Raw genomic sequence first — 72,089 nt, forward strand, 5'->3', positions numbered from 1 at the left:
AAGTATCAGAAGACAGCTTCTTCTGCTGTCCTACCTACATTGTTTTATCTGGATGTGATGCCTGGAAGTGTGGCAGCCATCTTGCCACCATGAAGGCTTATAGGTGACAGAGCAGAAAGATGGGAAGAACCTGGGTCTTTAATGAAACTAGTGGATTAACCTATCTTGGACTTCTCTTTATGTGTAATAACAAACCTCTCATTGTTTAAGCCAGTTGAGTAAGAGTTTTCTGTAATTTTCATACAAAAGCAGCATAATATTACAGATATACAAATCCTAATGGTGAGCTTTTCCAGTTATTTTCATTCATACATTCTATTCTCTTGGTCATGTTAGTTTTGCTTCTTGGCATTTCCAGATCCCGCTAGTTTTCTTGAAAAGAAGTAACTAGGGCTGTTGTCAATGCTGTGGATAAGGACATATACTGCTTAAGGCTTCTGAGGGCAGCAATTGCATCTGTTTTGCGTATCATTGTATACCCAGCCCCTTTATTGTGCTTGTTATTTAATATAAGTTGAGTGAATAAATGAATTTTCCATAATTCCTTTTTTACCACAATGTTACATTAGGATGATAGCCTTAGGCAGCAGACTAAGGTTAACAGAATGCCTTTTCAATTCCATTCTTTTTTTTCCCCAATTTTGTTTATAAAGGTCAAAGGCCATGACTTTTCAAGCATCAGTCACATTTTTTTCTCCAGATTTGTTAACTGGCATGAGAGGTCATCTATGCTTGTCTATCTATTGAGACAGAAAAATGAGATCACAGTTCCAAGAACAAGGGGGAATAAAGGGTGGTGAATAGCAGCTATTTAATAGGCTGCCACATGAAGGCTGAAGTTCTTTAGCAACAGTGAATTTTAAAGCATACTTCCCATGCTATTAAGCCTTAAATGTTTAAGTCAACTGAGATGATACAGGAAAGAAACAGAATTTTCACAGTTAAAAATTGAGCATACATTTTATGCTTGGTTAAACTTTCCTGTCTACCGTTTGAAATATCTGGTTCTATCTGTATTAAACGACTGGTTAATTTGCATCCTGTTTTAAAATTACATTCCAGAAAATCTCTAGGGTAGCTTGTTTTCCAAGGTTGGAAGCTATGTGTTTTGGAAATCTACCCGCTCCAGAGGCGACCACCCGCACTTCAGGGTACCAGCCAAGAAGTAAAAAGAGTGGAAACAACTTAGATGTCCCTCATTTGGGAAATGAACATAGAAACTCTAGTTTATTCATACATTTGAAATATTAAGTAACAGTTAAAACAGGTAAAGTAGATATACATAAATCAATATGGTTAAAACTCAAAAACTGTGTTCAGTGAAAAGTAGCAAGTTTTAAGTAGGATACAATTAAAACAACATGTTCAAAACAAAACAGTACTAAAAAAATGCATGAAAATGATGCATACCAACTTCAGGATTGTGGTTCCCTCTGAGAGAGGGAGATTGACTGATTTTCACTGTATCTCCACTTGGCCTATTTCTTTAAAAGTATAAACTTGAAGTAAGAATGGCAAATGTTAACACCTGTTAATGCGGGATGATGGGAAATGATTGTTTGATATATTATTGTCTGTACTTTTCTGTATGTTTGAAATAGTTCATACTTTTTAAAAAGGGGGCTAATTTCACATTTCTGGAATGGCAAAGATCTATTATTAACCTAACTCCTGTATGATAGTCTAAACTTATATCAATATTCAAACTTTTAATTTTAATATAACTTGGAAAATTTTTCTATTCCCTAGTGATTTATAGCAGTGTAGATTAAGGTCATCCCAGGAAGGCCATTTAAAGACAAGAAAATAGTACTTATAATAAAATAAATTTCTCAGACAGTTCTGTGTTTACCAAGAACTACAAGTTATAAAAAATGAGTAAAGAACATTTGAAGCATTTTGTCCTACAAGGATGGGTTGTTTTTGAAAGTATACCAACTTTTTACATAGAGAAAGCAACTTAAATGTTTGCTTTCTTAAAAAGCATAAGCATGTGAATATTTTGCAACCCAAGGATCTTCTCACAATTTTATTCATTCCTCTTGACTAAAGTTTCCTAGAGAAACTGCATGGGGAAGTGACCAAATGTCTTTAAATTTCTTGAAACCATTAAAAAAAAATCTTGGAAAGTTATTTTATCTTGCCTAAATACATGATAATTTTTTTACTTTGCTACTATTATAAAATTAATATTGGCATATGAATTTTATAAAGCTCTTCATATTTTAAAAATATATCTTAATTCTCAATATACCAGGAAAAATACCATTACCATCTGTGTCCATTAATCTTAAAATTTAAAACTATATATTTTAAGTCATATTATGAATAATTTACAGAAGTATAAAGGGATAGCCTAATTTAAAACTTTAAAAAGAATTTAAACACAGTAAACACAATTTTTATTTCATTTTTTTTTTTGGCTTTGAAGTTATATATACTTGAAATGGGTAATGTCAGTTGAAGGTAGCTAACGGCTCATTACCTGCCATGCATGAACCTGGAATATATCCATCTTGTTAATTGTGACTCCAGATTTCAGATATGTTTCTATTAGGTTCTGGCTTATCATTACTCTGGTTCTTCTTGCATGTGCATTACCAAAATGCAATACTTTAAAAAACTTTGACATAATTTTTTGAAGAAGGATAGCAATGATTGGAAAACATTTTAATTTTTTGATTTAAAAGTACAAATTAGAATAAGTCCAGTAATTTTTTCATTTCTACATCATTTATTTACTTTCAATCACATTTGTGTACATACCTGTCTTCAGCATATTTCACTTAGGAACTATATCAAGTAAATTTTGGTGGCTAAACATCATAAAAGGTGAAAGAATACTGCCAAACTATCTATTTAGCAAAATTAGATGGTCCAGGTCCTTGTCGTAAAATATTGCATGATGAAGCGCTTCCTTGAGTTGAGTAAGTGGGTGAGAATACCATATTTGCTTGTTGTCCTTAGAAATGTATGGTTCACTCATCCATTCTTGAGTTTGAGAAAACTCATTTAGAATATGCACCTGAAGACTCATGGTCTGAGGTTCTGCCTACATGATCAGTTTCATCAACATCATTAGGATCTAGACTGTCCTCTCTTTGCATTCATCTTCTGATTCTCTTAATAATTGTGAAAATTCCTCTGTTAATGTTCTCCTACTTGCCATTATGGTCAAAATGAAAAATTCTAAACTCTCAACTGTACTACTCATTGAAAGCCTTTAAAAAAAGAAGAAAGACTCAAAAGCTGGTGTCTTTCCAGAATTTTATACCTTCTCAAAAGATGATGTTAATACTGGGGGCAATGCGATATGAAAACTAAGGATGAAGTAATAGTGATTATTTATTGTAAAATAATTACATGGGTATAATTAATTAGTAATGATTAAATAATTCCTGAGCTAATGAAATAGTAAAATATCTCAAAATATGTAGGAAAAATTAAATAAAATTAAGTCACTGAGATCCCATAATGTATCTTAGAGTTATAAAAGGGTCCTATGGACACGCATAGGGATTGAAAGATATAATGAATTTTATTATATTTTTAAAAAGTAGATTTTCTCTTTATCCCTGGGAGAATATTAAGAAAAACTAAAAGTCATGAAATAGCAATCCTTATAGTTAGTTGCTCAAAAAAAACCAAAAACCAAAAAACTAATGTTTTGTCCAGTGGACCCAGATGGTATCTCTAGGGTTAACAATCATAAAACGTTTTCAGTTAAAGTAACAGGCAAAAAAGTACTTCTTAAAGAACTAAAAACTTTATAAAGCGGCAGAGATCACAGGGGCAGAGTTCCCAGCCCATGCTTTCTTTCCCCGTAGGGCTGGGCAAGTGTGGCTAATTTTGTTCTTCTAGATCCTAACACTCAAGCCAAAGATAACTGGCCCAAGTGTGGACAGCTGACCCAAGTTGAGAATATGAGTTCCTCTTTTTCCAGATTTTGAATCATAAGAAACAAACACGGGACACCAAAACCAAAGGGCTACATCTAAGCTAACAGCGCCATGGAGCCCAAAGTCTCGAGCAAAATCAAACTGCAAAGAGGCAGGAAAGAAGACATCTTTCAGAGAAGCCAAGCTACAAACAGAGTGAAGCAGGTATGCAGAATCCAGACAACATGCCCCAGTGCGGGCAAGAGGGTAACCAATCCTGGCTGAACTTCCTGCAATTTGAATTATTCACGTTCTTTATAACAACACCCCTTTACTTAAGTCAGAATTGGTTTTCTGTTTCTTGGAAACAAGAAATCCCTAAAACAGAAATCAGTGCCAGGAATAGGATTGTAATAGGCTTTATGTAGAACTAGCTGTGGAGTCAAGGCAGAGGGATGGGGTAAAGGCAGGAGTGAGAGAGAGAATTCCCAATTCCATAGAAAATGGGTGGCATAGAGGTAAGAGGTGGTAAAATACCTAAACAACTGCCCAAAATCTCTTGGGCCCAAGCCACATGTCACTAAAGCCAAAGCTTCAGATTTAAGTAATCAAATGTTGAAATGTAGGAATGTGTTAATTCCCTTTGGACGTAATTAAAAGTCAGTGGCAATGAGTTTTCTGTACCAGGTTGTCTGACTAAAAGTAGATAGGAAAAAGCAGGAAATTACCTATCTATGTTTCATAAAGGGAATTCTTTTCTGCTGAGATTGTTGAAGGTTAAGATCCAGATATTACTCATGAATTTGGAAAAGCTCAGGGCTCAGGAGCCTAGCAGTTGAAAGGATGATAGCTAGACTAGTTGGGGAAGCTCAGCCCTTTTCCACAGGATGAACATGCCTATCTCCCCCAACCCCCAATTTCCAAACCCTAGTAAAACACGTCCCTAGATTGGAATGTAACCTGTGGAGGGGAGGGATTTTTAAGGGCAGACTAGGGAAGAAGTGCTTCCTGTCCTACAATCCTCTTTCAAGTCACTTTTCCTCCTTTATTCTCTTGAGGACAGAGCCATTAAGAATAATGGGGTCTAAGAAGAGCTGAATAACAAAAATCCTGAAGGAATGGTCATTAGGTGCCCTGGTGATTGAGGGAGCAAGCTTACTCGCTCCCCCCGCCCACCCCAGAAATTCTTGGCATCACCTTTTAGTCAGTGATGCACTCAAGAAAGACAATGATTGAAAGCCCACTGAAATACTGGGTAGTTATCACCAGAAGAACCTATCTTAAGCAACTATACCAACTCACGCCAACGGCCTCTTCTGGAGGCTCCGACTCAAGCAGAGGATGCTGGCACCAGACATTACTTACTGTAGAGAGGAGGACTCTCTAATGTCCTTCAGAAGAGTAAGTCCGAAGGATAACAGAAAAAGGAAATCCTTCTAATGGCCAGATCCTAGGACTGTCAGACATGACTTAGGAACATATTCTACTGCTAAGAGCCAAGAAACAGATTTGTGGTATTTATTTAGGGGCAGACTAGTGACCAGTATATGATCCTGTTTTCTAGGTTTCTTCCCCACCTCTAAGTCATCCTCCTTTTCTAATCGATAAGTTTTGTTGGTTTTTCCTACTGTATTGCTGATGTGATCGTAGTACAATATGCCAGTAAACCCAGAGGAGGTCATTCTGTCAGGATGGTGATTACAAGCACTGGATAGAGACTGAAGGGCAGACATTTGTTGCTGTACCTATAATACTGGATGACATTAGGCAAGATTATCTTGAAGGATAAGTTTGTTGTGCAGAGAAGAAATATAGTGGTAAGACATTAGTGGAAACAACTTGTCCACATGCAGTTCTTGGGAATGATTTTAAAGCCCCATCTTTTTTTTACCAGGTGACCCCATTTTCAAGGCTTCCACAAACATGGTACAAGATTGTGTGTACAGTGCATATTCCTATGAAGAGGTCCTGCCCCATCATCCTGGCCACAACTGACTGAGACCCCTGATCACGCTGAGATTCAGTCTCTGAAGGACTTGAACTAAGATACAAAGACAGGTAAGCAAGCAGTGGTCAATGGAGTTGCGAGGCTCTATAGAGCTGGGTTCAGAGCGTGCACCATGGAAGTTCAAAGGCATGAACAAGCCAAGGTGATGGAGACAGGGCTAACATGTCACCCATGTGAGGAAGCAGAAATGATGAGGCCTTCAGAGAAACCAGTTCACAGAGAGAATAAAGCAGATGCATAGATGTTTATGTGTAAGAGAAAAAGAATGAGGAAGACAGAGGGAAAGAGACACAGAGGGAGAGGGAGAGCAGAAAACAAGGAGGGTAGGGGATAGAGACAGAACTAGACAGAGCCAGAGGCAGCTAGAGACACAGAGAAAGAGATGAACTGAACCACTGGTAACTTTCTGGATGCCACACTGTCAAGCTATACTTCCTGCAATTAAATTCCAGATTTCTGATGCTTTTTAACAATTCTGCTTTACAAGCTCTTTTAGGTAGATTTCTGATTCTTGCAACCAAACAATTATTGAGCTAAACATCTGCTCCTTGATTATACCTGCTTTAAAAAAAACATTTTTTTTTACTGCAGTATAGTGGATTTACAATATTGTGTTCCAGGTGTACAGAATAGTGATTATTTTTGCAGATTATATTCCAATATAGATTATTACAAGATAATGGGTATAATTCCCTGTGCTATATAGTAAATCCTTGTTGCTTATCTATTTTACACATAGTTCCTGTTAATGCCATACCCCTAATTTGTCCCTCCCCACTTCCCCCTCACCTTTGATGATGGCAGGTTTGTTTTCTAGGTCTGTGAGTCTGTTTCTGTTTTGCATATTACATTCATTTGTATTTTTTTAGATTCCACATGTAAGCGATGTCATAAGTATTGTCTTTCTCTGTTTGACTTCACTAAGCATGATATTCTCTAGGTCCACCCATGTTGCTGCAAATGGCAGTTATTTCATTTTTATGGCCAGGTAATATTCCACTGTGTATATATACCACATCTTCTTAAGCCAATCATCTGTTGATGGGCACTTAGGTTGGTTCCATTTCTTGGCTATTGTAAATAGTGCTGCTATAAACATTAGGGTGCATGAATCTTTTTAAATTAGTGTTTTTGTTTTCTCTGGATATGTACCCAGGAGAGGAATTACTGGATCATATGGTAGTTCTATTTTTAATTTTTTAAGGAACCTCCCCAGTGCTGCACCAATTTACATCCCAACCAACGGTGTATGAGGGTTTCCTTTTCTCCACACCCTCTCCATCATTTATTGTGTGTAGATTTTTTGATGATGGCCATTCTGACTGGTGTGAGGTGATAACTCATTGTAGTTTTGATTTGCATTTCTCTGGTAATTAGTTGAGAAATGATGTTGAGTATCTTTTCATGTGCCTGTTAGCCATCTCTGTCTTTGGAAAAATGTCTTTTCAAGTCTTCTGCCCATTTTTTGATTGGATTGTTTTTTTTTTTTTGATAGAGTTCTATGAGCTGTTTAAATAGTTGGAGTATTAACCCCTTGTCAGTTGCATCGTTTGCAAGTATCTTCTCCCATTCCGTATGTTGTCTTTTTGTCGATGGCTTTCTTTGCTATGCAAAACTTACATGTTTAATTAGGTCCCATGTGTTTATTTTCACTTTTATGTCTTCTGTATTGGCAGACTGATCCAAGAAAATATTGCTACAATTTATGTCAAAGACTGTTTCACCTATGTTCTCTTCTCAGAGTTTTATGGTTTCATGTCTTATATTTAGGCCTTTTAATCATTTTGAGTTTACTTTTGTATATTGTGTGAGAGAATGTTCTAATTTCAATCTTTTCCATGTAGCTGTCCAGTTTTCCCAGCACCACTTGTTGAAGAGACTGTCTTTTCTCCGTTGTATATTCTTGCCTCCTATGTCATAGATTAATTGATCATAAGTGTGTGGGTAGTAGCTGCATCTTTTAAATGTTTAGTTTGCAACTATGGAAATAATATATGTACTGCCTAATATAAAACTGGGGCACTCCAAAAAGGTGAGGCTCTCAAGGGAGAGGGACTATATAAGTTGTAACATCTTAACTACTTTCCACAGACACACTTGGTTTTAGTCAATAGTAATAGCTAACGTTTACTAAGCACTTCTTTTAGGCCAGACAGTTTCAAAACCTGTACATGCATGATTTCAACTACTGTTCATAACAAATGTAGGATATATTATCCTACATTTTACAGATAAGGAAATTAAGGCACAAAGAAAGAGATTAAGTAACTTGTTAAGGTCACACAGTCAATAAGGGGATAAAAGGTATGATCTACTATTTAGATTAAGCTGACACTTGGAAAAGAATATATGCATTCATTTAAAACTCACTTCAAATTTTTATTGAATGCCTATTATGTACAAAGTACTGGTTTAAACTAAAACTGGTTAATATCAATGTTACAAATATAAAGTCTTCTTAAATATCACTATTCAAAATAAATCTTCCTTTCTGTGGTTAAACACACACATACACATGAAGATGTACTTTCAAATTAAGTTTTTCAATTTCCAAAATACCTCCTTTAAAACAGAAGGGAATAAATTCCAACAATGCTATTTTCAATGCATTAACTATTTTAAAGTACACTGGAATATTTGAAGATTGCTTGCTGCACAGTGGACTCACTCACATGAAAATAAACCTTGATTTCAGAGGGAAGTAAGTCTACATTAATAAATACACTGCAATTAATTAAATGGATATGTAAGTAAGTTACACACACATATCTAAAAAAGTAAAATGACAACGAGAGGAGTTTTTCATGGAAGGTGATGAGTCACCATGGATTCTGCTTCTCTTGATTTTCTCAGCAGAGCTTGCTTGAGGGCACTAATTTTCTCATCAAGTTCAGCCAGTGAATAGTTCTGCTGTAAACAATAACACAAATTGCTTAAGTATCTTAATGCAGATAAAGTTCTAAATGTACTATAAATATATAAAATATCCAAAAGCATGGTAAATACCCTTTTCTCATGAGAATTTTAAAACGGAACTATATATTAATGTTGACTATACTATAAATTTAAAGGCATAAAATAACAAGGCTTAAATATTTCTTACTTTTGCTTTTCTAATGACTAAGCTCTCCTGGAACTTTTATACTTTTTGAAAGGATTGTAAAAACATTTTTTCAACTGACTATTCTCATAATCAATAGTAAAAAAAAAAAAAAAGTATTTAGGACTAGTTTAACTGCTTAAAATAACTGGAAATTCTCTTTTGATAGATTAACTTCAATCAACTACCTCTCCTGGAAAAAATGGATACTCTCAAATTTACTCAAAATTTTACAATCAAAAAAATAAGTAGAGGGGGATCAAGATGGCAGAGTAGGAGGATGTGGAGCTCACCTCCCCACACAAACACATCAAAAATACTATCTACATGTGGAACAATTCTCATGGAAAACTAACTGGAGCCTGGCAGAAGAACTGTACAACCAAAGCTGCAAGGAAGATCTCTACGAAACCAGGTAGGACAGAAAAAAAACCACATCAGGTCAGGACCTGTGCCCCTGGGAGGAATATGTAAGGAAGAGAAGGTTTGCATGGGTGGACCCTGGCATTGGGGAGCAAGCAGGTTAGGCCACAATCCTGAATTCCAGTCCTGGGGTCCTGCACAGGGGTGAGAAGCACCCTTGCCTTCTGGGAAATCCACTGGGACAGAGAGAAGGGCTGGAGAAGCCTAGACTCTACCCAGGAGGAGTACATGTGCTGGCTTCCCAATAATCAGGGTGGAGAGAGCCTTGCACTGGTGGATGCTGCCTCATTACACTTCTCAATCCGAAGGGGTGAACACCCGTGGCCCTGTTCACTCCACACCACAGCCTGCGAGATCCGGGCCAACTGAACACTGGGAAAAGACTCGGTCTAGCAATGCAGAGACAGAACAGGGTGCCTAGAGTATGATCCAGGTGGGGCAGGGGCAGCCATTGTCAGAGCACTCAGGAACACAGTGGTTCGTCTCCCAGCGAGAGTGCCCTGGAATGTCCAGTCCACACTGCAGCTTAGTGCTAGATTCTAAGAGAAGACTGCCACAGAGGCAGCCCAGATCTCAGGCAGCAGTGCAGCCACCTCAATTCCTGCAGTCACAACACTCCTCCATGCCATACCTTTGCACTAGATCTGGGACAAATATAGTAGAGGAAAACATGCATCCTTGGGCTGCTTCTAAGCAGAACCACAAACACCTACACAGGCAGTGCACAGGTTCTCTCTGACTGCACAGGCCTCACTTGCTTCAGCAATCACCTCCTTGGGGCAGGGCACACACTCAAGGACAAAGGAGCCTGATCTAACCCAACCCTCTGGTCTTCTACAACAGCTGTGAAATAGACCCCACCCTTGACAGGGCAGTGACAGCAACAGCAAAGAGAAAGCCCTGCCTCACACCCTGCACAGGCTTTAGATACTCCAACACCAACCACATCCCCTATAAAGCGGATAATGGCCAGCACACCCAGAGGAAAGACGTGGCTGTCATCCATACTAAAACCATCCCTTGCACCAAAGACACTGGATACAGTTTACACAGGAACGTCCCCACGTAGAAACAATCCTTCAAGAAGACTACAGTAGATAACTTTCTGCCTCTATGAATTTCAGAGAAACAGTTAAGTAAAATATATAAAACAAATACTAACAGACAGACATAAAAGGAGAAGTTGACTATAATGCTAGGAGACTTTAACAGCCCACTGACAGACATCAATGGACAGCTCATCCAGACCAGAAATCAGTAAGGCAACAGAGGTACTAAATGACACAATATACCAGTTGGACTTAATTGATTTCTACAGGATGCTACATCCAAAAAGCCCAGAATACACATTCTTTACAAGCACGCATGGAATGTTCTCTAGGATAGACCGTATACTAGGTCACAAAACAAGCCTCAACAAATTTAAGAGGACAGAAATTATTTCAAGTATCTTTTCTACTGAAAATGGTATGAAACTAGAAATCAACCACAGAGAAAACAGGAAAAGGAGAGTAAATAACATGCACTAAAAAAACCAATGGGTGAATGATGAAATCAAAGAAGAAATCAGGAAATACCAAGACAGACACATGGAAATGAAAAACACAACTTTAGAAGATCTATGGGATGCAACAAAAGCATTTCTGAGAGGGAAGTTCATAGGGATATAGGCCTTCCTCAAAAAAGAAGAAAAATACTAAACAAGCTAACCTACCAGCTAAAATAATTAGGAAAAGAACAAACAAAACCCAAAGTCAACAGAAGGAAGGAAATAATCAAGATGAGAGGAAATAAAAGAGGTCAAACAAAAATACAAAAGATCAATAAAACCAAGATGTGGTTTTTTGAAAAGACAAACAAAATCAACAAACCTTAAGCCAGGTTCCCCAAGAAAAAAAGAGAGGACCCAAACAAAATAAGAAATGAAGAGATATAACAACTGATACCACAGAAATACAAAAAATAATAAAAGACTATGAACAGTTATGTGCCAACAAATTGGACAAACTAGAAGAAACGGACAAGATTCTAGAAACACAGCCTGCCAAAACTGAGTTGAGAAGAAACAGATAATTTGAACAGACCAATCACTAAAAGTGAAATAGAATCTCTAATTAAAAAAAAAAACAAAAACTCCCTGCAAACAGAAGTCCAGGACCAAACGGATTCACTGGGGAATTCTACCAAACATAGAAAGAAGAACTCATACCTATCCTTCTCAAAGAGGAGGGAACTCTCCGAAATTCATTCTATGAGGCCACCATCACCCTGGTACCAAAACCAGAAAAAGACACTATAAAATAAGAAAATTACTGGCCCATATTTCTAACAAATATAGATGCAAAATCCTCAACAAAATATTAGCAAACCGAATCCAACAATACCTTCAAAGGATCACGCACCATGATCAAGTGGGATTCATTCCACAGTCACAAGGATGGTTCAACATATGCAAATCAATGTGATACACCACATTAACAAAAGGAAAGACAAAACAACCACATGATCATCTCAATAGATGCAGAAAAAGCATTTGAAAAAACTCAACATCTATTCATGATAAAAACAAAGTGAAAATATCTCACCATAATAAAGGCCATTTATGACAAACCCACAGGCAACAGAATATTCAAGGGTGAAAAGCTCAAAGCCTTCCAGCTAAATTCAGGAACAAGCCAAGCACTACTCTTACCACTTCCATTCAACATAGTATTAGAAGTCCTACCACAGCAATCAGACAAGAAAAAGAAATAAAAGGTATCCAAATTGGAAGCGAAGAGTTAGAATTGTCACTATTTGCAGATGACATGGTACTCTATATAGAGAACCCTGAAGTCTCCACACAAAAACTATTAGAACTGATAATGAATTCAGTAAGGTAGCAGGATACGAGATTAATATAAAGAAATCTATTGCATGTCTTTACACTAATAATGAAATATCAGAAGGAGAAAAATTTTTAAAAGGCCCATATAAAACCATGTCGAAAACAAAAAAACAAAAAAAACCTAGGAATAACTTAACCAAGGAGGTGAAAGACCTATATGCTGATAAAATGGCCATACTTCCCAAAGCAATCTACAGATTTAATGCAATCTCTATCAAAATACCTATGACATTTTTCACAGACCTAAAACAAATAAACCTAAAAGTTACATGGAAACACAAAAGACCCAGAATTGCCAAAGCTATCCTGAAGGAAAAGAACAAAGCTGGAGGTATAACACTTATAGACTTCAAACTAAACTAAAAAGCTACAATAACCAAAACAGCACTGTACTGGCAAAAAAACAGACATATAGATCAATGGAACAGAACAGAGAACTCAGAAATAAACCAATGCACCTATGGTCAATTGATCTACAGACCAGGAAGGCAAGAGTACACAACGGAAAAAAGACAGTTTTTTCTGGTGGGGCTAATGGCAGACTCCAGGAGGGCTAAAGCCAAGGACTACTTCCCAGTACTTCTGCTGCCAGTGTCCGTGTTCCTGTGGTGAGCCACAGCTGCCCCCCACCTGTGCAGGAGACCCTCCAACACTAGCAGCCGTGAGGCTAACAGGGTGTTGGCACTCTGGGGGGGGTGTCAGGCCTGTGCCTCTGAGGTGGGAGAGCTGAGTTCAGGACATTGGTCCACCACAGACATCCCGGTCCCACATAATATCAATCAGCGAGAGCTCTCCCAGAGATCTCCGTCTCAACACTAAGACCCAGCTCCACTCAACGACCAGCAAGCTCCAGTCCTGGACAACCCATGCCAAACAACTAGCAAGACAGGAACACAACCACACCCATTAGCAGAAAGGCTGCCTAAAATCATAATAAGTTCACAGACACCCCAGAACACATCACCGGAGGCAGTTCTGCCCACCAGAAAGACAAGATCCAGCCTCATCCAACAGAACACAGGCACCAGTCCCTTCCACCAGGAAGCCTACACAACCCACTGAGCCAACCTTACCCACCGGGGGCAGACACCAAAAACAACAGAAACTACAAACCTGCAGCCTGTGAAAAGGAGACCCCAAACACAGTAAATTAAGCAAAATGAGAAGACAGAGAAACACACAGCAGATGAAGGAGCAAGGTAAAAACCCACCAGACCAAACAAATGAAGAGGAAATAGGCAGTCTACCTGAAAAAGAATTCAGCATAATGATAGTAAAGGTGATCCAAAATCTTGGAAATAGAATGGAGAAAATACAAGAAACGTTTAACAAGGACCTAGAAGAACTAAAGAGCAAACAAACAATGATGAACAGCACAATAAATGAAATTAAAAATTCTCTAGAAGGAATCAATAGCAGATTAACTGAGGCAGAAGAACGAATAAGTGACCTGGAAGATAAAATAATAGTGGAAATCACTACCACAGAGCAGAATAAAGAAAAAAGAATGAAAAGAACTGAGGACAGTCTCAGAGACCTCTGGGACAACATTAAACACACCAACATTCGAATTATAGGGGTCCCAGAAGAAGAAAAGAAAAAGAAAGGGACTGAGAAAATATTTGAAGAGATTATAGTTGAAAACTTCCCTAATATGGGAAAGGAAATAGCCACTCAAGTACAGGAAGCACAGAGAGTCCCATACAGGATAAATCCAAGGAGAAAGATGCCAAGACACATATTAATCAAACTATCAAAAATTAAATACAAAGAAAATATATTAAAAGCAGCCAGGAAAAAACAACAAATAACATACAAGGGAATCCCCATAAGGTTAACAACTGATCTTTCAGCAGAAACTTTGCAAGCTAAAAGGGTGTGGCAGGACATATTTCAACTGATGAAAGGGAAAAACCTACAACCAAGATTACCCAGCAAAGATCTCATTCAGATTCGAAGGAGAAATTGAAAGCTTTACAGACAAGCAAAAGTTAAGAGAATTCAGCACCACCAAACCACCTCTACAACAAATGCAAAAGGAACTTCGCTAGGCAGGAAACACAAGAGAAGGAAAAGACCTACAATAATAAACCGAAAAAAATTAGGAAAATGGTAACAGGAACATATATATCGATAATTACCTTAAATGTAAATGGATTAAATACTCCAACCAAAAGACATAGACTGGCTAAATGGATACAAAAACAAGACCCGTACATATACTGTCTACAAGAGACCCACTTCAGACCTAGGGACACATACAGACTGAAAGTGAGGGGATGGAAAAAGATATTCCATGCAAATGGAAATCAAAAACAGCTGGAGTAGCAATTCTCATATCAGACAAAATAGACTTTAAAATAAAGACTATTACAAGAGACAAAGAAGGACACTACATAATGATCAAGGGATCAATCCAAGAAGAAGATATAACAATTGTACATATTTATGCACTCAACATAGGAGCACCTCAATACATAAGATAAATGCTAACAACCATAAAGGGAAATAGACGGTAACAAAATAATAGTAGGGGACTTTAACACCCCACTTTTACCAATGGACAGATCATCCAAAATGAAAATAAATAAGGAAACACAAGCTTTAAATGATACATTAAACAAGATGGACTTAACTGATATTTATAGGACATTCCACCCAAAAACAACAGAATACACTTTCTTCTCAAGTGCTCATGGAACATTCTGCAGGATAGATCATATCTTGGGTCACAAATCAAGCCTTGGTAAATTTAAGAATATTGAAATCATATCAAGTATCATTTCTGACCACAACGCTATAAGACTAGATATCAATTACAGGAAAAAATCTGTAAAAAATACAAACACATGGAGGCTGAACAATACGCTACTAAATAACCAAGAGATCACTGAAGAAATCAAAGATGAAACCAAAAAATACCTAGAAACAAATGACAATGAAAACACAACCCAAAACCTATGGGATGCAGCAAAAGCAGTTCTAAGAGGGAAGTTTATAGCAATACAATCCTACCTCAAGAAACAAGAAACAACTCAAATAAACAACCTAACCTTACACCTAAAGCAATTAGAGAAAGAAGAACAAAAAAACCCCAAAGTTAGCAAAAGGAAAGAAATCACAGAGATCAGATCACAAATAAACGAAAAAGAAATGAAGGTAACAATAAGCAAAGATCAATAAAACTAAAAGCTGGTTCTTTAAGAAGATAAACAAAATTGATAAACCGTTAGCCAGACTCATCAAGAAAAAAAGGGAGAAGACTCAAATCAATAGAATAAGAAATGAAAAAGAAGTAACAACCGACACTGCAGACATACAAAGGATCATGAGTGATTACTACAAGCAACTATATGCCAATAAAATGGACAACCTGAAAGAAATGGACAAGTTCTCAGAAAAGCACAACATTCCGAGACTGAACCAGGAAGAAATAGAAAATATAAACAGACCAATCACAAGCACTGAAATTGAGACTGTGATTAAAAATCTTCCAACAAACAAAAGCCCAAGACCAGATGGCTTCACAGGCAAATTCTATCAAACATTTAGAGAAGAGCTAACACCTATCCTTCTCAAACTCTTCCAAAATATACCAAAGGGAGGAACACTCCGAAACTCATTCTATGAAGCCACCATCACCCTGATACCAAAACCAGACAAAGATGTCACAAAAAAAGACAACTAAAGGCCAATATCACTGATGAACATAGATGCCAAAATCCTCAACAAAATACTAGCAAACAGAATCCAACAGCACGTTAAAAGGATCATAGACCATGATCAAGAGGGGTTTATCCCAGGAATGCAAGAATTCTTCAATATATGCAAATCAATCAATGTGATACACCATATTAACAAATTGAAGGATAAAAACCATATGATCATCTCAATAGACACAGAAAAAGCTTTCGACAAAATTCAACACTCATTTATGATAAAAAACTCTCCAGAAAGTAGGCCTAGAGGGAACTTACCTCAACATAATAAAGGCCATATGTCACAAACCCACAGCCAACAATGTTCTCAATGGTAAAAAACTGAAACCATTTCTACTAAGATCAGGAACAAGACAAGGTTGCCCACTCTCACCACTATTATTCAACATAGTTTTGGAAGTTTTAGCCACAGCAAACAGAGAAGAAAAAGAAATAAAAGGAATCCGAATCGGAAAAGAAGTAAAGCTGTCACTGTTTGCAGATGACATGATACTATACATAGAGAATCCTAAAGATGTTACCAGAAAACTACTAGAACTAATCAATGAATTCGGTAAAGTAGCAGGATACAAAACGAATGCACAGAAATCTCTTGCATTCCTATACACTAATGATGAAAAATCTGAAAGAGAAATTAAGGAAACACTCCCATTTACCACTGCAACAAAAAGAATAAAACACCTAGGAATAAACCTACCTAGGGAGACAAAAGACATGTATGCAGAAAACTGTAAGACACTGATGAAAGAAATTAAAGATGATACCAACAGATGGAGCAATACACCATGTTCTTGGATTGGAAGAATCAACATTGTGAAAATGACTCTACTACCCAAAGCAATCTACAGATTCAATGTAATCCTTATCAAACTACCAATGGCATTTTTCACAGAACTAGAACAAAAAATTTCACAATTTGTATGGAAACACAAAAGACCTCAAATGGCCAAAGCAATCTTGAGAAAGAAAAACGGAGCCAGAGGAATCAGGCTCCCTGACTTTAGACTATACTACAAAGCTACAGTAATCAAGACAGTATGGTACTGGCAAAAAAACAGAAATATAGATCAATGGAACAGGATAGAAAGCCCAGAGATAAACCCACACACATATGGTCACCTTATTTTTGAAAAAGGAGGCAAGAATATACAATGGAGAAAAGACAGCTTCTTCAATAAGTGGTGCTGGGGAAACTGGACAGCTACTTGTAAAAGAATGAAATTAGGACACTGCCTAACACCATACACAAAAATAAACTCAAAATGGGTTAAAGACCTAAATGTAAGGCCAGACACTATCAAACTCTTAGAGGAAAACATAGGCAGAACACTCTATGACATAAATCACAGCAAGATCCTTTTAAACCCACCTCCTAGAGAAATGGAAATAAAAACAAAAATAAACAAATGGGACCTAATGAAACTTAAAAGCTTTTGCACAGCAAAAGAAACCATAAACAAGAGGAAAAGTCAACTCTCAAAATGGGAGAAAATATTTGCAAATGAAGCAACTGACAAAGGATTAATCTCCAAAATTTACAAGCAGCTCATGCAGCTCAATATCAAAAGAACAAACAACCCAATGCAAAAATGGGCGGAAGACCTAAACAGACATTTCTCCAAAAAAGATATACAGATTGCCAACAAATACATGAAAGAATGCTCAACATCATTAATCATTAGAGAAATGCAAATCAAAGCTACAATGAGGTATCACCTCACACCAGTCAGAATGGCCATCATCAAAAAATCTACAAACAATAAATGCTGGAGGGGGTGTGGAGAAAAGGGAACCCTCTTGCACTGTTGGTGGGAATGTAAATTGATACAGCTACTATGGAGAACAGTATGGAGGTTCCTTAGAAAACTAAAAATAGAACTACCATACGACCCAGCAATCCCACTACTGGGCATATACCCTGATAATACCATAATTCAAAAAGAGTCATATACCACAATGTTCATGGCAGCTCTATTTACAATAGCCAGGACATGGAAGCAACCTAAGTGTCCATCGACAGATGAATGGATAAAGAAGATGTGGCACATATGTACAATGGAATATTACTCAGCCATAAAAAGAAATGAAATTGAGTTATTTGTAGTGAGGTGAATGAACCTAGTCTGTCATACAGATTGAAGTAAGTCAGAGAAAAACAAATACCGTATGCTAACACATATATATGGAATCCAAAAAAAATGGTTATGAAGAACCTAGGGGCAGGACAGGAATAAAGATGCAGATATAGAGAATGGACTTGAGGACACAGGGAGGGGGAAGGTTAAGCTGAGACGAAGTGAGAGAGTGGCATGGACTTGTATACACTATCAAATGTAAAATAGATAGCTAGTGGGAAGCAGTCACATAGCATAGGGAGATCAGCTCGGTGCTTTGTGACCACCTAGAGAGGTGGGATAGGGAGGGTGGGGGGGAGACGCAAGAGGGAGGAGATATGGGGATATATGTATATGTATAGCTGATTCACTTTGTTATAAAGCAGGGAGGAGATATGGGGATATATGTATATGTATAGCTGATTCACTTTGTTATAAAGCAGAAACTAACACACCATTGTAAAGCACTTATACTCCAATAAAGATGTTAAGATAAAAGAAAAAGAAAAAAGACAGTCTCTTCAGCATGTGGTGCTGGGAAAGCTGGACAGCTACATGTATATCAAGTCACTCCCCCACACCATATAGAAAAGTAAACCGAAAATGGTTTAAAGACCTAATACAGGACATGACACCAATAAAACTCCTGGAAGAAAAACATAGGCAAAACATTTTTCAGCCATAAATCACAGCAATTTCTTAGATCAGTCTCCCAAAGCAAAAGAATAGTAAAAATAAACAAACAAGACCTAATGAAACTTAAAAGCTTTTGCATAGCAAAGGAAATCATCAACACATTAAAAGACAACCAATATATAGTGCAGAGAGAAGACCAGCTCAGAGCATTTGGCTTTGAAGGCCAGCAGGGATGGCTTTTGGGAATCCCACAGGGTTGGGGAAATAAAGACTTCACTCTTAAAGGGCACACACAAAATTTCACACACTCTAGGACCCAGAGCAGAATCAGTAATTAATTTGACAGGAGCCTGGGTCAGACCAACCTTCTGATCTTGCAGAGTCGTCCAGAGAGACAGAAAGTAGTTGCAGCTCACCCTGGTTACACAGCCACTGGCTGGTGGGCCAGCCATTTTTAGAAGCCCGTTCTAACATGTGCTAGCAAGTGGCATTGTGGAATCCTCCCTCTAGATTATTAGCCCCAGGACCCAGTCCCGTCCTGGCTCAGCAGCCTGTAGGCACCAGTGCTGGGATGCCTCAGGCCAAAGCAACTAACTGGGCCGGGACACAGCCCCACTCACCAGCAGACAGGCTGCCTTAAGACCTCCTGAGCCCATGGCTACCTCTGGACACAGCCCTGGCAACCAGAGGACCCAGGACCCAGCTCCACCCACAAGTGGGCAGGCACCAGTCCCAGAATCCCCTGGGCCCCGGCCCTGCCCTGGAAGCCTGCTGTAACCTCTGAACCAGTCTCACCCACCAAGGGACAGACACCAACCACAAGAAAACCACGGCTCCACAGACTGCATACCCGGACTGCCTACCAGTAAGCCACACCTTAAACTGGGACCAGCTTGGCCCTGCCCACTAGCAGGCCAACACAAGCTTCAGGATGTCCTGGACGCCACACTCAATTGTGTCAGGAACCAGCCCCACCCACCAGTGATCCGACACTAGCTCTGGGTCGCCTTGGCCACAGAATTAAGACTCCAGGACCTGGCTCTTCCTGCCAGTAGGCCAGCAGTAGCTGCAGGACCTGGATTCACCTACCATGTGCGGGCAACAGCCCTGAAGTGTCCTGGACCTTGACTCCAGCCACCAGTGGGCCAAAATTAGCTCCAGGGCTACCTGGGGTTCTGCAGTCAGCCACCTTGTGACCCAGTACCACCAACCTGTGGTTGGCAGCCTCCACACAAAGCACGGCCTGGCAGCCAACCAGACTAGGGGCCAACCAAACCTACTAGACCACCCACATAGCCAGCCGCAACAGAAGGACCCATGCAGCCCTCATAGGCGGAACCCCTACAGCATATAGCTCAGGTAACAAAAGGCCAATTCTCCATTGTTGGGAACCATAACCAACCACCAGATACATAAAAGTAAAAACAGCAACTTAGGCAACATGAGACCTGAAGGAACATGTTCCAGACAAAAGAACAAGATAAAACCCTGGAAGAAGAACTAAGTGAAGTGGAGACAGGAAATCTACCTGAGAATGAGTTCAGGGTAGTGATCGTAAATATGACCAAAGAACTCAGGAGAAGAATGGATGCACAGAGAGAGAAGTTAGAAGTTATTAACAAAGAGTTAGAAAATATAAAGAACAACCAAAGAGAGATGAATACAATATCTGAAATGAAAAATACACTAGAAGGAATCAACAGTAGACTGAAAGAGAGGATTGGATCAGTGAGCTGGAATACAGAGTAGTGGAAATCATTGATGCTGAACAAACAAAAGAAAAACGAATGAAGAAATGAAGACAGCTCAGGAGACCTCTGGGACAACACTGAGCACACTAATGTTTGCATTATAGGGGTCCTAGAAGAAAAGAGAGAAAAGGGCTGAGAACATATTTGAAGACATAATAGCTGAAAACTTCCCTAATCTGGGAAAGGAAACAGACATCCAAGTCTAGGAAGCACAGAGAATCCCACTCAGGATTAACCCAAAGAGGAACACACCAAAACACACTGTAATTAAAATGGCAAAAATTAAAGCTGAAAGTAGCAAGGAAAAAGCAACAAGTTAAAGTTACATACAAGGGAACTCCCATACGGCTATCAGCTGATTTTTCAGCAGAAAGTCTGCACATCAGAAAGGAGTTGCATGATATATTTAAAGAGAGAAAAGGGAAAAACCTACAACCAAGAATACTCTACACAGAAACGCTCTTGTTCAGATTTGATGGAGAGATCAAAAGCTTTACAGACAAGCAAAAGCTAAGAGTTCAGCAGCACCAAATAAGCTTTACAAGAAATGTTAAAGGAGTGTCTAGAAGCAAAAACAAAAGGCCACAACTAGAAATGTGAAAATTACAAAAGGAAAAGGCTCATCAATAAAGGGAAACATACAGTAAAGGTAGTAAATCATCCATGCACAAAGATAGTAAGAAGGTTAAAAGACAAAAGTAGTAAAATCATCTAACATCCACAATAAACAATTAAGGGATACACAAAAAAATGAGATGTAACAATATGACATCAAAAACAGTAATCATGAGGGAAAGAGAGGACAAATGCAGGGTTGTTAAAATGCATTTGAAATAAGAGATCAACAACTTAAAACAATCATGTGTGTATATATATATGTATATATATATATATATAGCCTGCTATATAAAAACCTCATGGTAACCACAAACCAAAAATCTGTAATAGATATATACACAGAGAAGAAAGACAAATCCAAATATAACACTAAAGATAGTCATCAAGTCATAAGAAAAAAAAAAAAGCAAACAAAAATTACCTACAAAAAACAACCCCGAAACAATTAACAAAATGTCAACAAGAACATACATATCAATAATTACTTTAAATGTAAATGGACTAAATGCTACAATCAAAAGACAGTGGCTAAATGGATAAAAAGCAAGACCTCTATATATGCTGCCTACAAGAGACTCACTTCAGATCTAAAGACTCACATAGACTGAAAGTGAAAGGATGGGAAAAGGTAGTCCATGCACATGGAAATCAAAAGAAAGCTGGAGTAGCAATATTTATATCATACAAAATAGACTTTAAAATAAAGACTGTTCCAAGAGACAAAGAAGGACATTACATAATGATCAAGGGATCGATCCAAGAAAAAGATGTAACAATTGTAAATACATATGCACCCCAACATAGGAGCACCTAAATACATAAAGCAAATATTAACAGACATAAAGGGAGAAACTGACAGTAACACAATAATACTAGGGGACTTTAACACCCCACTTACATCAGTGGACAGATCACCCAGACAGAAAATCAATAAGGAATCACTGGCCTTAAATGACACATTGGACCAGAAGAACTTATTCATATACAGAGAACATTCCTTCTGAAAGCAGCAGAACACACATTCTTTTTAAGTGCATATGAACAGTCTCCACGATAGATCACAGCTAAGCTACAAAACAAGCCTTGGTAAATTTAAGAAAATTGAAATCATATCAAGTATCTTTTCCAACCACAACACTATGAGACTAGAAATCAACAAACAAACAAACAAACAAAATCACCTGCAAAAGACACAAACACATGGAGGCTACTAAAAAACCAATATGCTACTAAATAACCAATGGATCACTGAAGAAATCAAAGAGGAAATAAAAAAAAATACCTGCCGACAAATGATAACGAAAATACAACATTCCAAAATCTGTGGAATGCAGCAAAATCAGTTCTAAGAGGGAAATCTATAGCAATACAAGGTTATCTCGGGAAACAACAAAAATCTCAAATAAACAACCTAAACCTTACACCTAAAGCAACTAGAAAAAGAACAAACAAAACCCCAAGTTAGTAGAAGGAAATAAATCATAAAGATCAGAGCAGAAATAAAATAGAAACAAACAAACAATAAATCAATAAAATAGTCATTTCCTTAAAAAAAATCAACAAAATAGGTAAACCTTTAGCTAGACTCATCAAGAGAAAAGAGGGCCCAATTAATAAAATCAGAAATGAAAAAGGAGAAGTTACAGCCAACACCACAGAAATACAAAGACTCATAAGAGACTACTATGAAAAACTATATGCCACAATGGACAAATTCCTAGAAATGTACAATTTCCCAATACTGAACCCAAAAGAAATAGAAAATACCAATATGAACAGACTAATTACCAGCAATGAAATTGAATCAGTAATTTTAAAAATCCCCAACAACAAAAATCCAGGACAAGATGGCCTCAGAGGTGAATTTTACTAAACATTTAGAGAATTAACACCTATCCTTCTTAAACTATTCCAAAAAACTGCAGAGGTTCCGAACTCATTCTACAAGGCCATCATCACCCTGATACCAAAACGAGACAAAGACACTACAAAAAAAAAAAAATTACAGGCTAATATCACTGATGAACACAGATACAAAAATCCTGAACAAAATACTGGCAAACCAAATTCAACAATACATTAAAAGGATCATATACCATGATCAAGTGGGATTTATCCCAGAGATGCAAGGATTTGTCAATATCTGCAAATCAATCAATGTGATACACATTAACAAACTGAATAAAAACCATATGAACATCTCAATAGATGCAGAAAAACCTTTTGACAAAATTCAACATCTATTTATGATAAAAGCTCTCCAGAAAGTGGGCATAAAGGGAACATACCTCAACATAATAAAGGTCATATATGACAAACCTGCAACTAACATCATACTCAATGGTGAAAAGCTGAAAGCATTTCCTCTAAGATAAAAGGATGTCCACTCTCACCACTTTTATTCAACATAGTATTGTAACTCCTAGTCACAGCAATCAAAAAAAAAAGAAAGAAAGAAAGAAAAGGAGTCCAAAGTGGAAAGGAAGAAGTAAAATTGTCACTGTTTGCAGATGACATGACACTATACACAGAAAATCCTATGGATGCCACCAAAAAACACTAGAGCTTATCAATGAATTCGGTAAAGTTGCAGGATACAAAACTAATATACATAAATCTGTTGAATTCTACACATTAACAATGAATTATTAGAAAGAAATTAAGGAAACAATTCCATCAAAAAGAATAAAATACCTAGGAATAAACCTACCTAAGGAGGTAAAAGACTTGTACTTAGAAAACTATAAGACACTGATGAAAGAAACTGAAGACAACAAAGATGGAAAGATATACCGTGTTCATGGATTGAAAGAATTAATATTGTTAAAAAGACCATATTACAAGGCAATCTACAGATTCAATGCAATCCCTATCAAAATACCAATGGCATTTTTCACAGAACTAAAACAAATAATCTTAAAATTTGTATGAAACCATGAAAGACTGAACAGCCAAACAACAGAGCTGGAGAAATCAGGCTCTATGACTTCAGACTGTACTACAAAGCTACAGTAATCAAAACAGTATAGTACTGGCTCAAAAACCAGACACGTGGATCAATGGAACAGAATAGAAAGCCCAGAAATAAACCCACACACCTATGGTCAATTAATCTACAACAAAGGAGGCAAGATTATACAATGGAGAAAAGACAGCTTCTTCGATAAGCAGTGCTGGGAAAATTGGACAGATACATGTAAAAGAATGAAATTAGGACATTCTCTAACACCATATACAGAAATAAACTCAAAATGTATTAAAGACCTAAATGAAGGCTGGAAACCATACAACTTTTCGAGGAAAACATAGGCGGAACATTCTGATATAAATCATAGCAATAATTTTTTGGATCTGTCTCCTAAAACAAAGGAAATAAAAGCAACAATAAACAAATAAGGCCTTATTAAACTTAAAAGCTTTTGTACAGCAAGGGAAACCATCAGCTAAACGAAAAGACCTACTGAATGGGAGAAAATATTTGCAAATGATATGACTGATAAGGGGTTAATATTCAAAATATATAAACAGATCTCACAACTCAACAGCAAAAAAACAAACATCCCAATCAAAAAATGGGGCAGAAGGGAAGGGATGAGATTTAAATTACTTGAGCATTTATTATTTTTCAGCATTTTGTAACTGATACTTTCTTCTACAGTTAACATCTGGATAGATTTTAATACTTATTTGGCCCATCTGAGTCATTCCACACCCTTAAAATAAAATTATTTCTCTAATTCAACACATTAATTTATGTTGCTCTTTTTTTTTTCAGTCCTTGAATCCCAAGATATGATAAAAGCGACCACAGTAGAAACTTTTATTAATAAGAAAGGTATAAAACCAATCAAACTATTTCAGAAACAAAATAAAAATGTAGTAACTTACTTGAGGTGGTTGAACTTTTCTTCTTTTTCCAGAAAAGTTCTAGATTAAAAGTAAAAAAATAATAAGTAATCAATGCTTAGAAAATCTAAACAATTTTCCTTTATAGAATAGTGAACAAAATAAGGAGAACCCTGGCAGAAATAAAGCCCACAAACTCACCTAGCACTATCTGTAACTAATATCTGCCTTTTTCTACTTTGGAAGTTACCCTCCAGAGATGATATTAAAAGTATATAATAGTAACATCACAGCAACATGCTTGTCCCTGACTATACACACTTTCCCATTAATTCCTAGCTTCTAATGAGGCTGAGTGACTGTGGAAAGAGGTGCTCTGTGGATTTCCTACTTAGCTTCCTTTCTTTAACACATTTCTTTCCCAGGATATTGAACAAGTGAAGCAGCAATAGACAGAGGGAAACAGAATTTGGAATACCAGGCAAGGGGGTGAAAACACACACATACACACACACCCTTGACTGACTATAATGGACACGGCGGTTGTCTAAGTGAGCAGCTGTCTACTGCTCCTCTATGTGACTCAGAGGAATACTGATTCCACCCCACTGGTCTTGTCAGTGACCAAAATGGTCATGGGCCCAATTCTGGCCAATAACTAAGGAGAGTCAGCTGGGGATTAGGGGGAGAACTTCTGGAAAAAACTTCCTCACTTCTAAGAGAAAGCCCTCAAAGGAGGCAGTTCTTCTGGACACTGCTGTTATCTGGCTAGGACACCAGAAAGCACTGTAGCTATCTTGCCATCTGCCTGGGGAAAGAGCCAACACCAAGCAGAGCTGAGAGGGGAAAGAGCTCAGTTCTTTGACAATCATGATTTAGCGCAGTAAATCAATTTACCCTGAAGATTGCATTACTGCTGAACTTCACATTTTATAAGATTATTTCCATACTGTTAGAACCAGTTTGAGTATAAACTTCTATTATTTGAAGCTGATAACATTCTCACCAACACACTGCTGTGTGTTTTTTAAACCCTGACCTAATGAATTGTTTCTAGACTTTGTTCTTAGTTTCACAGAACCACAAGCTCTTGAATGGCAAATTAGTATATTAGTACATCTGACAAAGAAACTATCAACATAGGTGGCAAAATTTTCTCTTTAACGTTTGTGACCACTGAGATTTAGAAGAGAAGGTAAAAATTCTGATTTTCCTTTGTGTCCAAAGCTATTTTCAAAGAATACTGAGGTATGCTTCTTATCAGTAGTTTATAATAAGTGGGAAATCAGTTAAGTGTTGGAATTATTAAATATGGGGAAGAAAGTGCCTATATAAACATGCTCCTTCCTGTGCCAAACTGAGCTGGATACCTGTGGTGGGGCCTATGGGCAGGTAAGGGCTTAATGTTTAATTTGGTCACTACTCAGTCACCTACCTTCCCACAAGGTGGTTTTTTACACCCTGATGAAAATATACTTCCCCTTGTTTTCCTAACAGCTCAATCTGTAAAATATGGACAGTTTCCATGTCATTGAGCAATCAGATTATTAATATATCATGAAACCAAAGTGAGAAGTATCAGAACAAGGACATTAGTGGTTCAATCACTTAAAAACAGTAAAATGCAGCCTTTGGGGGCTTATTTTAGGTCTGAGCAGAATATTTCAACAAGCTGAACACTTAGAAACATATCTGTTGTGGATACACTGGACCAGCTTTTAACATTTGTTCTGTTTGGGTACAAGGAAATCTCAATGTAAAAGGCAGAAATTTTAACAAGTCTCAGGTAAATATTTGAGAGCACAACACACTAAACAGCTGAACAGAGATAATTAAAAATTGTCTCTACTCTCCCACTATTTTAAGTTAGCAGGTAATTTATAGCTACATTTATAATGCCTGTGTCCCAAAGAGAAGGTGATTAAACACATACATGAGGTTCAGAAAACCCATGCTCTAAGAAAACTCAGTGGTAAGGAGGCCTTTTTCATGACCAACCCCCTTTCTTACTTCTAATCAGTTTTAAAGGGTAACCGATTGCTAAGGGTTACAGGTGGAGTGCCTTAAATGTTTCTTCCCTTCTAGTCCCACTGCCCTGATTCAGACCTTCATTTCTCCCTGGTATGGACAATGACATGTTTCCTAAACTACTTTCTTTGACTTCAAACTCTCTCCAACTCACAACTTCACAATGTCACCAGACAGAAACCCATTCTAGGCTTCTTTCGCAAAGACTTAGCTGTGCCCCAATGACACTGGAATTACAAACAGGTTAATGTGACCTTCAAGGCCCTCCGAAACGTGTTTGCAATTTAATTTTCCAGCCAGACCCACTTGTTCACCTCATGCTACAGGCCCACCATGACCTTCCCGTGTAAATGGCCTGCATGCATGAAGCTGACGTGGCCTTCAGGGCTCCTTTCTCCCCACGCTTCCCTTTAGAACCGGGACTTAACCATTACAGACTAGAGTTAAGATTCCACCTAGTCAGTGCTTTGGAACAAAGTTAACATACTTTAAAAGTCCAATAATTAACTATCAGCCAGGTCCTATCCATTCATCCGCACATTTATTCCATGCCTACTACACTCTGTGTTCAAAGATGAACAAGACACAGTTCCTGCCCTTCAGAGGCTGAAAATATAGTGTGAAAAATAGATGTGTAAACATATAATTATAAGTGATAAGTGCTATAAAATGAACAAAGTGCTGTGGAAATATACCTGTGAAGAACATTACACTTACTGTTTCCAAGGGTCATAATTTAAAATCAGTAAGTAATTCTCTGGAAAGACTCATAAAATTGTATCTTTTAAATGGTCTGTTAAGCAATGCCCTTAAAATTTTTAAAACATTACCACATTCAAATTTTCCCATGTTGAATGTGATGGGTAAAGATCTTTAGAACTACTACATTAAAACGTGCAGCAAATACTAACTTTCTTGTAATTCGTGCTTTACATATATAAACTTTTTTGGAGTTTTATGTCTGTTTCATAAATGAAAAGAACTTTACATAATCTAGTTTTGTTTTTAGGAACCAAATACAATTTATATCTTTTTTCTGTTAATGTTTCCCTTTTCATATGCTGTGCTTCAAGGTTACCCAAGATAATCTCTATCCCACTGTGTTTAGAATTCATCTACATGTGAACCTGGATTAGACACATTTCAGTTAAAAACTTTTCATAAATTCAATTTCTAACAAAAGTTCAATCCTTAGGAAATTTAATGGGCTCAATTTTCCCTTACTTTCTAACTTTAGAAACTACATATCTAGTCTTTTCCGTAGAATTCTGAGGAATAGATACATAAAACTATGCAATTGCCATACGTGTACTCCCAGCAAGAGGAAGGTAAGAGCGGTGAATAATGTGCTATGTCGTCTGCAGGGTGTGTGTTCATCTCCTCTCACGCGCAAGGACAACCCTAGAGCTGGCTCCATTCTGAGCGAGAAGCGCAGCTCCTAGAGATGGCACATTCATCTGTTATGGAAGGGTGGGTATGAAATCTTTGCCTTTGGGTCTGTACCATACGTATTCATAGGCCTTAAGGACAGAGTCAATCTGAATGTTTAAACCATGTCAGTGTTTTGTGCTTGTTGCTCAGTATTAATTTGGGTATGTCATTTCCGATACTAATCCAGAAGTGATCCTTCTAATCAAATATAGATTGTTTAATATATTTGGAAATATTCTTTTAAAGCACTAGTTTTGTTACAGATATGACAGCCCAACACATCCATGCCAATCCTGTTTACATTTATCACACTTCCTGCCCCTGAAGTTAGTTTCAGACCTTAGGCCTTTGACAGTCTCAGTGTTCTTACCAATTCTATGTTCTCACCTCTACACTGTCTCTCCCAATTATCTCAAGTGTAAGTCCTACATCTTGAAAAGCTTATCTGATATTTCTATCTGCATATCCTGCTATGACTCTAAGTTCACATTTCACCCCAAAATCTCTCTCTCCAGATTTTATTTCTACCAATGATGGTATCATTTCTCCAACCAGAAACTGGACTCATTCTTGCTCCATGTCTCTTTCCATATCCAATCAATTATCAATATTTGCCAACTTTTCTTTCCTACTGTCTATGGCACTAATCCTTTCTATTCTCACTCTTATGTCCTTGTTTCAGGATCTCAGTTCACATCTAAACTAGTATAATACTGTCTCCTTATTTTCAGTCTCTCCCTTTTCATGTATTTCCCAGAACAGTAATAGATAAATCTTCTAGATATCACTTGCACAAGTCACTTCCCTGCTCAAATGATTTCAATAGCATTTAAACTTTAAACTTCTGGGAACAGCATTTAAGGTCCTCTACAATCTATTTCTACCTCCTTAATCAAACATTCTAAACATTCTATCCTGTGTAAAATGGATCCCCCAAAATAAGATTATGATTTAAAGGGCTTGTTCTTTTGTTAACTAAATTTAGTAATAGGTGTATGTTAAGCTTTTAAAATCAGAATCAGAGAGAAAAGATAAATGATGGGGCAAGATCTCACCTGAGGCATCTAATACTACGATACTCTCCTGTAAGATCAGTTCTATTGTTAACAAGAATTATATTAACAAGGTATGAAATTGAACTAGAAAAAATAACCTTCCTAGGGATTTCTTAATGAAGGCAGCTTGAATGGGAAAAACTTATGGTATATTGTTGTAGGAAAAGGCATACAATCTCTATGAAGTTTTCTAGGAAGATACAAAGAATAATCCTAAAAGTGGAAGGACCTTTGTAATTATGTAAAACAACCAAGAAATCTTCTAAAATTAAAGAAGATATATTGTAATTGTATGACTTATCCATGTTTATACAGCTACTTCATAGATGGTTTCTGAAATTAAATAAATGCTAATATTTACTGAGGTTTTACCATGTGCTAGACAGCAGGCTAGGTGCTTGACTGGTATTATCTCATTTAATCCTTGCTTCAGCCCTCAGTACTTTAATAGACATCATTTTATATTTGAGGGAAGTAAATCACTAAAAGTCTCTAAATTATTGAGCTTTAAGATTCACTGCTCACTTTGGTTATTCAACTTGCCTTCTTCATCTGGAAATATTCCTTCTTTTGTACCTTACTCTAATACCAATTTGAAACTGGAAAGATTGCTGTTATTCCTAAAATAACTCTAAGTGCATTTTCACCAGTGACTTATAATGATCCCTGCTAACTGAGCTATCTTACATAGTATTTCAGAAACAGGAGTTTCAGTAAATTTTATTAAAAATTTAGTAAATTTAAAAATTTTGTTCACTTTTACTTTAGTTCTTTCTAATATGGCATTGTTTTAAAACAAACAAACAAACACTAAGCCCCAGAAAAGGCAGGTGTTATGTATAATCACCCCAGAAGACTGAGGAAATTAACACAAGGAGCTCAGGATGGCTTGTCTGAAACATGCTGATATAACAAAGAAGATGCTTATCAGCACAAATTGTTTTTTACTGTCCTTGGTAAAAGGGATAAGAATGAATGAATAAATAAATGCTAGAATTGAGAAATTAAACAAATATAGACTAGTCTTTCAGAAAGTCTAGTGGTTAGGGTAAAGAAAAAGGTAGGGTGGTAGATTGAGGTGTGTGTTTGTTTCGTATGGGGGGAAATGTAAATGTGTATGAGCTGAGGGAAGGAGGCTGTGGAGAGTGAGAGATTAAAGAGACAGAAAGGACAACAGAGAACAAGGTCCCAGAGGGAGTCTTTGTTTTACAAGATAGCAAGTTCAGAATGACAGGACTCACCACTATTCAGGCTGATGTATTATGCCATAAAAATGGCTTAAGTTTGAGAATTTGGGTAATGTACCATAAAAGTAACCCTTTAAAAAAAATTGAGTCCATAATACAATATTCAAAATCACAATCTTTAAAGAACTAGGTAACTCTTTACTCAGAACTATGTTCATTCATCACTGAACTATTAAAACAGTGTTTTGCACACAGCAGATCAATGAGTGAATTATGTGATAATGAATCCTAAAATAACATTTATTTCTTACAGACACTTATACTTACTACAGATTGAAAATATTCAGGAGAGATGCCTTCCAATTCAAGGATTCTGTCCTCAAGTTTTTTAATTCTCTGATAAATGTCTCTTGGCACCGGACCACCTAAATACATTAAAAAAATTCTGAGGTACTATGGATAATTCTTTCTTCTTACAATTTTTATTCGTAAAATACCATGCAAAGACACTTATGCAAAAGAATGGGAATTATTTAAACTTCAGAAAATAAGTTAACAAGAGTAAGACAGAATGAAATCTTTAGCAAACATTTTCATAATATACTCTATGGGATATATTATTATACTACACTTCTCCCCAAGCCCCATTTATGCTTCCTATGTTGATAGGCATTTTGTTTTATGTTAAATTCATTTTACAAGACATTGAATAGTTCCTGTATAGAACAACTTGTATCTCTGATAGACTTTGACAGTTATTTAGGAGGAGAAAAATGCATAGTGACAACTGACAATTCAATTCAGTGGCTGTAACATGTCATATCATTTTCTTCAATTTATACTTCTCCTTACATGCCATATTTTCTCCTTTAACCCAGAAGAACATTTAAAAGGAGATTTACCATAATTTTTTTTAACATCTTTATTGGAGTATAATTGCTTTACAATGTTGTGTTGGTTTCTGCCGTATAATAAAATGAATCAGCTATACGTATACATATATCCCCATATCCCCTCCCTCTTGCGTCTCCCTCCCACCCTCCCTATCCCACCCGTCTAGGTGGTCACAAAGCACTGAGCTGATCTCCCTGTGCTGTGTGGCTGCTTCCCGCTAGCTATCTATTTTACATTTGGTAGTGTATATAAGTCCATGCCACTCTCTCACTTCGTCCCAGCTTACCCTTCCCCCTCCCCATGTCCTCAAGTCCATTCTCTATGTCTGCGTCTTTATTCCTGTCCTGCCCCTAGGTTCATCAGAACCTTTTTTTTTTTTTTTAGATACCGTATATATGTGTTAGCATACGGTATTTGTTTTTCTCTTTCTGACTTACTTCACTCTGTATGACAGACTCTAGGTCCATCCACCTCACTACAAATAACTCAATTTCGTTTCTTTTTATGGCTGAGTAATATTCCATTGTATATATGTGCCACATCTTCTTTATCCATTCATCTGTCGATGGACACTTAGGTTGCTTCCATGTCCTGGCTATTGTAAATAGTGCTGCCATGAACATTGTGGTACATGTCTCTTTTTGAATTATGGTTTTCTCAGGGTATATGCCCAGTGGTGGGATTGCTGGGTCATATGGTAGAAAGGATGCTCAACATCACTAATCATTAGAGAAATGCAAATCAAAACTGCAATGAGGTATCACCTCACACCAGTCAGAATGGCCATCATCAAAAAATCTACAAACAATAAATGCTGGAGAGGGTGTGGAGAAAAGGGAACCCTCTTGCACTGTTGGTGGGAATGTAAATTGATACAGCCACTATGGAAAAGAGTATGGGGGTTCCTTTAAAATACCATAATTCTTAACTAACAAACTGTCTAGGCAGGGGTATGGTAAAATTAAGGTTACTCAAATTTCAAGATTATATCCCAAATCCTTCCATTTCTTAGCACCTCCAATGCAAACATTCTGGTCTAGACCACCATCATCTCTCCCTGGATTATCACAACCTCCAAACTGATCTTCTTGTTTCTGCCTTGCACACATAAAGTCTGTTCGCAACACAGCTGCCAGCAATACTTTTAAAATGTAATTCAGATAGTGTTAGTTCTCTGCTCAAAACCTTCCAACACCTTCGCATTTCACTCAGATTAAAACTCAAAGCCTTTACAATAGTCTACAAGATCCTATACAATTTGGATATTCTCCCCACATTCATACCATTTCAGCCATTTTTCTGTTATTCAACTAGGCCAAGTACTCTTACAACTTTAGCACTTGTGATTCTCTCTACCTCTGTATTCACAAGGCTTGCACTTGCCAACTTCAGGTCTTGGCTCAAAAGTTACCATATCAGTAAGGCCTTCTCTGACCACACTTTAAAAAATACCAGTACTACCACCTCCCCCTACCTAGCACTCCCTCCCTATCTTTTTTCCCTTATTTTTCTCCAAACCATTACTACCCCCTGACATTCTGTATATTTTGCTTATTTACTGCCTGTTTCTCCACTCTAATGTAAGTTCTTAGAGGGCAGAATTTTATGTTTTGTTCATTGGGTATGGCTGTGCAGGTTGTACACTGCACAAACCTAGGAAGCATCAGTTCATAGACTGAACAGGTGCTCAATATTTACTGAATGAACAAATACATGATTAAAGAATCATTATGCAATTAAAGAATATGGGTAAATTTTCATATCAAAAGTATCAACTTGTTAAATATAAAAACTCTAGAAATATGGGGGGGTTTTTTTGAGAATTTTTAAATTTTAGGATTTTGGTTGTTCTTGCTTTCGAATAAAGTAAAATGAATAACTTACTCATCTGACTTTGCTCTTGCTGCTCCCTTTACCTACAACATCCTCTGCCTCACCTCCCTACCTTTCAAGAACCATTTCAAGCTTCACTGGGTCAACAAAGCACTGCCTGAATCTCTTCACATGGAGGCTCCTTGTGCCCCACCATACCCTTCCCTCACAGCCCCTTTAACATCCCTCTTTGCTATTAATCTTTCTCCCAAACAGATTATAAAGTCCTTGACGCCAGGAACTGTGACTACATCTCAGTATCCCTCCTGTCTAAAACAGTGCTTGGTGTATAGTAGGCATTCAACAGATACTTTTCAAAATTAACTACTTGATACCATTAGATTTAATCAACCAGTCAATCCTGTTATACCATTTGTGTTGTAAATGCATCTAGTTCTGAGAAAGGGAATTAATTTTAATGCTAATCTCTTACTATCCTCAAAGATTTACTCATTCTCTTATCATCTTCTCCCTCCATCCACAAATACACCAGATAGACTGGACTCAGAAATTCCCTGAACCATATTTTATGCCTCTGTGCTTTTTGCAGATATTTAGAAGACAGAATCAACAGGATCTGGTGACTAAATCGGGAGGGAGACTGAGGCTTTGCAGCCAGTTAAGATCTAAGTTTGATTTCTAGTTGCCACTTACTACCTTGGGCATGCTGCTTGAGCTCTCAAAACTTCAGTTCGTTTATCTGACAATGATTACAGCACCAACATCTCACAAGGGTACTGTTAAATAGTGAGTTGATAGATGTATAATATTTTCAGAGTGACTGGCACTTAGTATTTAGTCAGTCACTTAATAAATGTTAGTCCCCAATGGCACTCATTTATTTATATGCTTATCCTCACTGGAAGATCTTAAAGGGCTAGGGTTACACTTATCAATACTTTTTACCAGCACAGTGGGGGATACGAATGAGAGATGGTCATGGTTAAGTTATGAAATCGATGGCAGGAAAAAAACTACACTAGTTTTCAGCTATGACTTTAATAAACTGAGAGCGTCAGGATATTGTTGAGAAGTGTAAGAGGAGGAAGAAGAGCGTAAACACATGAACTGTAAATTCCTTGAGAGCAGGGACTATGCTTTCTTCATTTTCGTACCAATCAGAACAATGTTTTTTGTACATGACAGCTGCTCAATGAAAACTTGGTGACTAAGTGAATCGGAATTTCTTTAACCACTTGCAAAGATACATTACAGGACACTGCCCAGCACTCTGCTTACCTGTCTGCAGTCGCAAGTGAGCCTCAATGTTTTGTAGTCGTTCTTCTACAGCCTGATTACCACAATCGCGGAGCATGCTGTTAGGTTTATGACCTGACCCTTGAATTCCTTCAGGTCTAGTCTGTGGTCCATATGTATTCACAACTCTAGAAACTAAATTAAGAAACTTTTGAGCCTATTAAATTTACATTTCAAAAATCAGAAAGTCTCTCTCCTTAACAGTACTTTATGTTCTTTTCATAACCACAAACCCAAGTACAAAGAAAGGCAAGAGTTTTTGATTTGTTTTAAAATAAATAAAATTTAGATAGGAAAGTGATTTCTATTCCATTTTGCTTATAATCTAGAATAAGCTTCTGCCAGTGATGAAGATATTATATAATGGATACTTACCTTTTACATGACTTTTAAACCCAGGGTAAGGAGTAAAAACAGCATCGGTTCTCGCACAACTATTTTCTAAGGAGAATTTAGATGAATATAAGTTTAAATATATTCTTAACTTCAAATGTATGATATTTTGATAACCCTTCAGTAATGCATATTAACATATTACTCATAATCAGAGAATATCATTTTAAATAACAGTAATTAAATTACTATCATGCACAGGATAAAATTTAGTGATCTTTACTCTCTAAAACGTATATCTAATGTTCTCTAATTTCCAGATTTATATATAGAAAAGTCCTCAACATTTGGTGGGATAATCTAATTTTTAATGAATACCAATATCCCTAAAAACCATCTGGGCCTTTGGAGAAAATAATTTATATACTATAGAGAGTTAAAATTTCTAAGCTGAAGAGACATTATTCACTTTATTTCAACATAGAAATAAACAAAACTCAGTATTTTTACTAAAATATCTTTTTAAAAAATACAGCATTTTTGATATTACTTACTGATCAAATTAGTGAACATCTAATATAAAGTATTATGCATTTAACACATTTTTATTTCAGAACGCCACACAAAAATGACCTTGAAACCTACAACACACACTTTTATACTTTTCCTAGATTTCCAGTGCTCATCTAAAAAAAAAATCCCTAATCACAAAAGCTATCTATCTCTTTCCAGACTGCCCCTTTCAAAAAACGCAATTTTAAGAATGATACCATGTGAAATTTCGTTCCAAATTTTTTCTAAGCTGAAAAGTAGTTTCTTTCAAGTTATACATCAACAAATAAATCATAAACCAAGGGAGAAAGTTGGAATGATATTAACATAATATATAAACATTTGAAATATTATAAAATAATCTTTAAAATGACATTAAGTAAAACCATGTATTGCAGTAAATTTCCTAAAAAACTCCCCTTATTTTATAATAAAAATGGATGGTAAAAGAGATACTGAAGGAAAAAATTCTCTTTTTCCCTAGGGAATTTGATTTTTTAAAAAACCCATTGTTTATATTTTGGTCAATTGAGAGGTATTAAAAGGAACACACTAACACGTCACAATACATCTGAATTTTTTCAGTCTAAGTTTCCTTAAGATAGTTCTGCTGACACATCAAACTGTGTGAATAAAATTCCAAACCCACTTATCTTTTAAATATAGACACTAGACAGAGTCATTTTCTTTTCTTCTTTTTGAAACACCTGAAAATATGTTTAAAGGGCCATCACCTCTCCATTCTCCTTCTACCATTTCATGGGGCTAAAGGTTAAAAAAAAGAAGCTATCATCCATTCCAGAGCTATATTCCAAATATATAGATTAACTGACCCATTAGAGAAAAATTCAGCATGGTGTGAAGACAGTGAATGTATGAGCGCTAGTCACTCTCCACAGCAATTCTTCCCAACACTGTTTGGAGCCAGCAAGGGATTGAATGGGCTAAGGAATCCTGCTGAGCATTTCAATTCTTGTCAGTTTCTATCCCCTGGTGGTTTATAATAATAGAGTTAGCAGGGAGAACAGAGGAATAACATTAGTGATACATGTGCTTGCTCCTTCAACAAACGCTTTCTCATGGGTAGCTTGCAGTTGGATTGTAGTACCTGAGATTTTGCCACTGCTGCACCTGTTCTGAAAAGCTAACAGTAAAATATACCAAATCTAGAGATACGTATGTATAATGTTAATAGTAGAAAAGGCTGCATTTAGGACCCACCTTGAGCCTGTATTATTTCATTATTAAGAGAATCAGTGTACGAATGTGATATGAGTCAATTCTAGGTTCATCTGACAATTGTGTTCATAATAATTAGCCATGAGATATTAGAGGCAACAAGAAAAATGTTCATTCCAATTAGGAACTCTTCTCCATAATTTTTTCTAAGAACTACTTGTTCTGATTATTACTATGATGCCTGACTATGATCCACACTAGTGCTTTGCAATTTTGTATTCTGCAGCATACCTGCAGATCTGTAAATATACTATAACATCATGTGGAGAGGAAAGGAGAATCTGATGAAAAACAGCAAATGTATGCACTATGAGAGAAAGGAAAAAAGCATAAGACAACATAGTCTTGATGACAAATTGGTTTTATCGTGACATAAAACATTTCAAACAGCTAAGGAGTAGTGAGAAAACTGCTCCCTCTTGAGGAGTATTAACTTTACTAAGTTCACTTCATGTATTAATATCATAATTTCATAAATACCTTTAGAGACTTGAAATTTATATAGCTTAGACCTTCTTACTAGTGAGACTGAGACACCCTGCCACCCACACTTTATCTTCATTTCCTGAAGGAACTTTAAAACAATCTTTACACGTGTGGTAAACATTTGCCTTTTTACATTAGCATTTATTTGACTTTTGGATAACCAAGATGAAAACCATTTTGTATTATTAAACAGAAGGAAATACTGCTGTCTTAGTTTCCAAATAAACCTGTGAAATAATTAAACTGTGTTCTTAATGTTATTCATTTTAAAAAACAAATGAAAGATCATTAAAATCCTACAAAAATTAACTTCTTCTAGGTAGTTACCTTGATTACAATCAATAACATTGCAAAATTCCCTGACGTTGTTTTCATTGATTTCAGCTTGCTTTCTTTCAATAAATGCAGATATTCGTCTGTCAATCTACAAACAATAAGCATGTGTGTCTTAATTCAAACATAGTAAGATTTAAAAAAATATTCCACCCACCCCCCAAAACCCAACTTCTTACTTCTGCTTTTCCAGCCTTTATTTGAACTACTTCTGGATCAAAATGGATCTGTGTCTTTTTCACATCTCCCAAATCACAATCTTTGTGCTTTTCTTCCTCCTGTAGGTCGCCAATGGGAAATTTGGCATTTACTTCATTCTTGTTCCCTGTTTCTGTTTTTCCTATTTCTTCAACAACAGTTGTATTCTCTTCTTTAATCAGAGGCTGAAGTTTTGCTAAAAAAGGCTGAGAACACAATTCCATCTGCTGAGGTTCAAACTGATCAAAATTAATCACATATTTACATATTTATATAAATTTCTGCTAAGTAAAGGCAATATTCAATATCAATTAACTAAATTTAAAAGGTTGGCACATCATACATAGATCTGAGCACATGTAAGTGTTTGTGCTGTTCTCTGCTATTGTGACCAATATCATTTGCTATAAATCTGTTTAAAAAAAAAAAAAAGGAAAGAAAAGAAGAAAAAGAAAACCTGAGGAAATTTAAAATTTTCTTTGAGGGAATCATTCTGTCACTCATCTTTTATTTTGTGCCAAATCAAAGCCTCAGCCTCTGGCACCAATGCCACTTAATTAACATGTCATTCAAATGCCTCCTCAGAATACTAAGGCTTAGTATTTTTCCTCCTTAACACGAGAGCCAGTGCTCTCACTCAGCAAAGCCCTGCATTATCACTATATCACTGGAGATTCTCCACTTGAAACTGCAGTTGGCCGAAGTAAATGAGAGAGCATACACATGAAATATATAGGTGTTACGCTGAGTGAACACTCAAGCTTCTCCTGACATGGCAAGATATCTTCTTGGGTCATGAAATTAAATTTTTAAAAAGAAAACGAACAAGAGCCATAGCTGAAAAGAGGTAGATGCCTATCACCATACTAGAGGGGGAAAAAACCCTGTTGTATAATGTAAATTATACTACCCATTCCCCCCGCCTAGACCCATCCACAATTAGGCCTCAATTGAGTCCTATAGCTCATTGCTTCCGCCCTTTAAAACTAGGGTTAACTATTACTTTTAACATGAAACAGAGTTAAAATTTCCCATAAAGTCACTGAATAGAGGACTGAAAATTAAATGTCTACTCCATTAATCAAAACACACCAACACTTGTCAGTGTTCCAATTATTTTTCCATACCTACAATTTTGCTTCCATTATTTGCTATACCAGATACTTTTCTGAATCCTTGTAACATCTTAATAGAAGTAAACTGACCAATCCAAACCTTTTTGACATTTCGTATTTTATACTTTGATTAGAGATAAACTGCAAACTTGCATCAATTATAACTGCAAAGATGTTCAATTGGAAACTAGCAAGGTCATAATACTGTTCAGTTATTGAACTGAAATATTAAAAAATATAACAATACTATTATAAATAAACAATTCAGTGTTGACTTAATATAAAGGATGAATTATTTCAAACTCAAGAAAAAAATGATAAAATAGTGACTGGCTACTTACTAACATGAGACATTAATGTCACAGAAATTACTTTCTTTTTAAAAACTATGCTGAAACTGTTTAATTGCAATAGACACTCCAGGATGTGTCATGCTGGGATAATGCCACTTCTTGAACCACTGAAAGCACTCCATGAGCCTCCAAACTCACCCAAGGCATGGAATCATTATCATAGCATGACACACACCTGCCGTGTCTTATTGCTTAATTATAACCCACCATAGATGCAACTGTATTGAATTTTCAGTGCAAGTCTAGAATTGAATAGAACTGCATTCATTCAATCTTCATACCCACATCAGCCTATTGGGCTATATTCCTGTAATTGTCCTGATCACTATGTAAATTAACAGATTTGGATCCAATCTGGCCGAAGTAACCTTTTATTAATACCACTATTAATATAGTATTAAGATAGAACTGACAAATACTACAGCTTACAATTTAACTACAATTAATTTCTAGTCTCAATATCGAGTTAACATTTTTAACACGAAATTTACCTGCAAATATAAAACATGTTGTTCAAGTGCACTAAAGAGCAAAGCAGGCTGGAATGCCGAGAGGCTCTGGAGCTTGTTCCAATCGATTGTAATTTTCACCACATCATCTCTGATGTTAAGCTTCAAAGGGGCAAACCAGCAACATCACAAAAAATTACAAGATTAAGCTGTACACATGGGATTGTCCAAAAATAAGATTTCTATAGAATAACACACCATTTAGCTCAAAGTTCTCAAGTTTTCAATCATACATAAAAATGCTCTACACCTAGTTACCACTTTAAAAAGCCAAAACACGTGAAATTTTCATAAAAACATAGAACGACACCTCACTCTAATTCTATTCTTGGGTCTGTGTAATGGGACCATCTTTTTTGATAATTCATTATCTGAAAAACTTTGGATAGGGGTCAAAATAGTCTTGTCCTACTCAGAATCCTACTGCTTCTAGCTCAGAGCATTAAACAGAGGGGGCAGGTACCTTTATGAAAGTTCTGATATACGCATTTCTTTTTGTTAAATATGCACATAAATACATAACTGAAATATATCATTCCTCTGATGTCTTCCGAATCACATTTTTATTGTTTTCAATTTTAACCAATTTTAAAAATAATTTAAAAATCAATTCATACATTTATATTCATACATAGTATAAAGTCTAGTGATACATGGCAACGTGTTTATCTACTTCAAATAAAAATTAAACTATTACTTAGCTGCGGAAATCTGAAATTGAAAAACAAATACTTTTGCACAATAGTGCAATAAATGGCCAGAGACTGGATGGAAAGGCCAGACTTACTGCTAAACAGTATTTTCTATTAAAGTATGAGGGCTCATTGTACGAAAATTTCTTATAAATTGGCTATCCGTGACCTATTACAATAAAATTATATACAGAAAACTACCAAGAACCTGAATATAAAATTAATATCAAAATGAGTGAAGATTTTAGAGGGAAAGCCTCCATCTCTAGTCTTTCGAGTGAATAAAAGTGAATCACCGTAAACTTTTCTAGGGACACGTGTTTATAAGGATATACTACATCGCAGAATCAAGTTAACTATTATTTTTTCAAAAATCATTTATTTAAAATTAGTCATGTTTTCTACAAAATAAAGACAAGTGTTACATTAGTTCAAATACAGATCTTATAAATTGTGATTGTAATAAAACAAAAAGATAAACCAATGTACATAGAACCGAAAAGATCTAAAGTTCCCAAAATAGGCACTATATGAATGAACGCTATATGACAGAAGTTTACCACCCTTTGACCAGAAATATTTAAAGTCCATATTAGACAAGTGTAAAGAAATAAGTTTTGTGTAGGCTGCACTGGCAAAAATTAGTTTACATTATTTTAACTAAAGTTTTATATTAAGATAACCACATTAATTTTAATTTACATTATTTAATGCCTATAAAGATTTCCTTAGACAACAACTTATGCATGGAAGTAAACTATTACTATACTTTTACAGTTCTCAAGGGGTCTATCGTCTATTATAACTAATTTATGAATACAGTTTGGGGATAATGCAGACAAATCCTCAACCAAAGCAAAGCATCAAATTTTCTAGAGACAATAATAACTTACAGAAATTAAATTTAATGTTTGGATCATAGTCTCATTTCAATTCAGCAGAATTATGTAAGCTTTCAAGTGCAGTTAAAGATACTTGGTCTTTTAAGAAAATCACATAATGTCACAAATTAACTTTAAAACTATCCCAATACATCCAACTATTATTCAACAAATTCCCTGTTAGTGATATGAATTCTATGCATTTTTACCCTATAGAACTTGTAAACCATTCACTCAAAAATGTATTAGTCTGCCATTAATATGGCCTATTTAAAATATGTATTTCAATAAAAACTTTATTAATATGAAAACCCAAGCTAACAATAAATATTTCTTCAGCTTGGTAAGATGGACCAACCAGAGGTAAGCAATAAAGTTAAAATTAGAAAATTGGAAATCTGGGATAAAAAATACTTTTGAAACATTCAACTTTATGTTTCCTATTGAGGAGAGCTAATAACACAATGATACTATACAGAATGAACCTAGGCATTTTACAACATACATTTTAAAAAATTCCTTAAACTTGTTTTGAAAGGAAATAGTGATTTCCACCAAGGACAATTTTATAAGTATAGTACTCGGGCTTTAATTCTTTAAACAATACATCTCGAAATATAAAGAGTATTACCAAGTTGGCTAGCATTTAATTGATGAGATGATCTTATTTTATGACACTTGTATAAATGGTCCTTTCACTCTGTCATGAAAACTCACCAAATATTTACTCTAAACATTTTTGACAGGTGACATAAGTAAATTTTAATCACATCTCTACTTTTACCCACAGAATATCTGAATGTTTAAAATTTTTAAATGAGTTTTAAAAATTCAGTATACAAACTATTTCAAAAGAAATGTTTAAATTATTTCTTAATGTTATTTTTAAAAAGTATCTCATCAGTGGGGGGAAAAAACTTGTGTAAACTATAGGTGAGTATAAACTTTTTTCATCTTGATATTAGGATATTAAAAAAAACCTTAAAGTTCCAATGTCCACGCCATAGAAAGTTCTCAAACTTTTAAACCATTTACAGGTCTTGAGTCTTGAGACTGAAATAATATGTCCCCAAGTCTTAAAAAAAATGTTTAAGTCCTTGACAAACAAGTGAGTTTAAAACTTTTAGCCGATTCTATTAATAATCGTTCCATTACACCAAACTGAATGTTTAACTTAGAGTAATACTCTTTTTAAGTTAGAATATTAGGATTTTTAAAAATATTTAAATAACGTTTTAAGAGACTGATTCTCCATCCACCCAAGGCTTTTAAAAATAGTTTTCACAAATCAAACGCTCTACTTTCATAAAGGAAGTTACCATTATCTTCAACATAAATGCCTAATTCCGTCTAAGATTAAAAAATCTGCTTTTTAAAATCAGACAAACATATTTTCAAGTTGTTTCTCATTTAAAATTTGCTTTGCACTTTACATCATGAAACGAAATAGTGACTTGAGTGTAAGGAGCACCTTTATTTAAACCCCATTTTATTATGACATTTCTACAAAAGCTATTTATCAGCCAGTTAAACTAGTTAATAGCTCAATTATTAAACAACAGTTGTGATACAAGCAGTATCGACCATGGATAACTCAGCCAACTTTACGCTATGAGTAGTTTAGATTAATTCCTTTTCTCTTCTTCCCCGTTTTAAAGGGGAAGAGATGCAAGCAACGGCCAGAAGGAAAAAAGAAATAAACAAAAGCAAGTGACTCATAAGAGGAAATCACCCAAAAAAGGCGGAGAGAGAGCTTTTCCAGAAATCGCAGGCCGTACTAACCTATCAATTTCTATAAAGAATGAACTGGAAGTAAAAGGAGCCTGAGCGCCAGGCGCCTCCCAAACCCTCAGGGAAGATTCTCCGCATCCATCCTCTCCAAGCCTGTTCATCTCCGAGCCGGGTTTTCACTTACACTAGCCTCACTCACTCTTGGGGAGAATAATCGCACGGAAATCTAGCCTGCAACCGGCCGTGAACTAACCCGCGCGGCCATCCTCACTCAGACCGCAGACGGCGGGGCCCGGGCTCCTCCCCCGGCCTCGGCTACTCGCGCCGGGTCCCACACCCGGCAGGCCTCCGCTGCCCCCTGCCTCCGCTCGAGGAAAAAAGGGGGGAGGGGCTAGACGGTTCCCAGACCCCTACTCCCACAGACCACCACTCACTTGTCCAGTCAGGGTATGCAAGGAGCGAAAGACTTCGCAGACCACCTCTTGGGAGAGGTTGGGGCTGCAGCTCCGCTCTAGGCTCCTGTCACCGATGGTCGGGCGACTAAGCTCAGCGGCAGTAGCCATGACACTTTCGTAGGTCGCCCCCGCCAGCACCGAAGAGCCCTCACAACCCACCCCTCCCTCCCCTGCTTTGGTCGCTGCGCGATGATGTAAAAGCACTGCGTCTCTTTTAGAGCGGGGCTTTGAGCACCCGCCCCCTCATGTGACTGACAAGCACGTGCACCAATCAGGTGCAGCTACAGGGTTCCGCAGAGGACCCAGAGCGGATGACTGCGAACCTGCGTGAGGCTAGCTACAGTATTTCAGATAATGATTGGAGTCTTTATCTAATGAGGGTTAGCTTCTTGAACCCTCATTAGTTAGTTAACATCACTAATTTAACATAAATTAGTTATCATCACTTATTTTTCATGCGAGGAAGAGGATATAAAACAAGAAAAAACTTTTATGCCTCATTTACCATCAAGGGAATGATATTAATTACTTTAAATCTGCAAAATAATTCTGTCAAGTTTTAAAACTGATAAATCAGTTGTTACTCCCTGGGTACTACGGTAGAGACGCTCATCCTAAAGCTGTTTTAAAGAAGGGAAACACTGTCAATATGATTCTAACAGGAATTTAACCAAGTAAGCAATCGCATGCAACACAATCTTTGAAATTAAAGATCAATCCGAATTGAAATTTGACAAAGTATTACTTATCAGATAACTTTAGTTAAAGATATTTGAAAGACTTTGTAGTATTACAGAGTCTAACATTAAAAATTTTGTTGTGCAATTGAAAAGAAATTTTAGAAAGTTTTTAGTGTTAAACTTTATTCCAAAACACTTGAAAAAAATAAACATCAGTTTAGAGATGAGGGATTTAAAATTCTTAATTCCAGTAGTCTAATGCGCTTACAGTAGAAGAAGCAGAGGTGGAAACTTGCACAATGTGTATTCAGTTTTAGAGTATGCTGAATGAAAGGGGGAGGAATAAGGCATCAAGGAACTGGGATTAAGGGCAGTAGGGATAAAAGAACGCCTTTGACCTGCCTCTAGGGAGCCTGTTAATTAGGCTTTCATTTCCAAAGATCACCAGGCGACAGGATCTTGAGTAATCTTGTCTGCTCCCTTGTTCACAGCAAGATATACAGTTTATAATCCAGCCTATGTCTAGAGATGTCCATAAAAAGATTTCACAATATCTAATCCCAAATTGAGCAACCTTCTCCTTCAAGCCACTCATCCCCATGTTTAACCTAAATTCATGATTTTTGCAATGTTAGCAATTTTCTTTGCCTCTGGTTCTCTTGTTAGAGAATAATTCTAATGGGGTAACTAAAAGTTTTTGTTTTGTAACATATTAGCAACTAGTTTCAGATTATTTGTTTTCATCTAGGTGTGAGGTTTGGTTTTTTTTTTCAAATATTCAGGACAGTGGTATAAGACACATTTGGGAACTTGCTTTGTATATTATAAGAATACCATCTTTAATAAGGTACTGCTCATTCTTTTCTTTGCCATCACTGATTTTGAAATTTCAAGTTTTACTTGTTCCCTTGAACATCTAATATAGAATTAATTGATGGCCATTTGATCTCTATATAAATTCTCTATGAGATTCTCTGTTTCAATATGCAGACTTCCACTTATATCATAGTATTGCTTACTTAGCTAATACTTGCAATTTAACTCTTTTGTGCATTATTTCTTCTTTCCAGGGACTTTTCTTACTCCTTCCTGATGCCTATTACCTTCATTTTGGAACTTTTTCTTATTTTCTTCTATTTACTTTAAATAGAAGAGTTTGTAGGCTGAAAAGATGTGGATTTCCTTGGGCTAACTTTAAATAGAAACATATAGAAAATAATGTGTAACAAAAATATGATGAAAGCTCTGAAATTTAGAGAGTAAAGGAAATAATTTACCCTTTATAGAAAACTAATTACAGTTTATAAAGTGGGTTGCTGAAAAATCTTCTGCCTGGCAGAAATAATTCAAATTGTTGGTCTTGGCATTAGCGACAGAATTAGAAATACTGTCTTGAAAGTTCATCCTAAGAATCACTTGGGAGGATAGAAACTATAAATGAAATCTAGGCTACCTACCTTATCAACAAAAATGTCCTTTACAAAGAGCTTTAAAGGTACAACCCTATTAAATAAACAGTGCCCAGCAAAGTGCCTGAGATACACGTGCTCAATAGATGGTGTAATACACCTTTTTCCTAATGTAGAAAAGGAAAAGTTTAATTTGCCTTCTCTGGCTCCCCATCACCTGATGGATAAGCCCAAGTTCCTTAGAATGGCATCTAAGGCTCTTCTCATGATCTGGCCTTTTCCTAAATTTCCAGCCTCATTTTCTGCCACAAACCATCTGGTGCTTAATGCTCTCAAAACTGCTTTTACTTCTTCAAAGCTTTACTATTTTTTTGCCTCCATGTTTTTATTTGTGCCCCTGCCTCCTATCCAATTGGAAAACTCCTATTCCTCCTTCAAAAACTCCAGTTCAGAAATCTCTGGGAAGTCCTTCCTCATACTCCTTGTCATAAAGACCTTATCTTCTCTGCTAAACAACTCCTACAACTTGTATATGCTTCCATTATTGTACTTATCACACTGATATGAAATTTACTTGACTACGAATCTGTCTCCCCACTGAGCTATGACACTTTATATGTATCATGTTTGTATACTTAAGGCTTAGCATAGTTTCTGGCACAGAGTAATTGCTCAGTATATGCTTGTCGAGCTGAATTTATTTGCCTAAGTTGAACAGATTTGTAAAATGGAAAAAAAAAAAAGTTCCTACACTTGAGGGGAAATTGTAACATGTAGTAAGAATGCTATAAACAATTCATTTCAAATAATGAAGCATGTCCGTTTATTCTCCTCTGGAACAGCAAATTCAAAAAGTGCTCAAATTTTTCTTAATGAATAAATACAGCTAGTCTCCATAACCTTCTCACGAATGATACCCATACAAATTAATTGTACCTACTATATGCCAGACACTCTGACCATGTTGAAGGTACAAAGATGAATCAGGCAAGGATATTTCTCAAAAAGCTCCAGTTCTCATGGGTGAGGCATATATGTAAACAAACATCTATGATATAATGTGACAATGATCATATTAGAGATATGTATAAAGCAATACAACCTATTAGTTCCTTTGGGGAGGTGTTTGGATTCAGTGTCAGGAAAAGCTCTAAACACTTGATGTAAAACATTGATTTTGAGGCTCAAATGATGAGTACAAATTCTCAATTTAGGTAAAACAGGAGCAGCAACTTGAACATGCATTGATGTGTTTAGGGAGGATCATTGGATAGAGAAGTATGGTGAAGCCAGCATTTCCCAAAGTTTGCTCTGCTGAATACCAGTTCTGTAAGATGCTTCTTCCAACAGAAGTTTCCACGATCAAAGAAGTTGGTTGAAGTAAAATTGACTAACTGTGTTGCCATGTCGTACAACGGATCACAACATTCCACTTTCTATTAGCAAGGAGCTCAGTACTACAATCAAGTCCAAGGACACAATAAACCAGTTTCAAAATCCCAGCTTTGAGGATTGGTTTATTGGGACTTCCCATACTGATTTGTGATTCACTCAAGGTTTAGAAAACATACCTGTTACTTGAACAGAGAAAAATTTAAAATAAATTATTACTAATGATAAGTTGTTAATTAACTGAAAAGATAACAAGAAAACAATAATCTATCACAGTGTTAGCAAATTCAGGAAGCAGCTAACCCCTCTAGGGCTGCGGGAACAAAGGGAAGAGTTTGGAATTATTAAAATTCAGGAGCTTAGAGGAACATCCCTCTGGAGTCCCTCAGAGAAGGGGGTGCTGCTGAGCTTGGATTGGTGACTTAAGGCGGGGCATGATGAGGCTGATTTTGCAAGTTTTTAAAACTGAAAATAGAGCATCCAACCACTGTAGAACAATATAATGCGGTCTAATATACATGTAATTGGAACCTCTAAAGGAGAATAGAGAGAGAGATTGGGGCAGAAGAAACATTTCAAAAGACGATGACCGAGAAATTTCCAAATATAGTGAAAGCATCAAACCACAGACCCAGGAAACCCAGAGAACTCCAATATAATATACTTCTGTGTAACAAATTACCCTGAAAGTTAGTGGCTTAAAGCAACAAATATTTCTTATCACCAAGTTTCTGTGGGTGAGAAATTCAGGAGTGACTTTGCGTGGTGGTTCTGTCACCCACTGTGGAGAAAAGCAGTGATAGAGAAGCCACAGGGCCTTTTAGGACTAGTCTCTCAAGTCACACATTGTCATTTCCATCTGATTCTACTTGTTAGTAGCAAGTTACTATGTCTGGCCCACACCCAAGAGGGGGGAAATTAGGTTCCATATCTCCACTTCAAATATGAAGGAGAAATAAAGATTTTTTAAAGGTAAAGAAAATGAAGATTATTCATTACCAGCAGACCTGCACTATAAGAAATGTTAAAGGAAGTTTTTCAGGCAAAAGGACTATGACAGCAGAAAGAAATTGGTATCTACACAACAAAATGAAGATCTTAAAAAATGATTAAAATAAAGTGATATATGAGACATTTTTTTCTTATTTTTATTTGTTCTAAAGATAATTAACTGTCTAAAGTAGAAATAGTGGCAAATTATTGTGGGTTTATAGCACATATAAGGGAATGTGTGACAAAAATAGCACAAAAATTGCGAGGGAGGAATTGTAAGTATTCAGTTGTAAGGTTTTTACCTTGCACATGAAGCAGTATAATATTTGAAGGTAGACTGTGATAAAGGTGTAAATTATAAGCTCTAGGGTAACTACTAAAATATTTTTTTTAAAGTATAAATAATAAGCTAATAATGGAGATATGAAGGAATCATAAAAATATTTAATTCAAAGTCAGGAAAAGAAGAAGAAACAAAAAAGAGATGGGGCAAAGAGAAAATAACAAGGTAATAGATTTTAATCCAACCATATCAATAATTAAATTAAATGTGAATGATCTAAACACAGATTTAAAGATTAAAAATTAATATCTAACTATATGCTGACTAAAGGAAACCCACTTTAAATATAAAGCTTAAAAGTTAAAAGATGGAAAAAATATATACCATGCAAGTACCAATAAAAATAAAGCCAGAATGACTATTTTAATATCAGACAGTGTGGATATCACAAGAGCAGTATGTAATGTTAAAAGGGACAGCTCACCAAAAAGACTTAACAACATTGTTTGTGCACCAAAAGCAGATCTTGAAAATATTTGAGGCAAAAACTGATAGAACTGAAAGGAGAAAGAAACAAATCCAAAATTATGTTTGGAGACTTCAACACCATTCTCTCAGTAATTGGTAGAAAAAGTAGAAAAACAGTACTTAAATTGCTAATTTTAGTAGAAAATAGACCAACTAAAAGAAAAATGGCTCATTCAAGGGTACAAAGGCATGTTTTACATTTCTTCTCCCATTTTATTATAGTTGTTAATCACCTCATTTATTTTTATAAATGCTCACCTTATATTAAAAATATTTTTTGTTTGGAAAATCATGTAAATCAAGCTTTACAATATCAACCCCAGTTTTCCCCTTTGATTTGTATTTTAATTTCAGAGGTAGTTAGTCTACATTTCTAATTCATTTTCACAAGTCAGTAGCTCCTAATATTTAAGATTTAGGCTTCCTAATAGATGTACAAAAATCTATCTAAAGAAAACTATAAGAGGACTTCCCTGGTGGTACAGTGGTTAAGAATCTGCCTGCCAATGCAGGGGACATGGGTTCGAGCCCTGGTCCAGGAAGATCCCACATGCCGCAGAGCAACTAAGCTTGTGTGCCACAACTACTAAGCCTGCGCTCTAGAGCCTGCAAGCCACAACTACTGAGCCCATGTGCCACAACTACTGAAGTCCGAGTGCCGTGCTCCACAACAAGAGAAGCCACCGCAGTGAGAAGCCCATGCACTGCAACAAAGAGTAGTCCCCTTTGTCGTAGTGAGTAGTTGCTCACTGCAACTACAGAAAGCCCGTGCACAGCAGTGAAGACCCAATGCAACCAAAAATAAATAAATTTATTAAAAAAAAACTATAAGACACTTCTGAGAAACACAAAGTAGACTTGAACAAATTGAAAGACCTCCCACATTCTTGGCTAAGAATTAAATATCATAAAGTTGATAGTTCTCCCCATATTAATATATAAAGTTAATATAATTTGAATAAAAATATCAAAAAATATATTTTTCTGGAGCTGGAAAGTTTATTTTAAAGTTAATATGGAAAAATAAACAAACAAGAATAGTCAGGAAAATCTACATATGTTATATCTTCCCACAAATAATGATTATTATTTAGCCTTGAACCATCCATTATGTTTAAAACCAAAAAAATGTATTTTATATTAACCCATATATTCATCATTTCTGGTGCCCTTCATTCCTTTGGGTAGATCCAAATTTCCATCTGGTCTCATTTCCCCTTTGCTTGAAGAGCTTCCTTTAACTCTTTTTGTAGTGAAGATCTGTTGGTAATGACTTCTCTTAGTTTTTACTTTTCTGAAAAATTATTTTGATTTCAATTTTTAATATATTTGCTGGGTAAAGAAATCTGCTCTCTTTTTCTTTCAGTACTTTAAGGATGTGTCTCCATTATCTTTTGGCTTGCATAGTTTGAGAAGTCTGCTGTAATTCCTAGCCTTGTTCCTCTGTATATGTATGTGTGTATGTGTTAACTCTGTTAACTCTGGCTGCTTTTAACATTTTTCTCTTTATTGTTGGTTTTCAGCAATTTTGATTATACTGTGCCTTGGCATAGTTTTCTTTCTTTTTATTCCACTTGGGATTCATTGAGCTTCCTGGAACTGTGGTTTTGCAGTTTTCATCAATTTTGGAAAATTTAAACTTTTATTTCTTCAAATATTTTTCTAGCACCTCCTCTCTCTCTCTTTTCCTCTCGGGACTCCAATTGTACATATGGTAGGCCACTTGATATCCCAGATGGCTATTCATTTCTTTCTAGTCTTTTTCTCATGGTGCTTTATTTTGGATAGTTTCTATTGCTATGTCTTCAAGTTCATTGGTATTATCTTCTAAACCATTTAATCTGTTCTAAATCCCATCCAGTGCATTTTTCATTTCTTATATTGTACTTCTCTACTTTAGAAGTCCCATTTGAAACTTCATTATATCTTCCATATATCTCCTCATCATGGTCATGTTTCCTCATATTTTCTGGAGCACAAAGAGAATATTTGTATTTGGTATTGTGAAAAATGAATAAAGGAAAACCTTATTCAAAGGGAGTTGGGAAGTCCTGAAGGGGAAATTCTCACACACCACTTGTCACAGCTTACTTGACATACCCTAGCAGAAAGAAGGAAGATTTTCTCCTTTCCAAGCAACAACCCAGCCAATGAGACGCTGCCACAACCCCAAACTCTCACTCCCCTCCAATGAGCTTTTGTTCAAAACAGCCCCTCCCAAATTCCTCTTCCTCTATAAAGAATGCTCCTCTCCTTTGTTCTCTATACTTGCCTATGGTTCACCATGGTTTTCATGTTCCAAATTGCAATTCCTCCATTTTTCACTAACAAACTCGATTTTGCTGGATAAACCACTTACCTTTTTTGTTTAAAAGGTTGATGTTACTTGGTGTCAGAAGTGGGATCTGTAGGCAATGAATCCCTAAGGAACTAACAACATAACAATAGAAACTATCCAGAATCATGTGCATTACCCACTTGAGCCCTTTGCACTCTTCATTTCATTGAGTCTTTTTTTTTCCCTTTTGGTTCAGTAAGTCTCTGCTAATATTTGAGCTACCTCCTTTTGGTTAAGCTCTCCAACTTTAATTCAGTAGCTGTTTTTGTTTTCATTAAGGCATCTTCCTTTTGGTGAGTCCACATTTGTTTTTCTGAACCTCAGGTTCTAAAGTGTGGGATCCCAATTCTCTAAATTCTCTCAGGAGGAGCCTCCTTCTGGGACCCCAGCTAGTTTTATGTTCAAAAACTATAGTCCCACTTCATGTACATTTTAAGCTAAATGGACCAACTTAACCAAAAATAATTTACAACTCCAATGGCCATTATGGGGACCTTTCAACATCCCAAAACTTGTTTTTCTCATAACTAAATTAGAAGACTGCAGCTCTAAAATTAAACAGACTGAATGGGATCCCTATTTTAATCAGAAACGGGAGGCTTCCAAATGCATTCAAAAATAGAATCTCCTCATTACAAAATACCATTTCTAAATTAACCAATGTAAGCAAACAATTGAAATAAAACAAGAAAGCTTCTGAGGCTTCTTTTCCCTCTCCCCCACCCTCTTTGTCTCTGGCGCCATCTTCCTCTTTCCCTTCTGTGCCATCCTCAACTCCTCTATACCCTCTGCTTCCTCATTCTAAATGTCTCATTGAACTTCCATTTTTCTTCGAAGCTCTCCCCACTTCCTCCTCCCCTGAATCTATTAAAACCTGTCCCTTTGAAATCAGGCTAAGAATCCAAATGCTAAACCCCTAATTTCTTATGTTCCCTGAACTAAAACTATGAGCCATAATCAAAATTTTTCCTAAAGTATCTAAGGATCCCCACAGATTTGCTGAGGAATTTAATATAGTCATTCATACATATCAACTTGGTTTCTCTGACTTATATTAGCTTGTCAGTGAAGGCCAGGCCCAACACTGAATGAAAACTGTTAATTGGGATGATCTCAAGAAGTCTTTAAAATTACAATCTGGAGAAAAATCACCATTGCTTTATTATATGATCAGGATCAGGGAATTGCCGGGTAACTCCATTTGTCAATTCCTAGGGCTTGCCCAAAGCCAGCTGATAGGAACAAAATTCAGGCTTGTCCCCAGAAGCCCAGTGATCTGTGCATGATAATTATGGCCAGCTCCAAATTGTCTTTTTAAAATTCTGGCCTTCCTTTGAATGTTGAATCCACTCGGGTAGCCTTTAATTCTATGTTAGTTAATGAGCTGAACCAGGATCTTTCTCTTCTAGTTAAAAGGATCAGGATAGAATGGGAAACTACACCCTCTCCAGGTTTAGTTAATTTAGCCAACCAGCTCACCCACATCCTGGATGATTCAACTAAAGTAAGACCACAAAAATCCTGAATTTTCAACTCTAGCAAATGGAGGCCCCTAAACAAAATTAAAACCCTCTTGGTCTCTGCCATTATTGCAAAAAACCAGGACATTAGAAGAAAGCCTATTACAAGCTTAAGTGCCCAGGTGTCTTCAGTCCTCTAACCAGTCTTTCCAATGCCCTCCTAACCCCCAATGACAGGACTCTGAGGAACTAGAGAGGTTTTCCCAAGCCTTCCCCTTAGTCAACTTGGAGAAACTACTCTCCAGACTGGGAATGGATCTCTCTGTGTTCTTACTGACCCTGGAGCTACACTCTTGGTGCTCAACCCCACTGTTATTAAACAGCTCCTACTTTGGGTATCAAAACTGTCCAAATAGTGGGGGTCTCAAATATCCTTCAACAGGTTCCTGTTTCTAAACCTATCTCCTTTTACTTAGGCCCTCTAAGAGACACCCACCATTTTCTCCTTAGTTCTCCTTCTCCTATGCATTTACTGGGCCAAGATTTCTTAGAAAAATATCATGCTGGAATTTCTTTCTCCAAAAACGGGGAAATAATTCTAGAATTTGATAGCAGCAACCAAAATGGACAACTAGACAAAACAAATGATCCTTCAACATCTTTTATTTGTTCTACCTCTGATGGCACTAGAGCTCATTCTAAAGACACTAGTTATTTGTCTCTATTGATCAGCTACCACCCTCCTTAAGGGCAACATCCTTAACTGACATTGGCACAATCCACAGTGCACCTTCTATTAAGATCCAAAGAGATTCCTCAAAGCCTTTCCCCAGAATTAATAAATACCCTATAAATATGGAGGCCCTCCAGGCCATTAAGTCAATAATAGAATACTAGAAGGTCCTGGGCCTCATTTTCCCCCACACTAGTGCCGGCAACACCCGTATTTTACCTGTCAAGGAACCCAATGGTTGGGGATGGAGATTTGTCCAAGACCTCTGAGCCATAAACAATATTGTTACCCCTCATCACCTTGTTGTTCTCAATCCCTATATATTACTAGACTCCATCCCCACCGAAAGCTAATTTTTCATTGTGATTTATTTATGTAGTGCCTTCTTTAGCATCCCAGTGGATAAAGATAGTCAATATCTCTTTGCCTCTATTTGGGAATGACAACAATACACCTGGACGGTAATGCCCAGGGTTTTACCAAAAGTCCTTCTTCTCACAAACCTTCAACGCTGATTTAGATGATATAAAATTTCCTGGAGACTCTTACTTTATTACAATGTGTAGACAATTTGCTTCTCTACCCTGCTTTCCATGTCTCCTTATATGAAGACAGCATTCACCTGTTAAAACTTTTAGCCTCAAAGGAACATAAAATTTCTAAAGAGAAACTGCAATTTTTTCAGACCCAAGTTTGTTTTTTGGGGCCCGCTCTCAGAACAAGGGCTGAACCTAGATCCAGATAGGCTTCATGGGATCCTGAACTTCCCAAAACCCCAAATCAAACCCCAACTACAAGTTTTCTCAGATTGGCTGGCTACTGGCAGAACCAAATTCTGAACTTTCCTCTCACGGCCCAGTCTTTATATGCATTACTAAAGGACACCAAACCTGACCCTATTGCTTGAAAAGATCAGGATGACCTAGCCTTTAACACCAGAAAGGAAAGCGTGATAAATTCCCCTGCCCTTGGTCACCTTAATTATCAACTTCCCTTTTTCCTCTTCATATATGAGAAGGATGGAAGCACTCTTGGAGTACTTACCCAAAAACATGGGGATCACTATTGCCCCATAGAGTACTACAGTCAGCAGTTAAGTACACTGTTAACTACTATGGTTTAGCATTGGTTCAAGGATACCCCCCCTCACTTCAGAGCCATTCCTGCCACTGTCCTTTTAGTTAAGGCCGCTGGAGAAATAGCCATGGGATCCCCTCTAACCATCTTTGTACACCATGCAGTAGAAGCCCTCCTGAATTCTCAGCACACCCAACACCTTTCAGCCAGTTGTCTCACCTCTTGCTAACTGCTCCTTATATAGCTCTTTCTCACTGTAATAACCTAAGCCCTGCCATCCTTCTTCCCTCCTATAAAAATGATACTCCTCATGACTGTTAGACTCTGACAGATCACTTTTTGACCACTCACAATGATTTACAGGAAACTTGTCTAACCAATGCTGAGTTCTCATGGTTTACCAATGCTTCTTATTTCAAGGATGAAAATGGTAAACTTTGTGCTGGATATGAAATGCAGCTCCTTTTGAAGTCATGGAGGCAGTATCTTTGCCTTTGGCTACCTTGGCCCAACAGGCTGAATTATATGCTCTTACTTGAGCTTGTACTCTAGCCCAGGGCAAAGCCACATTTATACCAGTAGTCAGTATGCCTTTGGAGTAGACATGACTTCAGAATGCTATGGAAACAAAGAGGTTTCCTTATCTCTAATGGAGATAAAATGAAAAAATGCACTTATGTCCAAAATTTATTAGATGCCATAATCCTACTAGCCATTTTGACTATTATTAAGGTCCCTGGGCATTCCAAACTTGACTCCCCGGAAGCTAAAGGAAACCACCTAACTGATATTTCCACCAAGAATACTGCTCTCAAAGGAACCAACAACCAAATTCTGTTATGGTCCAAAGGGATGTTTCTAGATAATCTAGAAAATTTGACTAGATATGCCTAAAAATCAGCCCCAGAAAAGGAAAAACAATATTGGAAATCTAATAAAAAGAGAACCCTGCTTTGAGGCAAATACTAATCCAGTCCTTCCAGAGACTCTAAAATTCCCATTACCGACCACTGCACATGCATCAAACCATTAGTCTGTGGATAAAGTGATAACGTTTATGAATCAATACTGGTGGGGAAATATTAATAAGGCTGAAAGAAGTGCCTGCTTTGCTAGCCCTACCTGCCCAAAATATAATCCAGGGAAACCAGTCCACACTGCTCCTGGACACTTAAATCGCCAAAGGGACCATTTGAAGTTTGGCAAATGGATATTATTCAGCTTCTTTGTCTCAGGGATATAAATATATGTTTTAGCCATGGTTTGTTTTGTTTTTCCACTTGGTATAAACCTTTCCACGTAGATAAGCTGTTGCCACTTCAGTGGTTAAAATACTATTATAAAAGATTATCCCTACCTGGGGAACCCCTCTTGAGCTCCACAGTGACTGGGGAACCCATTTTACTAGTCGAAGGGTAAGCTGGGATAAAGTGAGAGAGTGGCATTGACATATATGCACTACCAAATGTAAAATAGATAGCTAGTGGGAAGCAGCCGCATAGCACAGGGAGATCAGCTCCGTGCTTTGTGACCACCTAGAGGGGTGGGATAGGGAGGGTGGGAGGGAAACACAAGAGGGAGGGGATATGGGGATATATGTATACGTAGAGCTGATTCACTTTGTTATACAGCAGAAACTAACACAACATTGTAAAGCAATTATACTCCAATAAAGATGTTAAAAAAATTAAAAAGTCTGCACTGTTTGACCAGACTTATAGCATTTTCACTGTGCTTACCATCATCCTCAAATTAATCTTTAGGACTAGTTGAAAGAATTAATGATGTCATCAAAACCCAATTGGCAAAATTTGTGGAAACCCTCCAAATACCTTGGCCAAAGGCATTGCTGTTGGTCCTTCTAAATCTCAAATCCACCCCCTTTGTAACTCATAAACTACCACCCTTTGAGATAATTGCTGGGTGCCCCATGCATATAGCTCCTGTTTCTTTTGGTCCACAAATAATAAAAAGAGATATACTTCAATATTGCAAAGGTCTAATTACATCCAGTGAAAATAACCATGCTTTAGTATTACAATCTTTTCACAGCATTCTCCCAAGAGATGAAGACCTCAAACACCAAACTTTGCAGCCTAGAGATTTCATCTATTGGAAAAGATATCTCCAGAAAGACTCTCTTCAACCCCATTGAAAAGACCCCTATCAGGTACTGTTAACCAATCCTTGTGCTGCCACACTCCTAGGAGTAGACTCTTGGATTCATGTGTCACATCTAAAGAAAGCACCAAACCCTGACTGAGCCTGTACACCAACTGCTGACCCGAAAATAAAGATTTCCAAAAATTAAAGCAGACAACAGCTGAAGGAGATGGCTTTTCCAAGATGATTGGACCAGACCTGTATACCTTTTTCTCACTGTTGCTTCTTAGCTTATTTTCTCCCTTTCTTTCTTGGAAAGGCAATGCTCTTATCCGCAATTCCCAATCTACTGCAAAAGGGGGAAAACTTTCTGAATGTTAGATCTGTCACCAGATACTCCAATCTGTTCACTATGTCATAGACTGCTTGGTCTTACCTGTAGCCAATTTCTCTTTAGTCCCAAATGCCACTGCTGTGAGCTTATGAATGTTAGCTATTGGGTTAGACTGTTTTGACCATACCTTGTTTCAATCTTTCCCCAGTCAAAACCGTACTAGTTCAACTAAGCACCTCCATCCTCATTAATTATATGACCGTCACTCCCCCACATTCTTTTCCTTATCTAAACATGATGTGTCCCCTGCATCCAAGGGAAATACAAACAGGCTAACTTCTATTTGCAAGGCTTTCAGAAAGGACCCTTTTAGGATGGAATGACACGTTACAGAATGTCATCCCAATTCCTCTGATCTTTGGCTTAAAAAGGTCAATCAGGAAATTCCAGCTAATGGACCTATCAATAATTAGATCTTAGCTAGAGTTCTCTGCACTCCACCTGTTTTCATTTTTGTCTTCAGTGAACAGCATTTCCCATGGGGATATGAATGTTTAGATAGCTGGCGAATTGGAAGTCAATGCTTATTGGGACATTTAATTGTTCCTGTTAACATACATAACAAACCAGAAGTTTCCCATTGGCCCACCCCATTAAGCTTCTGTGGCTGCCTTAAATGGAAACTTCTAGGAGGCATACATGACTCCAGGTTTGCCTCCATAGGGAGAGCCTTTCTCCCTTGGGTTGGAGTATGTGCCAGTGAATACATTATCAGAAATCTTTCCCTACCATTACGAGGGCTATCCAATTCCCCAGCCAAGGCAGTAGTGACCCAACAAAAATTACTTGACTTGTTGGCGAAAGTATTTTTAGACAGTCACACAGCTCTGGATTACCTGCTTTGTGAAAAAGGAAGCATTCGTGCGATAACAAATACCACCTATTGCACATGGATAGATGCCCCTGGAGAGGCAGAAACTCAATTATGTAAGATCAGGGAACAGTGCACTGGTTAACACAAATATAACCCGACTCTCCATGGTCCTTTGATTTTTTCAGTTGGCTACCTTCAAGTCTAAAGTCCTGGTTTAGAACCATCATACAATCTGGATTTGTCATATAACTTTAAATGTTGCTTTGCATAATTATTTTTAAGTTTTGTACCTATTGCCTGTCAAACTCTTGTAGAAACAATGTACTGATAAAGTGATGCTATCTCAATGCTTCAAGATGATCTCCAACACTTATGACCTTGCTAAGATATAGACTTTAGATGAGAAATGCCTGAGAGTTCTCTCTCCTACCCTTCCTTGTTACTCAAGTGTGGCTTCAGTGGCTTCCAATCTGTATACTTTCCCTCCAGTGTGGGACATGACAACCAGGAAAGGTTCTTCCTGGCATCAAAGGGATAAAACCACTAAATATGGGAAAACTGACTCTTGATCAGTGAAGCTTTAGAGGAAAGATCTTGACCAAAAGGGTGAAATGTGAAAATGAATAAAGGGAAACCTCATTCAAAATTGAGTCAGGAAGTCCTGAAGGGGGAGCTCTCACAAACATACCACTCATTGCAGCATACCGCAACAGGAAGCTTACTTTACATACCCTAGCAGAAAGAAGGAAGATATTCTCCTTGCCCAGCAACAGCCAGCCAATAAAATCCCCTGCAACTCAACCAATAGGAAGCTGCCACAACCCTGAATTCTCATTCTCCTCCAATGAACTTTAACTCAAAACAGTCCCTCCCATCCTCCTCCTTTCCTATATAAAAGAGCACTCCTTTTCTTTGTTCTCTGGACTTGCCTATGAATTGGCATGGTTTGCATGTCCCAAATAGCAATTCCTCTGTTAGTCCCAAATAAAGTTGATTTTGCTAGCTAAACCACTTACCTTTTTGTTTTAAAGGTTGACATTATTTTAATATCTTTGTCTTTTAGTTACATCATCTCTTATTTCTGGGTCTGTTCCTACTGAATGATTTTTGTTATGGTTATGGGTCATATTTTCCTGATTTTTTGATTGCCAGACGCTGTAAATTTTACATTGCTGGTTTCTGGATTTTGAAGCGTTCATTAATTAGGGTTTTATTTTGATATGCAGTTAAGTTACATATAATAAGTTTTATGTTTTTGAGGCTTGTCTTTAAGCTCTGTCTTGGCATGTCCAGAGCAGCTGTAGGCCAGGGCTAACTTAGCCCCACAACTAAGGTGATACCCATCCTGAGTATTCTAATCAATGCCCCTTATATTGCAAGAGCTTTCCACTCGTGTTGGTGAGAACACAAACTATTTACATTCCTGTGTGAGCACTGGTAATTGTACTGCTTGTTACTTTAGAAACTGCCTGTTACTTTAGAAACTGCCTGTTACTTTAGTTTTCTTTCACATGTACCTGGATCAATACTCAGCCAAAGATCTGCAGATCTCCAGAACTCTCCTTCTCTGCAGAGCTCCCTTTTCTCTGGTTCCCTGTCCCACAAACTCTAGCTGCCTTGCCTCCCCAAACTCTGATCACTGTCTCTTCAACCCAGTGAGACAAACAGACTTTATTCGCATTCCACCTCCCTGAGCTGCAGACTAGAAACTGTCTACTTACTGCCTAGTAAACTGGCATAATTGTAGGGCTCAACTTGTTTGCTTCCTTTCAGGGATCATAGTCCTATGATTCCTATTGTCCAACGTCTGAAAGCATTTGCTTATTTTATCTGTTTTTTAAAAATTTTTTTTTCTGGTTGTTTACTTAGCAGGATAGATCTGAATCCTGTTACTCCATCTTGGTCAGAAGTAGAGATCTATCACTGCTTTTACTGACCTTTTTGTTCTCTTAGGGGTCATGCAGTGGTTGTGACACTCTCCAAAGTAACATTCTCCAGAACTGAGAAAGCTAAATTCCTGCTAAGCCAATAGTACCAGCCAGGCTACATTTTCAGAATGGCAGGAAGAGGGTGTTGGGCAAAGCACAGATGTCCCAGATAATGACTCTACCTCTAATTTTCTACTGTTCTGAAAAGTTCATTCCCTGACTTTGAAGCAAGTTTGCTTCAAGAACTAAAATTGCAAATCCACTTCTCCAAACATCTTAAAGCAAGGATCTGTGGGTGTTCTTATGTTCTTATGTATCTGAAAATGTGTTTGTCCTCACTCTTCACTGATAGTTTGACTTGTCAGGTTTTTTCTTAGAACCTTGTCAGGTTCTAAGGTTGTTTTTTGTTTTTTATCCCGCAGTACTTTGAAAGTATTTTTCTGACTTTTTTTCTAGAACTATCGTTACTGATGAGAAATCTAATGACAATATTTTCTCATTCCTTATAGTCTTCTGTGTCTTCTTTATGGAAGCTTAATGATTTATTTTACTTTTCACAAGTTTCATCATGGGTTTAGACATGAGTTTTAAAAAATTAATGTTGATTAGCATTTGATAAGCTTTTAAAATCTGAAGACATGGGTCTTCAAAATTTTTTTTCTGCCAAATTGTTAGTCACTTTCTCTTAAGATATTGCCCATCCACCATTCTCTCTATTTTTTCCTCCTGAAAATATGTATCCCAAGTGTCTCTTAAAATTTCTTTTATATTTTATGTCTTTTAATAGCTTGGTTCTAGGAGTTTTCCTCAGTTCCATCTTCCTGTTCATTAATTTGCTTTTCATCTGTATTTTGTCTGCTATTTAGCCTAACAGCTGAGGTTTTTAAATTTCAAATATAGTCTTTATATCTAAGATGTCTAATTGGTTACTTTTCTTAACTACTAGGTTAATGTGTGTGTCTCATCACCTATTTTTGTTTTTGTTGATTTTCTCCTTTTTCTCTTTGAAAATATTAAATGTATTTATTTAATATTTCTAACCCAGACTTCTATACTCTGTCAAGCATTTGCTGGTCGGTTTCTCCCTTGGACTGTGCGGGGATAATTTCACCCACTTTATAGAGTTGTGAGCATAAAATTAGGTAATATAAAAATTTTCTCACACCAGTGGCTAGCACATACAATCGGGCTACTATGTTCTTTTAAACACTTTTCTCAAGTTATTTGACTATATTCCTTTCTTTGATTCTCACTGGCATTCCCATCCTAACCCTTCTATTTTCAGCCATCCATTACTTCATAAAGAAAGAAATGAAAAGTACACATGTCACTCATTCCTTCTCCCAAATGTTTTCCTCTCCCATTTTTAATGGCCTCTGAGGGATTCTACAACATTCCTCAAGATGAGAAAGTGTCTATTGGTATATCTACTGGTTGACTAGCAGCAGTTTTTCTTATATTCTACATTTATTTAAGGGAAACCTAAACCTACTTCCTGTGTTGATAAATTGGCTCACCACGCCTAGTTGTTGAGGTGAATTACTCTTCATCTTCTTTCTCAATCATGCAATTATCTTTATTGAGTTAATGCATGTAAAATGCTAGAACATGGTGCCATGCACATAGTGAGTTCTCAGTAAAGTTGGCTGCTATCATTATTAACATCTTTATCTTCTTAAAGAGAATGATCATTAAAATTAATAATATTCTTTAACTATCTTATTCTACTAAGATAACAACTAGATGTTTTCTTTCTTCACCAGAGAACATAATGAGAAGAGTGATTTGAGGGTTTCTGTCTCTAACACTTACGAGAGATGCAAAGAAAAATTTCCATAGATTTTTAAGGATTATAAAAATAAATAGAATTGTTCTCAAAGGCAATAAGATTAACTACATAAAATCAAATCCCTTCTGATCCTATGGCTGCTTCTAGTATTTGGTAAATATAATCTTGTAATCTACCCTAAGAAAGTATTCTGAAACACAAAAAATGTTTTGAGCATAAAGATATCCAAAATATATTTCTATTTATACATGTTTAAAAATTAGAATTATCTTATGCAGTTATTCAAATAATATTTAAAGACTCAAACAAAATGGGAAAATGCCTGTTATAATGTCAAAAGAAAAAGATGGTGTAATAAACTGTATAGAGTGTTAGCTTAAATACTGGAATAGTACACAGAAAAAAAGACTGAAAGGAAGTTCACCAAAATATTGACTGTGATTGGTTTAGAGTGATCTTTTTCTATATATTTTCCTGTATTTAAATTCTCTACAATGACTATGAATTGCTTGAATAATCAAGGAAATAGAAAAAAATCAATGGGCTAGTACAAGCTGCATGACTTAAGTCACTGAAATCAATTGAAATAGCGTATGTGAAAGTATGTTGTAAACTAAATACTAAAGTAGTAAGGTAAATTATTGTTATTATCAATAACTGAAGGGTAATATAATTCATCTTTTGAACTCTCATATGGAGAGCTCTCTTTTCAGTCAATTTCATCTAATTTATTTTTATCAATACAAATTGGGTTCCAAAACACTTGGAAAATCTCCCTGAGGATAATAAAAATGGTATTACCTGTTTAGTTATTGCTTTAAACTATTACAGTGATGATAATAAACAAAACCCTTTAACCTGGTTTTACCTCCTGTTCTTACACTCAGGCAGCAGCATTATCCCCCTAAAAAGAAAAGCTAAAACTATTAAGATTGAAAATATAATTTTACAACAGCTTTCTGTAAAAGATGAGTTAGTTAAATCATGGGCAAAGAAAATACCAAAATTTACACGAAGGAATATATGCCTATTAAGCAACACATTAACCGCAAGTGATTTCATATGTAGATTACCTATAATTTGAATGCAATTTTCTAAATTTTTTTAATGTGAGTAGTTCCAGAAGTTCTTTGGTGTTTAATAACATGTGCTATTATTAAGACAGTTGTTAAAGTGCAGATGTTTTGTTCAGTGCCTGATCCATTAAGATACTGCCTAAGAGAATGTTATTACTTACAATTGAAGGTAACTATTTCTGGATCTCCTGGCTTCCTTCCTTCTCAACACCAATTATATGTCAGATACTTCGGTAGGTAATGGAGATGCAGCTGTGAACAAGCCAGATACAGACCCATCCTTGGGTTGCATGGAGCCTAGTCATAAAATATTTGAGTGCCTGGTATGAATCCAGTCCTATCCTGAGAATTTGAGGGTTCCCAATGGAAGGATACTCCATATACTTGAAGAGTTCTTGAGTTCTTATCCTCCTGAATGTTATTTTCTTGACCACTACATAACAGTTTATATTGACCACCTACCTGGCTTTCTAAAGAGAGGAACTGAGAACAACCAGAGTCAGTCAGCTTCTTTCCATCTAAGACTAGGAACCCATCTAAACTGAGGAAAATCCAGGTGTCAGAAAATTGGTTTAAAATACAAGATACTAATTCTGCCATGGAGTTTAGAACAGTGATGTATTCAATCATATCATTTTTGAATAAGCTAATACCATTTTGTCATATTTTCTTATAGTCATTTCAAATATGCAGACACATGGGATATGTAAATTTGACTAGCTGACAAGCAGCATAAATGAACATGATAGTAGCTAAATCAGTAGAGGCTGTTCTTTAATTTGTGCAGATTTAATGTCCTCTGAAAGGGTCTCCTACTTATTCAAAACAAAGATTTTACAGCATTTATAGTATGGGATTTCCAAAATCTCACAATGGAAAAGTAAATATTTATTTAATATTAATTTTATAACATCTTGCATTCAACATTTGTATAGTTTTATGAAACTTTAAGATAGGAGTCTATCATAAGAGGACACTTCTGTGGACATTCTGATACAAATAAAACAATTCTAAAACAGGTTTATTGATGGTATAACTATTTCAGAAGTCATGTTGGAATGCAATTTTAGAATAGTCAGTTTGGAATAAAGTAATTAATTTTTATGGGTTAAGAACATAAGGGAAATATCACATAACACCAAATCAAGTTGTCTGGGGGACAGAGGGCTTGCCTTTAGTGAAATGAGAAACTCTACATTGCGTTCATTAAACCTCTCTTTCTGCCACACCAATCCTCACCTTCAGTCACCACCCTACCTCTATGTGTTTCCCTGATCCTTTTCCTGTACTATAGAGAATTTTGTTAAAATAGTATTCTTGGAGAAAGTCATACCACTATGTGTACCCCTGGCCCACTCCAAAATCAATCTGTTCTACTCCAACTGGGTTCTCATTGCTGCTTGACAGTCTTGATATTGATCTCCCATTTATTCCCCAGCACACTTCCCTTATAGCAGGTGCTTCAGATCTCTCTGCTCACACATCTAATTCACTACTTACCCTTTCCATTATCACCAGATAATAACCATCCTACTTTACAGAGAAATTCACAGATAACTGGTTGTGACTTCTCATTTTTCCTTATTTCTACCTTAAAGCAACAAAATTTTATTGAGTATCAACCATGTGCCAGACACAGTGCTTGGGCCAATGGTATGCCAAAAATGATGTAGCTGGCGGATCTTTGTATGCACCATGCCCAGCACAGTTCCTGGCACACAGTGGGTGCTCAATAAATGTTGAAATGAATGTATGCACTGATGAAAAGATAGGTCTAAAGGCTAAGGTACTTTAGGAGGTATTTCCTAAAGAAAATACCATTCAAGAAGAGGGGGAAAGTACGGAATAGATATTATGCCCTTAGATATTCTTTCTTAGTAAAGAAGGATGATTCCTATCTCAAAGGAAGAGGTGTGTTTTATTTCCAAGTCTAAATTCCTCATATCATTGCTTTCTGCTTCCTCTGTGAACTTGATTCGACTCTCTCAGAGGAAGACAACTTCACTATACCTAAACACACCTTTCCCTGCCGAAACCTTCATCACCATCATTAACAAAAACTAAATTCTGGCTCCGCTGACTACAAACATCCTGTTTTCATACTTAATGAAGTGGTCTGAAATTACTACAGTATACTCATTTCCTTGCCACCCATATTGCTCTCTTGCATTCATTTTGTCTGTTTTACTACTTTTATCTATACCAACTGAAATCTCACCTATCTTTCAAGACTCAGCTTAAGACTCACCTCTCCCATCAAGCCTTCTCTGGCCCCTGTAACTGGTAGCTTCCTTGAGCAAGTCAGCATTGTCTGTGCTGATCCTATGACATATATCCTAACCTGCCCCCCACTTCTGTGCAATGCCATGGGTTTCATTTCCCTAACACAGTCTGGGTTCAATAAATATTGGTTGAATGAGCATTGATAAATAGAATACCTTAAAAGGGAGATGGCAAAAGAAAAAAATGGTTAAATTTATCTTTTTACAAAAGAAACTTTTTCTATAATCATTTTAATAAACAATTCATTTAAAATGCTATTTCTATTCATGTTTTGCTACTCAAGTGAATGAAATGATCAGCAATTTGGCTAGCTTCAATCTTTAGCTAGCAGGATATTGTTAGAAATGGTGATGGTGATATAGCCTTAGATCCCTTCCTCTACTATGTGAGGAAACTAATGCCTTAATATCATATGTGTTACTAAAGTCTTGATTTCTCCAATGAAACATCAAGGGAATCTCAAGGCACCTCTGAAAGACTGGTTTCTGAGCCAATTCCAAGGCGGATTACTTAGACTACAAACGGGGATTTCTGGTTTGCTTTTAAATGGTTCTGATATTTTTCATTTTGCATGTTTTTCAGCTGGTACTGGTTATCACTGTACTTTATCAAACAGCATTCCCATTTCAACTGAGAATGAAGAGGTTCTTAGATAAAGAATTTGTAAAAGTCAGGTATATAATAAAGTCATGGATGGTTCTTGGAACTTGCTAAAATGAAATGCTGCATCTAAGTGCAATATAAGTGCAACATCTTAGCCATATAAGATCATTATCATAAAGTAATCATCATGATTAAAAAAACTCTAATTGAATCATTATTCTTTCCAAAAGATCGGAATTCTAAGAATACTTCTCAGAAGCTCTCAAACTTAATATGGAGCAGGAAATATTGCAATGAGCCCTCGAGAGTGAGAAATAAAAAACAGTTGTGCTCTTCTTTCATTATACTTTTTAATCATTTCATTATTCATAACTATACAGTCCTTATGTGTGGTGAAGAATGTATTCATAGGGGAATGTATCTGTCAGCATACTGGTATATAAAAAAGAATAAAAGTAAAAACAAAATAAGCAGACTTAGTAGGTTCTCATATTTCATATTTGAAACTTTAGATATATATTCCTTTTTTGAAACAAATAAAAGAAAACAATAAATATTTTAAAATGTGCATTTATGCCATAACTAGGTGAAAGCAACTCTTAAGTAGATTAGTAAAGCCAGATCTGTGATTTCTTATTTGACTCCCTGGACAGTACCAACAGCAAAATAATGCCAAAATATGCATATCATTTTGCAGCTGGACCTACAGGGACACAAATGATATTTTAATATTCAATCAGAAATATTACATATATAAACATTATAGAAATCTACCACTAAACTTTGTGGTGATTAAGATTTTAGTGGAGTCTTTGATCACTATAAAATTTCAAAATTTCAAAATAATGTGCAGAGTTTGAAGGTGAAATGGATACCAAAGAGGAGAAAGGAAGGAAACTGTAAACAACTCAACAACAAGATGTTTGAAGGATCTATTGAGCTTGATTCTTCACCCGTCAGTTTAAGAAATGAAATAACTAATCTTACATACTTCTGGTTCCTATTTGAAGATGCTTTAATTTAGCCACTCATTCTGTTCTTTCAGTCTTCTTCTTATAACTTGACATTCTGAGCCCCATCTTGACCTTAGTAAGCTATTATATCAGGCAGCATAGGATAGGCTATGCTGCAGTAATCAAACTTAGTTGGTTAAAACAAGTGTGTTTATTTCTCTTGTTACATGTACAGCATGAGCTGGCTGGGGACTCTGCTGTATATTATCCTCATTTAGGGACCTTGGCTGAGGAAAGGGCTCCACCTCCATTCTTCCACAATTACTGCAGAAAAGAAAAAGTAAACTGGCAAATAGCACAAACTATTGAAGCTTCTCCTTAGAAGTGATATGTGTCCCTTCTGATCACATTTGCTGACTAAAGCAAATCTTATGGTCATGCTAACCTCAAATGGGGTCACGGGTAATCCTCTCATGTGCCCAGTAGGAGAAAAGCCAAAAATATTTAGTGCACAGCTACTGAGAAAAGATTGGAGATGGTAACTCTTCTAACTCATTCTCTGTTCAAGCCAGATTAGAGTGTGGATCCCTTTTCTAGTTGTAGAAGTAGAAAGATATCAATGGATGATAACTCTTCCAGGACCAAATGTGAGAGAATATTATACGGAGCATTAGGATAAACTGTTTTACTCTTCATTCATTTGTCTATGGATTCATGGTCTTCTTTTGCCCCCAAGGAGGCTATCGTTTGGTGGAAAAAGGAAAAAAATTATAGGTTTAGTCTCCATGAAACAACTCGAGGATGAGGCAAACTATCATATCATTCAAGTGAACGGTGATAGTCCACATAATAAAGTAATAGGGGCAGATGAAATTAACTTAAAGATCAGTGTTGAGGGCAGTGAGTTAAGAAAATTTCTTTGGAGAATGTCTAACATTAGATGGACATGGAATGTTAGGTTTAGATTGACAGAAATAAGGAAAGAGGGTATGTCTAGTAAGAAACAAAGCAACTAAGAGGCCAGATATGGGAATGAGCAAGGAAGAAGGAGAGGTGAGATTTGCTCAGCTGGAGTGAAGGGTGAGATTAGGGGTTGAAGACACAGTTAGGATCAGTTTTCTATGAACTTGAACACCAAGCTAAAATATTTATATTTGACCTGATGGGCAGCAGTGAGAAACTGTGGCTTCAACCGAAGAATAAAAGAGTGTTTTATGCTGTTGGAATTTTTAGGATACAGCTAAAGAAGAAATTCCTAAGAGGTTATGTTTTGTCACAAAGAAATCTTGAGAAAGCTGACAATCGACAGGGTTCCTCTTAGACCTTAAGGAATTTCCATCTGGTTGGGGAGATAGACTGTGCCTATGAGATAAAAGTAGTCTTTGGTTAAATTTTTCAAGTATAAATTTGGTCACTGATGGAAACTCTTTCCCTAAGTAATACAATAAATAAAACTCTAATTCAACTATCCAAAAACGTTTTGGTGATTCTACCTGGAGACAAGAGGTTGATTTAACTTACATTACAATGATTAAACACATACATATATATATAATAAAATAAAAATATGTATATATGCTACCTAATAAAAGAGAATATTGTGTTTTCAAATCATGAATAAATAAAAATGTATTGTGTTCTACTAGTTAAAAACATGAATCAGGGTTTCATAGGTTTCTCTTTCTTTAGAAAGAGACACAAATTCAAGCTGTGTTCAAATTCAAGCTGTACAACTTTTAGAGAAGTTCAGAAGGTAAACTATTGTATCTTGCAGCCTCAGTTTCCTCTCCTGTAAAATGGTGAAAATTATTATAGAGAGAGTTGTTATGAAAATTAAACAATTAAACAATAAAACCTATATAATGCCCCTAGCACATTATAGGCATGATAGCAATAATGGCAATGATTACATATAAGCAATTACTAAATACTGAACTGAATTAAATTTAAGGAAAGTTTCCTGTCTTTACATTGTAAGGATTATAAAATTAATAAATCAATGCATTAACTATTAACTAAAGTCAACCTCATAATTTTATTTTTATCCTAGAAATAAATAAAAAGAAGAAATAAAGAAGAAAATAAATTTTAATCAGAGAATACAGTGTTATATTTCTAAAATGTTCATTATCCTTGGTTGGTTTTATTCCACTTAGCAGATGTTCTCTCTTCCTATCTCAAGGGCAGAAACTTTCAACAATGACTACTTCCCCAAACTGGGGTGAGCAATGTGCTCTATTTTACAGATGAGGAAGCTATACAAATGAAGTAGCACTCAAGAAGTTAGTTGAAAAATTAGTACTTTAACTCAAGGCATTTTCTTTATAGATTCTGTTGTTTCCCAGTAGTTTTATAGTACCTGGCCTTTTGGCTGAAAAGTTATGGTTACGAGTGTGTCAATCTTCAAATTGTATCCCAAGGACCATATTTAGTCAATCTTAGGTCCCTGAGGATTTAATTACTTTGCCAAATTGTGTTCCTGGTTCTTTCCTCATGTCTGCTCCATACTTTGGGTATAGGAGATCTGAGAGTATGAAAATAAGTAAAATGAAATGAGAAGATAAAATAGAAATTCATAGTTAACAACGTTAATGTAGTAATCATAAAATTTTAATTTGAAAATGTCTTACTAAATTTTAATTTAATTTAATTTTTAAATGTCCTATATATATGCTAATGGGGCCATTGGAATACTGAGGTCTGATACTTCCTCTGACTGGGTAGATCAGCAGAGTGTGAAATTAATGTTCTTAGTCTAAGCAATTATGAAGAAATGAACAATGGTAATCATTCTCCTGAAGTATTTATCTTGGTTTCTCAGGAGATGGTCTAGAGTTTCTGCTTTACTGGAGAATCATCACCCAACAACCGTTTTCGCATTATTGATCACAGATCTTGAAATGGAATGTGTGTGTGTGTGTGTGTGTGTGTGTGTAGAAAAAATCTGCTTACAGTGATAAAGTAAATTCTTTGTGACTCGGTTGTACCAGGTAAGTATTTCAGTGTTAAAGTGTGAAGGGGTTTTCGCACAAATATATATGATAAGCCACTGATGAAAAAAGACCTTTGTAATTAGACATGAGTGCTGCTATGTCATACAAACAAACAAAAAAATCTACTTCTCCCCACCCAAAAAAAAATCAAGAGGAAAGGAAAGGGAAAAAACACCACAGCTTAAATGACAGGTTTTGTAAATGTTCTGCTGTTTTATATTTTTCAGTTGAAACTACAGTTTCCTTTTTCTTCTTTCTACTTTTATTACACAGCCCAGAAGATGGACATTTGGCAAGCCATAATAGACTGCTCCTTTCCCAGGTATCTCCTGCTTGTTTCCTTTATCTGTGAATAGGAAATGGCTTAAAGGCACCTGTGTGATGAAGGTCCCAGGGGCAGCTGCCTGACTAGTGAATGCCTGATTCTGTGTTAACATGCTTTGTCAGATATTGGCAGAATCTGTTCTCTTCTTTTGCCTTTTCAGCCAGGGTACCATTGACAGCCTGGCTACCCATTTATAGAAATGTTGTCCATCAAACTGTGAGGAAGGACAATAGTGTTTTTCTGTAGCCAGTGACTGTGGGAAACTTTTCTTTGGCTATTCAGGCAATTTTTGTAGCTTGCTCTGAAGAGGAGAGACTGATGAGTGCAAAAAGTACAATTAAGCAAAGCCAGACTTCAATTGAAGGCTCTAGTGTAGTCTGCTGTTCTCGTTTTTTTTTTTTTTTTTAGAGGGGGAAAAAAACCCTATGGGTTTTCACGTTGCTGTGTGGCATTCAGCAGGGGGCTATTACAATCCTAAATTTTTTTTTCTAGACCACCTAATTCTAAGTTAAAATTAAATGTAATGAGAGCCACTTGGAGTTCTGAATATTTTAAAGCATAATTCCCACAGAAGGGATTCGACCTAAACTGCAGTGAGCATCAGTTGGCTAATTATAGCTGCATTTTATATTACAGCAGGTGTCAGATGCAGTCATCTCAATAAAGTCCACATAATACTCTGGGAAATAACAAAGACTTTTCTTTGAATGTGAGTACTAATTTCTGCTAGGTGTCATATGAGCCTTGATACTTCTTGGCATTAACAAGAGCACTGCAGCACTCAGAAATGCTCTTTGCTTGGGATGAATTGATACTGTAAAGCACTTACCAGTCAGACTTGGCAGATGTCAGTAGTTAATACTTATGTTGCAGAGGTCGGAATATAATGCAAAGAGTCTTATGTAAATACTCTCAGATGATGGGCTGGTTTTGAGAAAGCGCCAGAGCACCGCACCAACTCACTTAATGAAAGTTAAATAGATAGCAGTGGGGTATCTGCATTTACTTTGGCTCCTGCTTTATTGCAAGTCCTCCAGAAGTGAAGGGCAGATGGTAAGGCAGTAAACTAGGTGAACAAAATACACTGGACTTGGATAAGGACTTGTTATGTTCACAGTACTTTCCTTGAATTCATGTGGGTGATTCAAATTACTGAAGTGAGAGAGAGGGCAAAAGCATGCCTGAGGATAAAGACTCCTGTACATATCCAACAGATACAAAATAATTTTAATTTAGAAAATATGTCCACCTTTGAAATATAATTGGACAATAGGATAGGCCAAAGGGATGTCACTTTAAAATCATGACAATTGTCCTGCACTTTTCCATTCTTCTAGGAGATTTAGAGTTCATCCAACCTTTTGTTGTCACATTGGATCAGAGCAAATGAGATCAAAATGGAGGACCTATTAAAATCTTATTATGAAATACCAAGTAGAATATGACAAATGTGAACTCTTTACATGCATTCCACTCCGGAATCAACAGTGTTTACTTTGAATCTAATTCAGAGCTAACAAAGCAAAGGCAGTGTCCTTAATTATAATCCCCCAAATCAGCCCTGGGTTCTCATTTTGGCATGTTACGGTTTATGTACATCTCATAGCAAACCCTGTAGTGTGCTGTCGGCAATTAGGCAGGACTTCAGGGAGTTTAACATTCATTCAACATTGATTCAATCAATAATTGAGCACTGGTGTGAGCAAAGCACTGTTAAGCCCAGCATTGAAATCTACAATGGGAAAGAGGACACAGAGTCTGTCCCCAGAGTGCTGACCATCTACTCACAAAAACAGCATCTCTCCAGGCTCTTTTGAAGACTTCTGCTAATTTTCATTTATATCAGATATGTCCATGAATTTTGATACAGTCCAGGACAAAATTGTGAAGTAGTGTGAAAAGTCACACAGAAATTACTACAAGGAGCACAAGTAATCTGCTAATGACAATTGTTTTCTTATAGTACTCAATAAAGTCTCAATTAATTTCTTTTTTTTCTTACAATAAATGTAGTGTTTCTTTATTACAGAAAATTTAGGAAACACATATAAGATACAAAAAAGAAAATAATCCATAATTCTACTGCCTCTTAGACAACATTATTAATATTTTGGTGTGTATAAAGTTTATTCTTGATTCTTCATTTATATACATGTAAAATGTATATGTCCATTTTAAATTATGGGATTATACTATTTGGTAAATATCTTTTAAAGAAAACCTTATGATATTAAGAATATCTTTTTATATTATAATATATTCTTCCAAAACATAATTTTTACTGATTACATAATAGTGTAGTACATGGATATGCCATACTTTATTTTTAAATTTTCTATTATTGTACCTCTAGC

General features: G+C 36.5%; 1 protein-coding gene across 3 annotated transcripts; it reads right to left on the bottom strand.

Annotated features, from left to right (window-relative positions):
- Positions 1-8,266: 8,266 nt before the first annotated feature.
- MBIP (MAP3K12 binding inhibitory protein 1) lies at positions 8,267-43,745 on the bottom strand. Of its 3 annotated transcripts, none has more exons than XM_059915668.1 (9): positions 43,561-43,745; positions 39,805-39,924; positions 37,827-38,051; positions 37,642-37,738; positions 35,080-35,145; positions 34,687-34,839; positions 31,009-31,106; positions 25,023-25,061; positions 8,267-8,793 (listed from the first exon to the last, which is right to left on the bottom strand). In XM_059915668.1, exons 1-9 carry the CDS (start codon positions 43,687-43,689, stop codon positions 8,689-8,691), a joined length of 1,032 nt encoding a protein of 343 aa, XP_059771651.1. In that variant the 5' UTR covers positions 43,690-43,745; the 3' UTR covers positions 8,267-8,688. The 3 variants fall into 3 exon arrangements, with proteins under 3 accessions (XP_059771651.1, XP_059771653.1, XP_059771650.1); XM_059915667.1 differs by having other exon boundaries at positions 8,268-8,796; XM_059915670.1 differs by lacking the exon at positions 39,805-39,924 and having other exon boundaries at positions 8,267-8,796.
- Between the last annotated feature and the right edge of the window lie 28,344 nt (positions 43,746-72,089).

Source organism: Balaenoptera ricei, chromosome 2 (assembly GCF_028023285.1).
Source record: "Balaenoptera ricei isolate mBalRic1 chromosome 2, mBalRic1.hap2, whole genome shotgun sequence".
Classification (NCBI taxonomy): domain Eukaryota; kingdom Metazoa; phylum Chordata; class Mammalia; order Artiodactyla; family Balaenopteridae; genus Balaenoptera; species Balaenoptera ricei.

Coding starts and splice junctions, on each gene's coding strand:
- MBIP (XM_059915667.1), bottom strand. CDS start 43,689: ATGGCTACTGCCGCTGAGCTTAGTCGCCCGACCATCGGTGACAGGAGC. Junction 25,062..31,008: donor CTGAATATTTTCAATCTGTA/GTAAGTATAAGT, acceptor CTTTTAATCTAG/AACTTTTCTGGAAAAAGAAG. Junction 8,797..25,022: donor GAAAAGTTCAACCACCTCAA/GTAAGTTACTAC, acceptor TATTGTTTACAG/CAGAACTATTCACTGGCTGA.